Genomic DNA, 72,089 nt, shown 5'->3' on the forward strand with positions numbered 1-72,089 from the left:
TTTGTGCATAGTTCAGATTTTTACAAGGAAAAGAAGAAAGGGAAGAAGAGGTGTGGGAGGGGAGTGGGAGGGGAGGGGGAGGGGAGGGGAGGGGGCGTGGGAGGGGAGGGGGCAAGGAAACAAATAAAGTTTGAGCAAAGCCTTTACCACAATCAAACACACCTGTTAGAAACACATTTTTGTCCCTCATCTTTCATGTCCTCAAAAACATTGTTATCCTTCCTTCCTGGTGTTTATCTCAACATGTTTGGTTACAAACACATCCTCGGCTCACATACACTTGTGATATTACCTTTGGTGACATTTGTTCATCATGGTACAAATCATGATTCATGACATACATATGGCACATCATTAGTTACAAATGCATCATTGCATAAATCTGTGGCGTTGTCGGCAACATTTGTTTCAACTTCAAGGTTCTCAACTGTTGACATATCAGCTGACTGTACTGCCTGCACCGTTTGGTGGGTTCAATATAAAGCAAATTGTATCCGTTTCTGTACATTTCCTGTGCCTTTTCTTGTAAACACCTCTGTCTTTGTGTTTCACAATATTATTTTATTTTTTATTTTACGCCTACACCTGTTCTCCTCTCGGTACACCACGTGTTTCTGTGTTGTCAGCAGTGAGTTCTGTTTAGTTTCTCAGCCCATCATCAGCTCCATTGACTGTCTGTCAATTGTTGATTGACAGACAGTCAGCACACTTTGATCTACGACCTGACCTGACCTTATGGATTTGTGCCTCACAGTGACCACATCTCACACCGGGCATAGTTAACAGGAAACAATATTAACTGTCTGTGTACTAGTTAAGCTGTTACCCATCATACTAGTAAGCGGCGGCGTGTTGTAAACTCAGCATTTTAGTACACAGTGTGTTGGTTAAACCTAACACAGCATACTAGTAAACAGTGCATTGTTAAAACCCAGCATGCAGGTCAGTACAGAGGCCACAGTGATGTCATAGTTGGCACAAAGCCTAACAAAGTGGGAGAGAGCCGAGGCTGCCTAATTAAATAGCAGGTCCTAGGAAGGGAGGCGTCTGGAGATCTGTTGCCCCCATCAGGTCACTTTGATGTACTGTATCCTTGAAATAAATGAAAGCAACTGAGAATGGTATCTTGAACAAGCCTAATGGATGGATTGATTGGTTTAACTGTTTGTGTAGCAGGTCTGCTGGCTGATGCACGCTCTCTGTCTGAGGTTGCCAGAGAAGAGAACTTCAGATCCAGCTATGGATACGACAGCCCTCTGAAGGTGAATATTATCTATTGGTCTGAGAACACAGAGGGATCACATGCTTGGCCGTGTAGTTTATTGGACCTCCGATTTGATTTGCTTTAGGCCACTTCACTGTTTGATTCACTTTGATTCATTGATTGAATAGTTTGACGATTTAAACTAAGGTACAAGTTAAAACATTCCAAATGGATAAAACAAAAAGCCAGACTTGCAAAGCGACAAAAGGAAACTCAACCAGGTGCTTCAAAGATCAGTGGGACTGGAATCATTTTTTAACTTTTATAAATAAAGTACATGCTCGGATCACCACCTTGTCTTTTAAAAAGCCAGGCTTGTTTCCATTGTGGTCCATTAAGCATTCAACACTCATTCCAAGTCCATATTGGCTTCTTCGGAGGCATGACAATCAAATCAAAGGTAGGTCTCATTAGTGGCAGCGGTGGCCGAACGGATTGCGGAGCGGTCTTGATACCGGAAGGTCGCCAGTTCGAATCAGCGGTCCGACGCGTTACAATTACCACCGCTGAAGTGCCCTTGAACAAGGCATTGAACCACTACGATGAAATGTTCTATGAGCAGGGCCTGGCTGGAAACAAGTTCTTGAGCTTAGCCCAGATACCCTGGGTAAATATAGTAATCATTTCATTTCTCTCTGTCAGTTTATCTACCAACATTGGTCAACATTGCTGAGAGTAGTTAAGTAGAGCTACAGTACATCTCTCTGTCATTTGCATTACAATGACAGTCATCGATTGGGCCCGCATTAAACTAGAGTTCTCAAAGCCTGTGGCCTAATTGCATAACCGACGTTGACATTAAAAACGTTTCAGAACCGCTGTATCCCCCTATCAATAACTCAGCCTGTGAACACTTGAATACAGAGAGAGTTTTGTCGGTGTTGCATTCCTTCATGGTCCTTCATGGTCCTTCACGGTCCTCCACGGTCCTCCACGGTCCTTCACGGTCCTTCACGGTCCTTCACGGTCCTCCACGGTCCTTCACGGTCCTTCGCGGTCCTTCACGGTCCTTCGCGGTCCTTCACGGTCCTTCACGGTCCTCCACGGTCCTTCACGGTCCTTCGCGGTCCTTCACCGTCCTTCGCGGTCCTTCGTGGTCCTTCGCGGTCCTTCGCGGTCCTTCACGGTCCTTCATGGTCCTTCACGGTCCTTCACGGTCGGTCCTTCACGGTCCTCCACGGTCCTTCGCGGTCCTTCACGGTCCTTCGCGGTCCTTCGCGGTCCTCCACGGTCCTTCACGGTCCTTCACGGTCCTTCACGGTCCTTCACGGTCCTTCACGGTCCTCCACGGTCCTTCACGGTCCTTCGCGGTCCTTCGCGGTCCTTCACCGTCCTTCGCGGTCCTTCACGGTCCTTCACGGTCCTTCACGGTCCTCCACGGTCCTTCACGGTCCTTCACGGTCCTTCACGGTCCTTCGCGGTCCTTCACCGTCCTTCGCGGTCCTTCGTGGTCCTTCGCGGTCCTTCGCGGTCCTTCACGGTCCTTCATGGTCCTTCACGGTCCTTCACGGTCGGTCCTTCACGGTCCTCCACGGTCCTTCGCGGTCCTTCACGGTCCTTCGCGGTCCTTCGCGGTCCTTCATGGTCCTTCACGGTCCTCCACGGTCCTTCGCGGTCCTTCACGGTCCTTCACGGTCCTTCACGGTCGGTCCTTCACGGTCCTTCACGGTCCTTCACGGTCGGTCCTTCACGGTCCTTCACGGTCCTTCACGGTCCTCCACGGTCCTTCACGGTCCTTCGCGGTCCTTCACCGTCCTTCGCGGTCCTTCGTGGTCCTTCGCGGTCCTTCGCGGTCCTTCACGGTCCTTCATGGTCCTTCACGGTCCTTCACGGTCGGTCCTTCACGGTCCTCCACGGTCCTTCGCGGTCCTTCACGGTCCTTCGCGGTCCTTCATGGTCCTTCACGGTCCTCCACGGTCCTTCGCGGTCCTCCACTGTCCTTCACGGTCCTTCACGGTCCTTCACGGTCCTTCACTGTCCTTCACGGTCCTTCACGGTCCTTCTCGGTCCTTCACGGTCCTTCACTGTCCTTCACTGTCCTTCACGGTCCTTCACGGTCCTTCACGGTCCTTCTCGGTCCTTCACGGTCCTTCACGGTCCTTCTCGGTCCTTCACGGTCCTTCACGGTGAATGAAGAATCCTAGTTGATGAATTGAAGTAATAGAGGGTATGCACATGCATAAAGTGAATGTCAAATCGACTAGCAAATGGAGTGGCAAAGTGAGTTTAATCTAATCCAGGTCCAGCTCTAATGCAAAGTGAGTTTAATCTAATCCAGGTCCAGCTCTAATGCAAAGTGAGTTTAATCTAATCCAGGTCCAGCTCTAATGCAAAGTGAGTTTAATCTAATCCAGGTCCAGCTCTAATGCAAAGTGAGTTTAATCTAATCCAGGTCCAGCTCTAATGCAAAGTGAGTTTAATCTAATCCAGGTCCAGCTCTAATGCAAAGTGAGTTTAATCTAATCCAGGTCCAGCTCTAATGCAAAGTGAGTTTAATCTAATCCAGGTCCAGCTCTAATGCAAAGTGAGTTTAATCTAATCCAGGTCCAGCTCTAATGCAAAGTGAGTTTAATCTAATCCAGGTCCAGCTCTAATGCAAAGTGAGTTTAATCTAATCCAGGTCCAGCTCTAATGCAAAGTGAGTTTAATCTAATCCAGGTCCAGCTCTAATGCAAAGTGAGTTTAATCTAATCCAGGTCCAGCTCTAATGCAAAGTGAGTTTAATCTAATCCAGGTCCAGCTCTAATGCAAAGTGAGTTTAATCTAATCCAGGTCCAGCTCTAATGCAAAGTGAGTTTAATCTAATCCAGGTCCAGCTCTAATGCAAAGTGAGTTTAATCTAATCCAGGTCCAGCTCTAATGCAAAGGGAGTTTAATCTAATCCAGGTCCAGCTCTAATGCAAAGTGAGTTTAATCTAATCCAGGTCCAGCTCTAATGCATCAAAGTGAGTTTAATCTAATCCAGGTCCAGCTCTAATGCATCAAAGTGAGTTTAATCTAATCCAGGTCCAGCTCTAATGCAAAGTGAGTTTAATCTAATCCAGGTCCAGCTCTAATGCAACCTGGTCCAGGTCCAGCTCTAATGCAACCTGGTCCAGGTCCAGCTCTAATGCAACCTGGTCCAGGTCCAGCTCTAATGCAACCTGACAGCACTTTCAGGTTGGAATCCCGATGACCTCTGCTGTGTCATTCCTCTCTCTCTCTCTCTCTCTCTCTCTCTCTCTCTCTCTCTCTCTCTCTCTCTCTCTCAATTCAAAGGAGCATTATTGGCATGAGAAAACGTACGTGGCAAAAGTGGAACAAGACAATGGAGATAGAGTATGTACAAATAAATATTGAATATAGATGGGAATAAAATAAAGGTGTAAACAGCTGTGTTCCATTGACACTTTGAGTAACACTTGAGTAATATCTTGTGAAACTATAAAAAGATTGTGCATTTTCTGGCAGAGATAGTTATACAATATACATCCATATAGGAGACGTTAGCTTTACACTTTTGAAAGTTGACAGAAGCATTTCAATGTTTTTGCATTTGCGACAAGTAGCAGCAATTTATTCAAATGTAATTGAATTAAAGTTAGTTCCTCTGTTTATATAGGCATAACAGTATTTCTATGTACCGAAGTAATTTGCTGTAAACAGTGTAGGTAGGGTATAAACAGTGTACACGCAATGATTTTAATTCATTAAGGTGCTTGTATTCCATTTGACATCATCCCCCCCCCCCTCTCTCTTATCAATAAAGTCAGAAAAGCACCAAAAAGGTCTTTAAAAGAATGATTTCATATCATCTCTGTCGAGTGGAAGCCTCAGCAGGGGAGATATTGAATTTGGCCTTCTAGGCAGTACCTATTATCAACCAGTAGGTGTCCTACGGGACCACAGGATCAGAGCAGAGAGACTAAATGCAGTGTAAACACTGTGTTACTATTTGAGTGACTATGTTTGTGGACAAGTGGATGTTCATTGTTTATTTACCTGGTACCTGGTATGCTATAGTTTATTTACCTGGTACCTGGTATGCTATAGTTTATTTACCTGGTACCTGGTATGCTATAGTTTATTTACCTGGTACCTGGTATGCTATAGTTTATTTACCTGGTATGCTATAGTTTATTTACCTGGTACCTGGTATGCTATAGTTTATGTACCTGGTATGCTATAGTTTATTTACCTGGTACCTGGTATGCTATAGTTTATTTACCTGATACCTGGTATGCTATAGTTTATTTACCTGATACCTGGTATGCTATAGTTTATTTACCTGGTACCTGGTATGCTATAGTTTATTTACCTGGTATGCTATAGTTTATTTACCTGGTACCTGGTATGCTATAGTTTATTTACCTGGTACCTGGTATGCTATAGTTTATTTACGTGGTACCTGGTATGCTATAGTTTATTTACCTGGTACCTGGTATGCTATAGTTTCAAATGTACAGATGGTTATTACATTGTTCATGGATCCTATAGTTTCTAATAATACATTGTTGATCCTATAGTTTCTTGAGGCACTAACACTGTCTCTGCATCCTGTGTGTGTGTGTTTCCTTTTCTTATTATTGTAGGTCGCTCTTGATAAAAGAACGTCTGCTAAATGCTTAAAGGACCACTTCACCACTTTTCAACCTATCTTCATATAATTGGTCCTTACTGATGATCATGATAAAATAGCACCATGTTTTTCTACACAGTTCCGTCTAACTACGCCTCTCAGCCATTGTAAAATACCTGGTAACCTGAGACCTCTCGTGGCTTATTGCTTTATTAATTTAACTCTGAGAGTGTACATTTGTTCCAGAGTTACAGACCCATAAGGGTCCATTTGGTTACAAACTATCATTTAGATGGGACTGCCTCAAGGACCCCTGGGGGTCCCCGGACCCCACTTTGGACTGCCTCAAGGACCCCTGGGGGTCCCCGGACCCCACTTTGGACTGCCTCAAGGACCCCTGGGGGTCCCCGGACCCCACTTTGGGAACCACTGTGTTAAGGTGTAATGTCTTTGTCTCTGTCGCCCCCCACAGGCCTGCTGCTCTCTGTCGCCCCCCACAGGCCTGCTGCTCTCTGTCGCCCCCCACAGGCCTGCTGCTCTCTGTCGCCCCCCACAGGCCTGCTGCTCTCTGTCGCCCCCCACAGGCCTGCTGCTCTCTGTCGCCCCCCACAGGCCTGCTGCTCTCTGTCGCCCCCCACAGGCCTGCTGCTCTCTGTCGCCCCCCACAGGCCTGCTGCTCGGTGCTCCTGTGTCTCTGTCGCCCCCCACAGGCCTGCTGCTCGGTGCTCCTGTGTCTCTGTCGCCCCCCACAGGCCTGCTGCTCGGTGCTCCTGTGTCTCTGTCGCCCCCCACAGGCCTGCTGCTCGGTGCTCCTGTGTCTCTGTCGCCCCCCACAGGCCTGCTGCTCGGTGCTCCTGTGTCTCTGTCGCCCCCCACAGGCCTGCTGCTCGGTGCTCCTGTGTCTCTGTCGCCCCCCACAGGCCTGCTGCTCGGTGCTCCTGTGTCCGCTACGTGGGGTACATCTTGGGTAGGTCAGTCCGCTACGTGGGGTACATCTTGGGTAGGTCAGTTCGCTACGTGGGGTACATCTTGGGTAGGTCAGTCCGCTACGTGGAGTACATCTTGGGTAGGTCAGTCCGCTACGTGGAGTACATCTTGGGTAGGTCAGTCCGCTACGTGGAGTACATCTTGGGTAGGTCAGTCCGCTACGTGGGGTACATCTTGGGTAGGTCAGTCCGCTACGTGGAGTACATCTTGGGTAGGTCAGTCCGCTACGTGGAGTACATCTTGGGTAGGTCAGTCCGCTACGTGGGGTACATCTTAAGCGATGGGCAGAGAGACTGTCTGAGAAGGATTTAGATCTTTTGAGGATCTACACTACAGTGAGGGAGAGGAAACCCCTGACGAAGAGGACCCTTTACCGCAGTTAAAGCTTTTTTCCTGATCTGAAGGGCTGTTCAGAACCTTTTACTAGATGAGAAAGAGGTTCAAAGTGTTGATTTATAGTTTATACACAGTAAATGGAAAGGGGTTGTTACATGTGCTCTGTTATAGCTCTTAAGAGAGGGAAACTAAATGGTAAAGATGATACAGTGTGGAGAAGGTATTTTGATAAGACTGATGAAAGCAAACCAGGGTGGAGAGCCTTGTTGTTTTATAACTCCCCTCAAAGAAACAGACCTGGGGACTTGCAGTGGAGGATTCTCCATGAGGCCGTGGCAGTTAAAACAGTTAGAAACAGACCTGGGGACTTGCAGTGGAGGATTCTCCATGAGGCCGTGGCAGTTCATTCAATGGTGTCAAAAAACTGTTTCAAATGAGAGTCCCTTCTGCAGAGAGGTGGAGACTATTTCTCATTGTTTTTTGGAATGTGACGGGACTGCATGGTCCCTTATTTGACATGATAGAAAGTTTGTTTTTATTGTTTTAAGAGAAATGGTCTAAAGTTGTTTTTATACTCTGAGCAGGTTACAGGAGAAACAACGTGACAAAGTGGCAATTTCTGAATTTCCTTTTTAGGTGAAGCAAAGATGGCGATATATTTGACCAGAAGGAACAAGATGGGGAAAAGAAGTGACGCAGGTCAGTGTTTTCATCTTACTGGTCAGGGCAAGGGTATGGATAGACTTTAGATATCATCACAAGAGATGAAAAGGGTATGGATAGACTTTAGATATCATCACAAGAGATGAAAAGCCTGCACACTTTTGTGCAACAATGGTGTTATAAATAATTGTGTTATCTGTTCAGTTGAGGATGAGATTTTATGTTTTAGTTTTATATTCGGGCAAAATGCCCTTGTTTCATAATTTAATATTGTAGTGAAAAGAAGTGTGAGAACAAAGAAATAAAGCATTTTTTTTTAAAGTCAAAAGTCTCTCTTTCTCTCTTCACTGACGTGTACATGCATCAACTCAAAATTTTCCGATGCCGTTTTCCTCCCAGTGTGGAAGAAGGAGGTTTAGGGTGGATGTTTACTGTGATCTCTCGCTCTTGAAATACTGTACCGTGGTTTATGTTGTGTCAACTTGTCTGTGATTCTCATGGACGGGTGGAGTCTGCAGATATATAAGGGAAACAGCACAGTGGGACTGAATGCTGCCATGGAGTCAGAGAGGTTGACACCTTTCCTCTCCATTCATTTGCATTGTTTGGTTTCTGAGTGTTTGCCTTTTCTTTTGTCCTTGCCTGAATCCAATCTGCAAAAGAAATGTGCAAGCCCTGCCTCCTGATCCATTTGTTTTTTTACTTTTCATTTTCCACTGACTTTGTGCTCTGTGACTGACACCGCTCTGTGACTGACACCGCTCTGTGACTGACACCGCTCTGTGACTGACACCGCTCTGTGACTGACACCGCTCTGTGACACCGCTCTGTGACACCGCTCTGTGACTGACACCGCTCTGTGACACCGCTCTGTGACTGACACCGCTCTGTGACACCGCTCTGTGACACCGCTCTGTGACACCGCTCTGTGACTGATACCGCTCTGTGACACCGCTCTGTGACACCGCTCTGTGACTGACACCGCTCTGTGACTGACACCGCTCTGTGACACCGCTCTGTGACTGACACCGCTCTGTGACACCGCTCTGTGACTGACACCGCTCTGTGACACCGCTCTGTGACTGACACCGCTCTGTGACACCGCTCTGTGACACCGCTCTGTGACTGACACCGCTCTGTGACTGACACCGCTCTGTGACACCGCTCTGTGACTGACACCGCTCTGTGACACCGCTCTGTGACTGACACCGCTCTGTGACACCGCTCTGTGACTGACACAGTCAAGCACAAATGGTCCAAAAGGATAGCACTGAAGAAAGAGCTTGCTGTCTTGTTTCCTATAGCGCCCTTCAAAAAGAAAATGTCTTTAATACGTTGTCCACCACTGGTCACAGTGTAAACATAAGAGTCCAATAACGATGAGCCCTGATGAACCAAACTAAAAAAAAATAACCAATCATTTCAAAATCCACTCAAACCTCTAAAATCAACTCTGGAGTGTCAGGGCACTTATTGCTCTTGCTGGACTACAGAACAGCCTTAAATGTACGTAAGATAAATACCATGCTGGACTCCAGAACAGCCTAAATCTAACAATCTACTGCAGGCCGATGCCTTACTTACCTTACCTTACTCCTCTTCGTCCCCTATGGGACATAAGGCTTCAATGAGCGGTCTCCATTGCATCTGATCCCTGGCAGCATGTCCTCTCCCCAGGACAGGTTGATCTGTTCCAGCTCCTCACAGTTCTGCGCCAGGTGGTTTTGGGCCTCCCAGGTTTTCTTTTACCTGGTGGTGTCCATCTTAAGGCCACCTTTATGATGCAGTCCTGCTCCATCCTCGGTACATGTCCTATAGCCATCTCAGGCGTCTGTGTGTAATGTCCTTGGTGATGCTCCGGCTCCCTGTTTGTTTGTACAGTTCATTGTTTGATCAAATAGATCTGACATACGTCTGAGGCATCTGTTGTGGAACACTTCTATTCTCCTAGTGTCTGTCGTGACCACTCTCCAGCTCTCAGAACCATACAGCAGAACAGAGCAGGCCGATGCACACACTGTGCATCCTGACTTCTGCTGCTGTGACGGTGGGGTGCAGGTCGCACTTCTAAATTCATAGCAGACACACACACTACCATGGCAATCGATACTTTTTGTTGTGATGACGTGTAATTATCTTCCAAGGAGCTGTGATAGAAGCCGTATAATAAGTGGCCATTATAAGAACACGCATAAGAAATGAAGAAGTATGGAAAGGTATAACTATGAAGTACACTTTCTGTTTTTGTATCAACACATTGGTGTATTGAAATATTGATCGTGAAACTTATTTCTACAGTCCCTGACCAGAATGCAGTACTGTGTAGTACTAAACATCAACCAGAATGAATGTGTTATTATAATAATATTAAACTTTTTTTATATAGCACCTTTTTAAACAATGTTACAAAGTGCTTAACAATATAAAATAAAACCATCATCATCACAACAATTACAGCCAATTACAGCCAAAAATATAATGAGGGGGAATAAAGGGGTCAACTTCTGACGGTTAAAAAAAGGCCTCTCTGTAGAAATGGGTCTTTTATTTTGTTTTTTTTTAATTGTGAGGGAACTACAGCTACAGTAGCAAACCTGAGGTCCAGTGGGAGTCTGTTCCAGAGGGGGCCACTGGCTGCATAAGGCCCTAGCTGTCATTGGTCCCCAGATTGGTGTTATAGGGACCTCTAGTAGGGCTAAATTAGAGCAGTGGTTCCCAAAGTGGGGTCCTTGAGGGAGTTACAGGGGGTTCCAGAGGGGGCCACTGGCTGCATAAGGCCCTAGCTGTCATTGGTCACCAGATTGGTGTTATAGGGACCTCTAGTAGGGCTAAATTAGAACAGTGGTTCCCAAAGTGGGGTCCTTGAGGGAGTTCCAGGGGGTTCCAGAGGGGGCCACTGGCTGCATAAGGCCCTAGCCGTCACCCTTGGTAACCAGATTGGTCTTATAGGGACCTCTAGTATAGGGCTAAATTAGAGCAGTCAGCAGTGGTTTCCAAAGTGGGGTCCAGGGACCCCTAGTGGTCCTTGAGGGAGTTCCAGGGGGTCCCACCCGAGCTAAATCCTACTATAAATGCGCCACGTCTCTGTCTGCGTGTTGTGACAGTCCGAAATGGTCCCCGAACCGTCTGTTCATTCATGACACCTGTCACTCTCACCCCTGGGAACCGCCTATCTTAAAATGTCCCGTTGATTGCGCCGTGTGGAGACGGACAGACAGTCGGAGAGAAAGACGTTCAGCGTTGGACTTGGCCCTGTGTGAACGAGGAAGTTAGCCCCTCGATTCTCCGCGTTGGTTGATACGTTTAGTCCGTAAAAGTGGCGTAGACTCGGGCTTGTTAAAGTGAACTGCAACCCTTCCACAACGGACCCGCATCCTGATCATGTTTCTGTTCCTGTCAGCTGTCACGGAGCGGTGCAGTGGCATTCCCTTCTCTTGTTATTATTTCCAAGCGCTTGTTTTGTTTATTGTTTTGTTGTTTTGGGACCTTGTAAATTAAGAGCCGATCTACTCTGTTAGACGGACTCATACTGACATTCGATCCCGTTTAATCGCGTCATTTTGGCGTGGATCTGGAACAATTGAATTCTTACCCGGCACGGCCCGTGGTACGCTGGCATTTGTTTGACGAACTTGGTAGGCTAGTTGGTTGTAAAGGGATTGAACCTGTGAATTACAAATGAAATGCTGTCATGGTGATCGGTCCTTGGAGTTTTTTGACATACATTTGTTTTTATTTTTCAAACATTTGAACTGTTTTGTTTGATAATTCCGGTGATGCACTGAGTTGTTTATGTGGGTTGAAACTGAGTTGACAAAGTGTTTGTGGTGTTTTATTTCTTGGTGTAAAAGGGTTTTGCATGTAGCCTAAGTCCTGTGTCGGTTTCACCAGTGGTTAACCCAGATGAGGAAGAACTCATAAAAATCACACCCATGTGAACTGAGTGGTGGAAGGTCTTATATAGACTGATCAGCTGTGGTCTGACGTAATGTCTGACGTAATGAAATGTGAACTGGGTGACCATAGCAACCATGCTCATTTTTTGAGTGGTGTAAACCACTCCTACAACTGGCTTTGTTAGTTTAGTGTCTCAAAAAATGAGCACGGTTGCTATGGTCACCCAGTTCACACGGGTGTGATTTCATTACGTCAGACATTACGCCAGACCACAGCTGATCAGTCTATATAAGACCTTACACCACTCAGTTCACACGGGTGTGATTTCATTACGTCAGACATTACATCAGACCACAGCTGATCAGTCTATATAAGACCTTACACCACTCAGTTCACACGGGTGTGATTTTTTGGTACGGACAGACACGTAAACTAACAAAGCCAGTTGTAGGAGTGGTTTACACCACTCAAAAAAGGAGAATATTCTTTTCTCTGGTAGACAGGAGTCTACCTGGCACCCCTAAAAATAACCGCGGAAACCGTGTGTGTGTGTGGCTGTAATGCACATGAACTCGAGAACCGTTTGCCCCACCGACTTCAAATTCGACACACACGTTCCACACCCCCACAGGGAGTGCAGTGCCCGGTATCGAGTCGGTCGGACCCACGGTTCTCCAGAACCACCACAAAAGGCTCTGGTCAGGCTCTGCCAGTGGGCCTAATGAGCCAAAGTCCCCTCACCTGTGCAGTTTCCAGCCTCTGCCTCAGCCAATTGATTGCCATGGCAACCCCACACCTGCAAATTGATTACTTAACGGTTAAGTAATCAATTGGTTAAGTCTTAACCACTAGGCAGACAGACAGATACAGAGATCTCAATGTGGGACAGACAGTTAAAACGGGTAGTATGACAAGTTGACAACGGGTATTAGGCTCGTTGCATCGTTCTCAACCTCAAGTAGGCCGGTGGCCGACGGGCATATACAGGTCTTAACTAGGTTAATAGGAACCAAATGGACCCTAATGGGTCTGTAACTCTGAGTGTACAAATTTGTACACTAAATTAACATTGATTTTACAATATAAATTGGGGGTCCCAGTCCCAGAGATAGAAATGCCATTAAATGGGGGTCTGTAGACTAATGCATGTCAAACTGGGGGTCCTTGAAATGGTCTGCGGGCTAATTGGTGTCAATTTGGGGGTCATTGACATGATAACATTTGGGAAGCACTGACTTAGAGGACCTCAGGCAACGGACAGGCACATGTGTTGTAGCCTGGAACTCACCTATGCTTTTTATGGCAGCTCCCGGCAGGATCCGCCGGAGTACTGCGCAGCTGCGCGACATGAGACTAATTACTTAGAGCGACAGAGAGAGAGAGAGAGAGAGGAGTGTGTGTGTGTACATGTGTGCGTGTGTGTCAATTTAACAAAGGTGCAGACGATCAGAAATCAGCAGAGAGTCAGCGATGTTTGCGCTACTCTATGCCGAATTGAAGTGGACTCGGACCCAGACTTTTTTTTTCTCCCTGGAAATAAAAACGTCTAGGTTTCCGAGGCTACATGTGTTGTGGTTCCAGGAGGTCAGATATGCATTGACCCCCGGGAGCTCCCAATGCAGCAGAGGAGGAAGGCACTGCCATTGACCCCCGGGAGCTCCCAATGCAGCAGAGGAGGAAGGCACTGCCATTGACCCCCGGGAGCTCCCATGCAGCAGAGGAGGAAGGCCCTGCCATTGACCCCCGGGAGCTCCCATGCAGCAGAGGAGGAAGGCACTGCCATTGACCCCCGGGAGCTCCCATGCAGCAGAGGAGGAAGGCACTGCCATTGACCCCCGGGAGCTCCCAATGCAGCAGAGGAGGAAGGCACTGCCATTGACCCCCGGGAGCTCCCATGCAGCAGAGGAGGAAGGCACTGCCATTGACCCCCGGGAGCTCCCATGCAGCAGAGGAGGAAGGCACTGCCATTGACCCCCGGGAGCTCCCATGCAGCAGAGGAGGAAGGCACTGCCATTGACCCCCGGGAGCTCCCATGCAGCAGAGGAGGAAGGCACTGGCCAGCTAACCATGAGGGAGGATGGAGATGACTGGAGACGCCGCTGGAGGGCTCAAGGTTCAAGGTTGTCTTTATTTGTCTGCCTCAGGAGAAATGTGTCTTGGAGATAGAGTCACAAGCTGCATACATACACATTCAACAGAAAAGAAAAGAAAAACGCCAAAAAACATAATAAAACAGATATTGCACACATTTCCTTGATAAAGTGCAACTAAGTCAATAAAGTGCATCTAGTCTGCTATGGTTGCTGCCATTTAGCAAAGTCTGATAAATGGCAGTCTAAGCATTTTAATTGACAGAGGAACACATATGACACGTTGTGAGCTTGTAGTTTGGCCATTTTAACTATTCAAAAATGTTTTTCAAAATAGTAAAAATCACACGTGTGAAGTGAGGGGCGCTCTTATCATTATACATCATCATACATCGTCTCATGAACAACTGAATTTATGTGGTTAGCCGTTTTGCTTGTGTAGCAGAGTGGCTCAGAGCCTCTGCCTGATGGCCTCAATAGTCTAATATCTCCCCCGGTCCAGGGGTATATCCCTTTGGTCTAGTGGTTAAGATGTTGGACTTTCACGCGGGAGACCCGAGTTCCAATCCCGGGCGTTACACTTGCTGACAGGTGTGGACAAAAGCTGTATATTGGAGGGGCCCCTCAAAAAAGGAAAAGTAGTTTAGGGATGAGGGCTTTAGCATGGACGAAAATAGAGCCTAAAGTGTCCTGTCCAAAAGGCCCTGTACGGGTGTGTAACTCTGAGAGTAGCTTACAATGTGTTTCCTCAGAGTTATGGGGGTCCTTGAAATTAAATAGTTTGAGAACCACTGCACACTAAATGGAACGGAGCCTTAAAGGACCACTTCACCACTTTTCAACCTATCTTCATATAATAGGTCCTCACTAATAATCATGATAAAATGGCACGATTTTTTCCCACTCATTCTGTGTCTCATAGGAGGGCTGTGGGCAGTTTAGAAACCGTCTTCCAGTGACGACATCATTAGGCAGATTTTTTTTTAAACAAGATTGTTTTTACAAAAATGTTTAGATTTTCATTATCGTGAGAACGATGGCTTCCATTTTCGCATTGCAACTTTTCAGGACTAGAAAGCCTGCAGTTTCTATTAGCTTGTATTCCCCATCGATGATGTCACTGGAAGACGGTTTCTGAACTGCCCACAGCCCTCCTATGAGACACAGACCGAGTAGAAAAAAAATGCTCCATTTTTTCATGATTATTAGTGAGGACCTATTATATGAAGATAGGTTGAAAAGTGGTGAAGTGGTCCTTTAATGAGTATCATCTGTAACACCTGTGAAGGAAGTATGGAAGCAGCCTTGGAAGTAGGAAGAGGTATTCTGTGTGCATAGAGCCTATAGCCCATTGCTTATGGCTCAGGGGAGATATTAGACTTTTGAAGCCATGGACCATATGCAGACCGTGGCCATCTTACCATATACGTTAATGGCAAGGTGCTAACAAGGTGCAACTTCCCATTGGCAGCCCATTCATCCAAACAGAAACGTCCTATCTGATTGTATTACACAACGTCAAACTCACCGACATTGCAGCTGTACAAAAAGATTATTCTCTTTCTAATCTCAAAGTGTTTGTTTCATAAAAGTCCACTGTAGATGTTATGAGTTACTTTCTGTCCTTGCAGGTGATAAGTTTTCTAAGTGTTGCAGTTTGGAAGTGCTCGTTAGATATCACTCACCGGTCCTGCGTACCACCTGTTTTGAATTTGCACACAATGCAGGAGGCAGCAGGACGTTGCTTTACGGAAAACGAGTGCTTCCAAACTCTGATGGCAAGATGGCTGTGGTCTGCAAATGGTCAATCAGGCTGACTTGAGCCACTCTGCTACATATGCATTAGTCTGGCCATGCCAGTATACAACATTCTGCTACATGCATTAGTCTGGCCATGCCAGCATACAACACTCTGCTACATGCATTAGTCTGGCCATGCCAGCATACAACATTCTGCTACATGTATTAGTCTGGCCATGCCAGCATACAACACTCTGCTACATGCATTAGTCTGGCCATGCCAGCATACAACACTCTGCTACATGCATTAGTCTGGCCATGCCAGTATACAACACTCTGCTACATGCATTAGTCTGGCCATGCCAGTATACAACACTTTGCTACATGCATTAGTCTGGCCATGCCAGCATACAACACTCTGCTACATGCATTAGTCTGGCCATGCCAGTATACAACACTCTGCTATATGCATTAGTCTGGCCATGCCAGCATACAACACTCTGCTATATGCATTAGTCTGGCCATGCCAGTATACAACACTCTGCTATATGCATTAGTCTGGCCATGCCAGTATACAACACTCTGCTACATGCATTAGTCTGGCCATGCCAGCATACAACACTCTGCTACATGCATTAGTCTGGCCATGCCAGCATACAACACTCTGCTACATGCATTAGTCTGGCCATGCCAGCATACAACACTCTGCTACATGCATTAGTCTGGCCATGCCAGCATACAACACTCTGCTACATGCATTAGTCTGGCCATGCCAGCATACAACACTCTGCTACATGCATTAGTCTGGCCATGCCAGCATACAACACTCTGCTACATGCATTAGTCTGGCCATGCCAGTAAACAACAGCAGAGATTATATCATATGCAATACCCAGTTCAAAAGCACAGTTCCCTGTGTAGTGTGGGGGAAATCAACTCTTTGTTCCCCAGCTCTACACTCACTGATCTAACAGCTGAGTACACATTCTTGCTCAGAAGTTAAATAGAATGTCAACCTTCAGGCAGTACTGCCTGCAACCAGTAGGTGTCACACCAGACTACAGGATCGATAGTTCTCAATAGGAGAGAAGAGCAGGGAGTTGGTGGTTTACATTAAAAGGAACATTATTGTCTCCGTCTGTCTGTGAACAGCTAATCTCCGGCACCGTTAACCCGGGCGATGCCAAATTTTGCACACACACTCCCTGGATGCCAACGATGAAACTCTGCCCCAAAATGTCCAGAACGGCCGGTTATAGCGCCACCAGGAGGCTGACTTTTGAAAAACACATTTTTTTATATTACTCCTCCAGATTCTGTCAAAAAATCCCGCAAATTGTTACACACCATCTCTATAGTCATGTGTTCAAGATGGATCTGTCCGATATTTCATATTCCATCCTAATTGGCTAACATTGGCTTTCAAAGTTTGCAGGATTGGCCCTTTTGAAACAAAAAGCCTTTCAGAAACTTTCCTACTAGGCTGAAGAATATATCCCACCCTTTTCACATTGGCCTGTTATAGCGCCACCAGGAGGCCACAACCTGACCTGGCCTGTTATAGCGCCACCAGGAGGCCACAACCTGACCTGGCCTGTTATAGCGCCACCAGGAGGCCACAACCTGACCTGGCCTGTTATAGCGCCACCAGGAGGCCACAACCTGACCTGGCCTGTTATAGCGCCACCAGGAGGCCACAACCTGACCTGGCCTGTTATAGCGCCACCAGGAGGCCACAACCTGACCTGGCCTGTTATAGCGCCACCAGGAGGCCACAACCTGACCTGGCCTGTTATAGCGCCACCAGGAGGCCACAACCTGACCTGGCCTGTTATAGCGCCACCAGGAGGCCACAACCTGACCTGGCCTGTTATAGCGCCACCAGGAGGCCACAACCTGACCTGGCCTGTTATAGCGCCACCAGGAGGCCACAACCTGACCTGGCCTGTTGGAGACCTGTGCCCAGAGGGGCACTTCTTTTCTAGTTTATTCTGCATTTGAGCCACGGACCACCATTTGATGGGATTTAGCCTCTCGGTTTGTTGTAATTGTAAATTATATAACCCTTTGTAATCTTGTAAATTTACTAATGCAGACAAATAGATTAACAATAATTTAACTCTTGAGAGAGCATTTTTACACTCTCGAGTTAAAGATCTATAAGGGTCCATTTGGTTACCAACTCCATTATTTAGCTGAGGACCACCTAGCTGGAACCCGCTCAAGGACCACTGGTGGTCCCTGGACCACTGGTTGAGAAACACTGAACCGACACGTTTGTGTATTGTATTAACATACTCACAAACAAACAGTGGAACTTTAATTGTTAACTCAATCAGGCTTAAGCACAATCAAAAGGCTGTCAGCCATACTAACTTACAGTAGGTCCATAGAATAGAACATCTGTCAGCCATACTAACTTACAGTAGGTCCATAGAATAGAACATCTGTCAGCCATACTAACTTACAGTAGGTCCATAGAATAGAACATCTGTCAGCCATACTAACTTACAGTAGGTCCATAGAATAGAACATCTGTCAGCCATACTAACTTACAGTAGGTCCATAGAATAGACCATCTGTCAGCCATACTAACTTACAGTAGGTCCATAGAATAGACCAGTGATTCCCAAGCTTTTTTTCCACAGGTTTAATGTTTGTCTTTAGTTCAATGTTTGTTTTGTAAACACCATCGACAATGAAGGGAAGATTGACGTCATAATGCGCTCATTACGTCATATTGTCTCTTTATTGTTAAGGCGTTTAATGTTTGTGTTTTGCTTATTGTAAGTCGCTCTGGATTAAGAGCGTCTGCTAAATGCCTAAATTGTAAATTGTAAATTGTGTTTGTACCGTTTGTTTTACATCACCATTACATCACCTAATCAACATGAGTTAGACCTTAATATATTAGCGCCCCTCACTTCACACGGGTGTGATTTCTTTTCAATTCAAGGACCCCCAGTTTGTTCTGCATATTAGGCCACAGCGCCCCCTATGGATCCATATGTGCACTCTCATATTAGGCCACAGCGCCCCCTATGGATCCATATGTGCACTCTCATATTAGGCCACAGCGCCCCCTTTGGATCCATATGTGCACTCTCATATTCGGCCACAGCGCCCCCTATGGATCCATATGTGCACTCTCATATTAGGCCACAGCGCCCCCTATGGATCCATATGTGCACTCTCATATTAGGCCACAGCGCCCCTTATGGATCCATATGTGCACTCTCATATTAGGCCACAGGGCCCCCTATGGATCCATATGTGCACTCTCATATTAGGCCACAGCACCCCCTATGGATCCATATGTGCACTCTCATATTAGGCCACAGGGCCCCCTATGGATCCATATGTGCACTCTCATATTAGGCCACAGGGCCCCCTATGGATCCATATGTGCACTCTCAGCGTTAGGCCACAGCGCCCCCTATGGATCCATATGTGCACTCTCATATTCGGCCACAGCGCCCCCTATGGATTCATATGTGCACTCTCATATTCGGCCACAGCGCCCCCTATGGATCCATATGTGCACTCTCATATTAGGCCACAGCGCCCCCTATGGATCCATATGTGCACTCTCATATTAGGCCACAGCGCCCCCTATGGATTCATATGTGCACTCTCATATTCGGCCACAGCGCCCCCTATGGATCCATATGTGCACTCTCATATTAGGCCACAGCGCCCCCTATGGATCCATATGTGCACTCTCATATTAGGCCACAGCGCCCCCTATGGATCCATATGTGCACTCTCATATTAGGCCACAGCGCCCCCTATGGATCCATATGTGCACTCTCATATTAGGCCACAGCGCCCCCTATGGATCCATATGTGCACTCTCATATTCGGCCACAGCGCCCCCTATGGATCCATATGTGCACTCTCATATTAGGCCACAGCGCCCCCTATGGATCCATATGTGCACTCTCATATTAGGCCACAGGGCCCCCTATGGATCCATATGTGCACTCTCATATTAGGCCACAGGGCCCCCTATGGATCCATATGTGCACTCTCATATTAGGCCACAGCGCCCCCTATGGATCCATATGTGCACTCTCATATTAGGCCACAGCGCCCCCTATGGATCCATATGTGCACTCTCATATTAGGCCACAGCGCCCCCTATGGATCCATATGTGCACTCTCAGCGTTAGGCCTATTCATACTCCAGTTTTAGGTGATAAGGTGGCCACCGAAACGGTTGTTAGTAAAAACAGAGATGTGTTTGGGTGAGTGGCTGATTACCGCGGCTCAGTGACGCTTTTCATTGGACCTATATGCAGACATCTGGGGCTACCTTTCCCTTTTTGATACAGAAAAGGGTATAAGAATTGAGGAGCCACTCGTCCCCTCAGCCCTATCCATCTTAACAACAACACTATGACAGGACTGAGTAGTCTAAGGCATACTGTGGTTAGACATAGCATTGGTTAGACATAGCATTGGTCTGACTGGATTAAGGTTGGTGAGGGGTGCGTTAGGACGACCGGATTAAGGTTGGTGAGAGGTGCATTAAGGGTTGGGAGAGGGTTAACGTTAGGTTTAGGTGTGCTGCCCCGTGGGAGGTGAGGGTTTGAGATATCGGACCAATGGTATGTCTAACCAAAAGCATGCACCCGAGCAGAGAGGGAGCTAGGACAGAGTGGAGAGGGAGCTAGGACAGAGTGGAGAAGGAGCTAGAACACAGGAGTGGAGAAGGAGCTAGGACACAGTGGAGAAGGAGCTAGAACACAGGAGTGGAGAAGGAGCTATAGGACACGGCGTGGGGAGGGAGCTAGGACACAGCGTGGGGAGGGAGCTAGGACACAGGAGTGGAGAAGGAGCTATAGGACACGGCGTGGGGAGGGAGCTAGGACACAGCGTGGGGAGGGAGCTAGGACACAGGAGTGGAGAAGGAGCTATAGGACACGGCGTGGGGAGGGAGCTAGGACACAGGAGTGGAGAAGGAGCTATAGGACACGGCGTGGGGAGGGAGCTAGGACACAGCGTGGGGAGGGAGCTAGGACACAGCGTGGGGAGGGAGCTAGAACACAGGAGTGGAGAAGGAGCTATAGGACACGGCGTGGGGAGGGAGCTAGGACACAGCGTGGGGAGGGAGCTAGGACAGAGTGGAGGTGCTTCTTGGCCCACTGCCAGTGTGTGTGTGTGTGTGTGTGTGTGTGAAGTGAACAACACATTAGGCAAAGATCTGTTCAGCGGCTTGCAAGATTAGGTTCCCCTCCCCCCACACTCAACACTGTAGCGCACCGCCCTTTAAGTTATTGCTTGGCCGTTCATCCGACAGTTCTTATCTCCATGTTCTAAATGTTTGTTTTGTCTTTTCCCTAAATTAACACCCTGGCCTAAACATGATCATACTATACAGGGACGAATAGTTTTCATAATCCTCATGGGGGCCAATGCCTGATCTGCATGTGTACAAGGGACAGGCAACGCGGTCCACCCCCCACCACCCCCCACCCCGGACAGTGAGGAAAACAGACGTGTTAAGGTGCCAGACTTGGATGGTTAGAGCGGCGCGATTACATACAAAGTCAATGCAAGACGAGAATTGCGCGAACGGGCACGACCTGATGCGGCACAAACGGGACGAACCGAGGCGAATATATATTCAGGTCCAATTCCTCATGGGGGCCGAGATCCCTGGTCCAATTCCTCATGGGGGCCCTGCCCCCCCGGCCCCCACAGACTCTATGTCACTGATACTATACACAAAAGCATCAAAAGACGCAGATCCACGAACCATAATTGAGCTTGAAGATCTGCTACTTTTGCTATTTATTCATTAGAATCCTGAAAAGTAACAGTTTTTTGGACATGTGAGGTTTCCACCCGACGGAGTCCGTACGTAAACGAGACGTGGCCTGATAACGTCATCCATGTACATTTCTGACGTTGTGTTGCGGAGTCTAAATATGGGGGAGGGTGGGCGCCGGTGTATCTTTTTGTTTGAGGGGGCGCTATAGCCCCCCCTATATCCAGCTTTTAGTGTGCCGGTATGTTCACAAACATTAAATTCTCATTGACAACGAATGGACAAGTGTCTGATGATGTCATAGTGCTGTACGTCATGATGATAAGAGCAGTAGAGCACCCCCTCACTTCACACGGGTGTGATTTAAAAAAATGATATATGCATTTTTATCCCAGGATTTTGTAACCCATGTGAAGTATTTGTCTCCACATATGGGCATAACATGGACGCAGACAGACAGCTGTGTGTAGAACAGATCAGTGATGTCATGCTTGTAGAACGCAGTACCACGCCATGGTACCAGTAATGTTTTGACGTGCACGCACAGGGACGGAACGGTGCACGTGCGTGCACGCTAGAACGCGTCCCCCTAGATTCAAGAGAAGTCACCTTGGGGCCTTGCCACACGAGCACAGCTCAGGCTGTTAGCCGCGCAAGTTTGTGAACGATATAAAACTAGACGCACCAAGTACCCATGTGGTCTATAGGTTTACTGGCGCCCACCTCCCCCAGTTTCACACCATGTCAAGTACCGTGCCGAATTCAAATGGCTACTACTTTGCAACTTTAACTGTTTATACCTGAGCGGTGACTGTGAGCGCACGTAGCCCGAAGCCATGCAGAGATCCACCTATTTTTAATGGATGGTGTGTTGTGGTGGGAATTCCACATGTTGGTGGCAGTGCAATGGAAGAGAACTTAATCAACCTTGTTTGTTCTATAGGAGATGGTAGTTGTCGCTCCCTCTTTGTGGCTGTGGGAGTCCGACACTCACTCTACTGAGGTAGTTGGCATGAGGGTGTAGAGAGAGGGTATGCGCGTGACATCATCATCATACCCGGAAGTTATACAGGAATGCCTACTGAGTGGCAAAACACTACTTTCTGGCCTTCACAGCCCAGAAAAGTCCTATTTGATTGCATTAAAAAAAAAAAAAGTCCTCTGAAAGAATATATTTTCAAAGATTTGTGCTGCATTTTCACGATTTTTTGTGAAAAATAGCAGACCTACAAGCTCATAGCGCGCCACCGAGTGGCGCGCTATGGACTTGTAGGTCTGCTATCTCTCTGAAAATATAAACTTATTGAGCCTTATTTGATCTCAAATGTTTTTATTGTATTATAATCCTGAAGGATACCTATTGGAAATGAGACACAGACAGGAATTCCATTCAACTCTTTGTTGATCAAATATATTCCCTCCATTTCAGTCTACACATTACACCACAACGCGCGCATATCAGAACTAGTGTGACCTCCTCAAAGGTCCAACTATGCCCCCGGACCGAAAATAATCAGTTCCCCCCCCCTTATTCCTTACACTAGGGTGATAAACCAACATCAATCCCCTTACAGTATTGTATGTAGCTGAGTTAATTTAGTACAATGGACCACAATGGAAACAAGACCCTAGGTTTTTTTGTGTTATCCTTTTTGCATCTTTGACTGTACTGTAGGGGAGAGCCGCCTTACGTTACGGTTGAAACACTTTGCACGTTTCATTTTTTGAGTGGTGCAAACCACTCCAACAACTGGCTTTGTTAGTACCCGTGTGTGTTTGTGCCTGTACGGGTGAGCATGGTTGCTATGGTTAGTATGTGACGTACTTATGACACAGATGCTTTCCTGGTTCTAATGTACAGTAACTATAACAATAAATGTGTAGTTGCACCACTCAGTTCACACGGGTGTGATTTTTTACTCAGAGATCCGTTTATCTACATATGTAATATTTTCAGGCAACGGACCTACACATGTCTGCTACCATAAACCACTTCAAGTTTTTCAATTGATAAAACAGGTCGGGAGTTATTAAACCGAACGTGGACGCTGTTCCAGTGTTACATTTGCTGCGCATATCGGATTAATTGTATGGCATGCGTGATAAATGTAACAACGCTAGAAAACACCATTAAACATATCGTTTTCAGCTTAAAGCAATTATATTTCATTGAAGCAACTCCTTAACATTGTTTTCATACCATGGATGTGATAAGAAAATGTATCAAACATAAGGGAAATATTAAATAGTACCGGGTGTACCAGTTTGGGCGTTTGAGTCAGTTCAATGGGAAAATACATTGATTAAACAAACGTTTGATTGATTGAGTTGTACAATGTTATACAACCCTAAACTAATTTAGAATACACTCTGTAATGAAAGACAACTGACTGAACATGTAATTTTGGCCAATATGACAAATATGGAAATATGACTTATAATGGTATTTAATGGATATTGACCCACTTTTGCAAGTTGTTCTTTGGCGTTGCTTACAGACCAGAATGAATGTGCATTCCGTCTAAACACGATGCAAACTAATGAAGAACATAAGCATGAAGACATCCATGTGGATTTTTATTCACCAACATCAAAGAAAAAAATTGTAGCCCACATATACTCCAGGTGTAAAATTTTACGCATTTTGAGAAAAGTCAGTTTTTCGCCAATAATTCCCCGTAGGATGAAGGTAAACACTTCCTGGGCACGTAGAGTATGTTGCTGTACACATACTGACGCGATGGCGTCATGATGGCGTTGACCAATCAAGAGATAACGTGCATGTTACAACCATGATGCGTTACAACCGTGGCGGCTCTCCCCTACCCTTAATAATCTTGTTTCAAGCAATCAATTGAAAAAAGAAAATCTGATTGTTTTGCTAATATGTGTTGTGAGCTTCCCATGGGGCCTAAAACTCGTCCCATGGGGCCTAAAACTGGTCCCATGGGGCCTAAACCTGGTCCCCTGGGGCCTAAACCTGGTCCCCTCTACACCAAAACTGTTCATCGAATCCGGCAATCTACAAGATCACAACACGTTTCAGGAAGAAAAAAAAAGTGTACCCATTGAAGCCAAGCCCCCAGGACCACGAGGAGTAGGCTATTAAAGCAAGATTTCCGCATTTAAAAAGCTACTGCACATGTTTCTATCATCTGAAGGCCTACTGCGCATGTTTCTATCATCTTAAGGCCTACTGCGCATGTTTCTATCATCTGAAGGCCTACTGCACATGTTTCTATCATCTGAAGGCCTACTGCGCATGTTTCTATCATCTGAAGGTCTACTGCACATGTTTCTATCATCTGAAGGCCTACTGCGCATGTTTCTATCATCTGAAGGCCTACTGCGCATGTTTCTATCATCTGAAAGCCTACTGCGCATGTTTCTATCATCTGAAAGCCTTCTGCGCATGTTTCTATCATCTGAAGGCCTACTGCGCATGTTTCTATCATCTGAAGGCCTACTGCGCATGTTTCTATCATCTGAAGGCCTACTGTGCATGTTTCTATCATCTGAAGGCCTACTGCGCATGTTTCTATCATCTGAAGGCCGTCCTACTGCGCATGTTTCTATCATCTGAAGGCCTACTGCGCATGTTTCTATCATCTGAAGGCCTACTGTGCATGTTTCTATCATCTGAAGGCCTACTGCGCATGTTTCTATCATCTGAAGGCCTACTGCGCATGTTTCTATCATCTGAAGGCCTACTGCGCATGTTTCTATCATCTGAAGGCCGGCCTACTGCGCATGTTTCTATCATCTGAAGGCCTACTGCACATGTTTCTATCATCTGAAGGCCGGCCTACTGTGCATGTTTCTATCATCTGAAGGCCTACTGCGCATGTTTCTATCATCTGAAGGCCGGCCTACTGCGCATGTTTCTATCATCTGAAGGCCTACTGCGCATGTTTCTATCATCTGAAGGCCTACTGCACATGTTTCTATCATCTGAAGGCCGGCCTACTGCGCATGTTTCTATCATCTGAAGGCCTACTGCGCATGTTTCTATCATCTGAAGGCCTACTGCACATGTTTCTATCATCTGAAGGCCGGCCTACTGCGCATGTTTCTATCATCTGAAGGCCGGCCTACTGCGCATGTTTCTATCATCTGAAGGCCTACTGCGCATGTTTCTATCATCTGAAGGCCTACTGTACCTGCCTGGTGCTCTAATACAATTTCTGTTGCCCAGTGCGGTGGGTGGGTGAGCAACTTCATTGAAATGAATGTGAGGGTGGGGCAGTCCTCAGTTGTCTACATTTATTATAATTCTATGATTGATGCAGGTTGGCAGTTGCCTCCCGAAAACCAGTTAGATCCAGTTGTATTGCACAACAGTTGTGGGAAAACAGTTGTCTCTTCTTTACAGCTTATTTTTCCCCTCATGTCTTAAAAAACATTTGGGAAAATAGCTGATCTACAAGCTTGTAACCTCGCCTCACCAGGCTTTCCACCTCGGAGGAAAGCCTGGTCTCTGTTCCAAAAGTGCCGTGTGAACCGGTCTGGAACAGATGATATCGCTATGTAATGTAGTATTGTTTTGTAGTCATCAGGCAGGAACAATCAAACGGAACTTCCTTTTCCCTCAAACCGGAAGAATAACAATAAAAGCTCTCGTAGCCTATGACGTAGCGATATCATCCGCTCCCGACCGGTTCATGAATCCAAAATGGAATGCTGCCCAGGCTAACAAGCTTGTAGATCGTCTATTTTCACCGGAGATAGTCAGTGGGCATATCAGTGAGCCCTTGAGGGGAATCCAGTCAACAACGTATAAAGGCCTTCAAGTGTTTAAGGGCAAATGGAAGTATAGGGAGAGGGTCTTGGGAGAAGACGAGAAGCTATCGACACTCTGCCTCCACTCGTTACCCCCGCTTGTTGCGGTATAGGGACGGCTCTACAGTTTGATATTGTTGTTGTGAGCATAAATCCTGGTCCACGCCTTGGCCGTCTCTATGGCCAGAGCCTCGTTGGTCTTCCACTGCTCGGCGACATCGTTGGCCAGGGGGTCGTCCGGGTTGGGCGCGTTCAGCAACGCCTGGATGGACAGCAGCACAGTGCGTATCTGCAGGGCCGGAGACCACTTGTCCTTCAGGATGTCCAGGCATATCCTCCCCAGCTTGTCCACGTTGGGGTGGTATATCTTGGTCATGAAGCGCACCTTGGGTGCGGCCATGGGGTACTCCTCCGGGAGGAAGAGTTCCAGTTTGAAGGTCCCGCCCGCGAAGGGCGAGTCCTGCGGTCCGGCGATGACCACGTGGAAGTAGCGGGTGTTGGCCTCGTCCGGCTCCGCTCTGATGCCCGGGACGGGCTCCGCGAGCAGCCGCTGGGTCTCCTTGAGGATTCTTTTGTCTGCCATCATGGATCCACCGTGGTCTTCAGCAGTATATATTACTGCGTGTTCTTCTCAACACGTTTTATTTATAACCCAGACAACCTCAACGCTAGAGCGTCACAGCTGCACACTGATTGGACAGTGTACTTTGATGGCATCACGGTTGCTATGGTAGCAGAGATGTATCGGACTCACTTCTTTATGGTGTGGTCATCTGGAGGAGCGGTTTATGGTGTGGTCATCTGGAGGAGCGGTTTATGGTGTGGTCATCTGGAGGAGCGGTTTATGGTGTGGTCATCTGGAGGAGCGGTTTATGGTGTGGTCATCTGGAGGAGTGGTTTATGGTGTGGTCATCTGGAGGAGTGGTTTATGCCGTATGTTCCTTTATTGAGAGGCACTAGCCCCTCCAATGCCTGGCTTTTGAAGATGACGTCATATGGCAGCCAAGTCTATGGACTTTAATGTTTGTTTTTGGGCACTAAATGACGTCATGTGGCCGATATAAATACAGTGGGCACCCCTCACTTCACACAAGTGTGATTTATTTATTTTTGTCTTTGTTTAATGTTTGTCTTTAGTTCAATGTTTGTTTTGTAAACGCCATTGACAATGAAGGAAAATTTTACACCGTTTGTTTTACATCACCATTACCTCACCTAATCAACATGAGTCAGACTTTAATATATTAGCGCCCCTCACTTCACACGGGTGTGATTTTTTTTGTCTATGAATGAATTCACCAAATCTGTGTCGGCCACTCTGTCTCGGGCGTAACTCAGAAAGCACTTACTTGGCACATGTGTGTCATTATGACCCCTTGGGTGTGCGATGCCGAGTCACAATTCGGGTAGCCTGAAAGAGACTTGTATATACTGTAGGTCTGAGGAGGATGCACTGAATACGCTGCATTGTACGCATCGGCCTCGCTGGTTGGCCAACCCAAACCGCTGGCTTAACCGATTGGCCGAGCTTTGCGTTTGTGCCGCATATAGCCAATACAAGTGACAGAGAATTCAATGGAACTCAGATTTACACACCTGTAAGGGGACACTTGGAACCCTTACAGAGCCTTCATTAGTATCATTAACACTGACTCTGTCTGACCAGAATGGAACAGAGCCTTCATTAGCATCATTAACACTGACTCTGTTTGACCATAATGGAACAGAGCCTTCATTAGCATCATTAACACTGACTCTGTTTGACCATAATGGAACAGAGCCTTCATTAGTATCATTAACACTGACTCTGTCTGACCAGAATGGAACAGAGCCTTCATTAGCATCATTAACACTGACTCTGTTTGACCAGAATGGAACAGAGCCTTCATTAGCATCATTAACACTGACTCTGTTTGACCATAATGGAACAGAGCCTTCATTAGCATCATTAACACTGACTGTCTGACCAGAATGGAACAGAGCCTTCATTAGTATCATTAACACTGACTCTGTTTGACCAGAATGGAACAGCGCCTTCATTAGCATCATTAACACTGACTCTGTTTGACCAGAATGGAACAGAGCCTTCATTAGTATCATTAACACTGACTCTGTCTGACCAGAATGGAACAGAGCCTTCATTAGCATCATTAACACTGACTCTGTCTGACCAGAATGGAACAGAGCCTTCATTAGTATCATTAACACTGACTCTGTCTGACCAGAATGGAACAGAGCCTTCATTAGTATCATGAACACTGACTCTGTCTGACCAGAATGGAACAGAGCCTTCATTAGTATCATTAACACTGACTCTGTCTGACCAGAATGGAACAGAGCCTTCACTAGTATCATTAACACTGACTCTGTCTGACCAGAATGGAACATAGCCTTCATTAGTATCATCGGTAACACCTGTGAAGGAAGCCAGGAAGAGTCCCGACTCCCAATGTATTTCCAAAATGGCTTCTGTGCACAGAGCCTATTCAGGCCAATGTCATCAACAGCAGCCCTGTACTGGAGACGGTAGGCCTATAGCAGGATAAAAACCCTCCCGCGCACTCAGATCAGCCAACGCAGGGAAGCTGGAGGTACCTTCACTAAAAACGCCGGGACAACGCTCCACACGTCCCAAACTCTTCTCCCTTCTGGCTCCAAAACTATGGAATGCACTTCCCATCACAGTCAGAACTGCAGCCTCACTCCCAATCTTCCGCCGTAGTCTGAAAACCCACCTCTTCAGACTCCACCATGGCCCGTAGCACTTGCCCTAGCCTAGCCCCTTAGATAGCACATTATGTAGACTTGGATAGTATTTTAAACAGACTTATAGCTTGTTACGTAGACAGCTCTAGAATTGCACTTTATGTAGTCATAGCACTTTATAGTACACATGTATAATATATTATATAGTATAGTATGTATAGTTAACATAGATACTCCACTGTTACGTTCTTAGTTTACGCATGATTCATGATAACTACTTTTTATATATGTGATGTATGCCATGCTTTTGTTATTGCTTAATGTAAATGTCACAGTACGAGGCAGGAGGTTTTCGGACCCAAGTGCAGGACAGAGGCAGAGAGGCAACGTAGTGGAATAGTAGGACGTTTATTTCCAAAATCTAGGAACACGAAGAGAACAGGAACTAGGAATACACTAGGAGCAAAAACACTAGTGACAAAAACAATGATCTGACAAAGGAAATGAAAAACCAGGGGAGTATAAATACACAAAGACACAGGTGAATTCAACAGATAATCAACACAATGATTGGCTAAAAGACTAACAAGACAAGGTGGAAACACTAGGGTAATCAGGGTAGGCCTACTGGTGAGACAACACAGGTAACAACAAGCAACAGAGGAAACCAAGGGATCAAAAATACTACAAAACAAAAGCACAACAGAAAATGTCACAGATCGTGACAGTAAATCGCTCTGGATTAAGAGCGTCTGCTAAATTGTAAATTGTAAAACGGTAGGAGAGGGGCCTGTCATTGTACACGTTATATTAACCCATTTAGACCTGAGGACAATTCTAAAAATATTACTACAGTTTTTCTGAAAAACCCATGTTGAATTTAATTTAATTGTAATGTGGATGACAGGATGTTGGCCCTCTTGGTCCGTCCTCATCTTTGATTACATTCCTACTAACAACAACCCTAACCCTAACCCTTGGTCCGTCCTCAGCCCTCCTCATCTTTCATTACATTCCTACTAACAACAACCCTAACCCTAACCCTTGGTCCGTCCTCAGCCCTCCTCATCTTTCATTACATTCCTACTAACAACAACCCTAACCCTAACCCTTGGTCCGTCCTCAGCCCTCCTCATCTTTCATTACATTCCTACTAACAACAACCCTAACGCTAACCCTTGGTCCGTCCTCAGCCCTCCTCATCTTTCATTACATTCCTACTAACAACAACCCTAACCCTTGGTCCGTCCTCAGCCCTCCTCATCTTTCATTACATTCCTACTAACAACAACCCTAACCCTAACCCTTGGTCCGTCCTCAGCCCTCCTCATCTTTGATTACATTCCTACTAACAACAAATCTACAATCATGACAGAGTTTGTTGCTGACAGATTTTAGCTGCGGAGGTCTTGAGGGATTACCCATGACGTAACTGTCCCATTACCCATGACCCAACTGTCCCACCGGTCTGCCATGCATTACCCATGACCTAACTGTCCCATTACCCATGACCGAACTGTCCCACCGGTCTGCCATGCATTACCCATGACCTAACTGTCCCATTACCCATGACCTAACTGTCCCACCGGTCTGCCATGATTACCCATGACCTAACTGTCCCACCGGTCTGCCATGCATTACCCATGACCTAACTGTCCCATTACCCATGACCTAACTGTCCCACCGGTCTGCCATGATTACCCATGACCTAACTGTCCCACCGGTCTGCCATGCATTACCCATGACCTAACTGTCCCACCGGTCTGCCATGCATTACCCATGACCTAACTGTCCCACCGGTCTGCCATGATTACCCATGACCTAACTGTCCCACCGGTCTGCCATGCATTACCCATGACCTAACTGTCCCACCGGTCTGCCATGATTACCCATGACCTAACTGTCCCACCGGTCTGCCATGCATTACCCATGACCTAACTGTCCCACCGGTCTGCCATGCATTACCCATGATCTAACTGTCCCACCGGTCTGCCATGATTACCCATGACCTAACTGTCCCACCGGTCTGCCATGATTACCCATGACCTAACTGTCCCACCGGTCTGCCATGCATTACCCATGACCTACCTGTCCCACCGGTCTGCCATGATTACCCATGACCTAACTGTCCCACCGGTCTGCCATGCACACTGAACTACTGCCCTGGCATTACACATGCCCCACTGCCCTGCAAACTACTGCCCCACTGCCCTGCAAACTACTGCCCCACTGCCCTGCAAACTACTGCCCTGGCATTACACATGCCCCACTGCCCTGCAAACTACTGCCCTGGCATTACACATGCCCCACTGCCTTGCAAACTACTGCCCTGGCATTACACATGCCCCACTGCCCTGCAAACTACTGCCCTGGCATTACACATGCCCCACTGCCTTGCAAACTACTGCCCTGGCATTACACATGCCCCACTGCCCTGCAAACTACTGCCCTGGCATTACACATGCCCCACTGCCTTGCAACCTACTGCCCTGGCATTACACATGCCCCACTGCCCTGCAACCTACTGCCCCACTGCCCTGCAAACTACTGCCCAGCCACTACACTACTGTCCCACAGGGCAGTGGTGTGGCATAGGAAGGCACTAGTGCAGTGGTTCTACTGCCCAGCCACTACACTACTGTCCCACATGGCAGTGGTGTGGCATAGGAAGGCACTAGTGCCCAGCCACTACACTACTGTCCCACAGGGCAGTGGTGTGGCATAGGAAGGCACTAGTGCAGTGGTTCTACTGCCCAGCCACTACACTACTGTCCCACAGGGCAGTGGTGTGGCATAGGAAGGCACTAGTGCCCAGCCACTACACTACTGTCCCACAGGGCAGTGGTGTGGCATAGGAAGGCACTAGTGCCCAGCCACTACACTACTGTCCCACAGGGCAGTGGTGTGGCATAGGAAGGCACTAGTGCCCAGCCACTACACTACTGTCCCACAGGGCAGTGGTGGGGCATAGGAAGGCACTAGTGCCCAGCCACTACACTACTGTCCCACAGGGCAGTGGTGGGGCATAGGAAGGCACTAGTGCAGTGGTTCCCAAACTTTTTCATCTCAAGGACCCCCAAAATGATACTCCTTAGCCTGCGGACCTCCATTTGAAAATACATGCCAAGGACCCCCATAAGAGAAGATTCTTTGGGCTCTACAGACCCCTTTTTAATGGCATTTTTATCTCTGGGACCCCTGAGTGTACGAATGTACACTCTCTGAGTTACAGACCCATAAGGGTCCATTTGGTTCCTAACTTTATCATTTTGCTGGGGACCCCCTGGAACTCCCTCAAGGACCCCTAGGGGTCCCCGGACCCCGCTTTGGGAACCACTGCACTAGTGGACAAGAGATCCAGTATAAGTTATTTCACACTTGGTTGCATGCTGAAAATAGCCGATCTACAAGCTAAGCTTGTAGATTAGCTATTTTCAGCAAGTGTGAAAACAGTCATTACGATAGCATCAACGCCCACCAAAATACACTTTAGTCAACTAAATCAACTGTAGATTTAGTCGACTAAAACTAGACTAACACTAAAACATTCCGGGTGACTAAAATGTGACTAAAACTAAATGGAAGCCATTCAAGAGACTATGACTAAAACTAAAATGTGCTGCCAAAAACAACACTGGCTGAAACCATGCCCAAATGTGGAGCTGACTGGTGTCATCATTATGATAAATAATACTACATTATTCAATACAATAAATAATAGCCGAGTACCACTACACCCAGGGGGTGTACTTGTACATCAACCTGCCTCACGCTACAGACACAGGAGATAGGCTCCTGCCCTATGGGCCTCATGGCTCGGCAAGGCTACTTACTTACAACTAGAAATGCACTCTGTCGAGATGCGAACGAGATGCCAAGTAATGTGAACCAAGTAGGCCACATGGCCTACTTGTGTGCAAGCAGAGCGCGCAAGTACTGCTACTATAACGAATGTCTATTACAGCTGCTGTTCTACATCCTTTAGAGCCGTTATTGACCTGATACCATCCTTGGAACGTATACCGAACGTAGTTACGTCACCATCAACAGCCAATAAGAGCACCGATCGCAGTACCTTTTACCCACCCAACATTGAAACATATCTTAATTACGTCACCGTCAACAGCCAATCGGGGACCACCGAGGACAGACCTACATACTGTACGCAGCCGACCACAGTACAAGTAACAAGGGTCTTTACTGTCACAGGGGCGTGGCTCTGTGAAAGATGCTGTCACACCGGAGGTATCGCTTGATTCTGGACGCTGAACTACACATACTAATTAAGGGATAATATCTGGCTAGGTGGTCATTGTCGGGAGACAGGGAGTTTAACCACCGAAGCGAAGTCGAGGTGGTTAATCACCCTGAAGGTGAATTATCTCCCGACAATGACCACCTAGCCAGATATTATCCCGCTTATTACATGGCTACCTAACATAGATTCATAAATTGACCCAAAACGCAACAAAAAAAGTATTCCATAAGTTCGCGCTCATGGCTGCGTCTGTCCAGCTGCAGGGCTGGAGCACTGTCGGAAAACAAGGAAGTGAGTTGATAAAATAGAATCCATTTTCGGGTTTTACTGCTTTGTCTATTTCTCTCTCAAATGTTTTCAAAAACATTTTTGAGAGCAATGTTTAGATGTAAATGACATTGTGTGTCACTCACGTGTGTGTGTGTGTTTGTGTGTGTTTACATGGCTGTCATGTTGGAAACAGCAGTAAATCAAGCGGGGCGCAGTCACGCAACTGGTGCTCAGAGGGTTTGATTAGGCAGCGGTCTGTTATACAGCGGAGCGGTCATTATCAAGACATAACTCACCGCTGAATTCAGCGATTGACCAATCAGAATCAAGCATTCAACCAAGCCATGTAATAAGACAACACAACAGTACCAGATACTAATAACACGACTACATCATTCTAAGCTAAGCTACAGTCGTAGATCATTTGCTGTCAAGCTGTCAAAGACACACCGAGTGTGTTTTCCTCCGGGATGACTGACTGTGCATGTCAGAAGAATACAAATAAACCTGTCTGTTGACTCTGAGACCGATTTTGGGGCTTGTTTTGTTTGCAGATGCATAAAATAGACCAACAATGTGCACAGGGTTTGGTTACACACTCCGTTTTCAACTTTCTCTTGTGGAAAAGGCCAAGTCCTTTCTTGTGGCCAACCATGCATACGTATCACCACCACCACTGCAAACCGGATGCAAATTTGCATCAATTCATGTATTTTTGCATTGACTTTGAATGTAATCACATTGCATGGGGAAACATCCTCGCCTCAAGTCTGAACACACCTCAAGAGCTCATAACCTTACGTGCAATGTGTCTGCAAAGGACACCGATGCTTCCCGGGTTAAACTATAACACAGGTTCTTATACAATATCTCACGTAGGCTACGTCGGATAAACAAACCGATTCAATGGAACAGGGAAAAACGAAGAGACGGGTAACATTACGGAAACAATTAACACAAGTAAAATTATACATACAGAAAACACACCAACACAGTGATTGATTAATAGAATTTGTCCACAGAGGAAAACAAAACAAAACAAAAACAAACAAAAAACATGTGGATCCCCACAGCAGAAGTGAGCAATGATTCCAGGGCCACAGCCAGTTCCACAGCACTCACCCAAATTCACATTCACCGTCATGACAGAGCAAAAACAAGAAATACGACTCTGTGGGCCTGTATTAAGCACTTACATTATGACTAATGCATACATTAACCATTTTAATGAATGAATGAATAAATAAAAATGAATTGAATGAATGAATAAAATCTGAATGAATTTATTGTCACTTCCATACCATAACGCACACTCGGCATACACGAGAGCATCATGCTCCATAACTCCTGGTCACGTTAGAAACAGCAGACACATTTAAAAGGAGGCAATTTAACTGCACTGCAGTTGGCATCCATTTCTGCCCTGTCCCTGGAGCCTTCCTCAGTTGGCATCCATTTCTGCCCTGCCCCTGGAGCCTTCCTCATAGCATCCATTTCTGCCCTGTCCCTGGAGTCTTCCTCATAGCATCCATTTCTGCCCTGTCCCTGGAGCCTTCCTCATATAGCATCCATTTCTGCCCTGTCCCTGGAGCCTTCCTCATATAGCGTCCATTTCTGCCCTGTCCCTGGAGTCTTCCTCATAGCATCCATTTCTGCCCTGTCCCTGGAGCCTTCCTCATATAGCATCCATTTCTGCCCTGTCCCTGGAGTCTTCCTCATAGCATCCATTTCTGCCCTGTCCCTGGAGCCTTCCTCAGTTGGCATCCATTTCTGCCCTGTCCCTGGAGCCTTCCTCATAATAGCATCCATTTCTGCCCTGTCCCTGGAGCCTTCCTCATATAGCATCCATTTCTGCCCTGTCCCTGGAGCCTTCCTCAGTTGGCATCCATTTCTGCCCTGTCCCTGGAGTCTTCCTCAGTTAGCATCCATTTCTGCCCTGTCCCTGGAGCCTCATATAGCATCCATTTCTGCCCTGTCCCTGGAGCCTTCCTCAGTTGGCATCCATTTCTGCCCTGTCCCTGGAGCCTTCCTCATAGCATCCATTTCTGCCCTGACCCTGGAGCCTTCCTCATAGCATCCATTTCTGCCCTGTCCCTGGAGCCTTCCTCATAGCATCCATTTCTGCCCTGTCCCTGGAGCCTCATATAGCATCCATTTCTGCCCTGTCCCTGGAGCCTTCCTCATAGCATTCATTTCTGCCCTGTCCCTGGAGCCTTCCTCATAGCATCCATTTCTGCCCTGTCCCTGGAGTCTTCCTCATAGCATCCATTTCTGCCCTGTCCCTGGAGCCTTCCTCATAGCATCCATTTCTGCCCTGTCCCTGGAGACTTCCTCATAGCATCCATTTCTGCCCTGTCCCTGGAGTCTTCCTCATAGCATCCATTTCTGCCCTGTCCCTGGAGTCTTCCTCATAGCATCCATTTCTGCCCTGTCCCTGGAGCCTTCCTCATAGCATCCATTTCTGCCCTGTCCCTGGAGCCTCATATAGCATCCATTTCTGCCCTGTCCCTGGAGCTTCATATAGCATCCATTTCTGCCCTGCCCCTGGAGTCTTCGTCAGTTGGCATCCATTTCTGCCCTGTCCCTGGAGCAAAAATAATACAGTAGATGACAAATCAATAATTCCCCTCCACCTGGGCTATGGTACCGACTGCTACTACAGATCCCATAGCCTGTAGCAAAAATGTTAGGAGCTCAATAAAAAAATTATCACAACGTCCCGGTTAGCATATTAGGACCTCTGAGGCTAGAGAAGGTGATCCACTGTAGCACGAAAATGGCCGTTTCACGGGGTCTTCTCGCATTCGGTTGGCACTGACTCCAGAGCGCTGGAGTCAATGGAATCTGTTAATTTGGGAAAAGTGAAACATTTACTTCCCCCTTTCCTGCGACAATGGCCAATGCCAAATGGAAGGACTCACCCATCTTTTATATGATGATGTCAGAGAGCCCCGCCTCTATTCTATTCGTCTATGCTGGTCTTCCTCTTCCTCTTCCTGGTGGTGGTCATGGCCCCCAGCTCCCATCGGAGGTCGTGCGGCAGCTCCGACTGCTCCAGGCGATACTGGATGACCGCCACCTTGCACAGTGTCTTCAGGCTCGGCCGCAGGTCCAGGATGTACATGTGGTCGGACTTGGCCACGTGCCTGTGCCTGTTTCCCCCGAAGACGACCACGCGGTCGGCCACCTTGCAGCAGACCACCTTGGAGATGCGCCGCGGGCCTTTGCCCCTCGGCTCCATCTTCCGCCAGGAGCTCGTGTCGGGGCTGAACCTCCACAGGTCGTTGGGCGTCTGGCCCAGGATGTGGCCGCCGAATATGTACAGCTCGCCGCCGTGGGCCACGGCCGAGTGGCAGCGGCTGCCCCCTGGACGCTGCTGCGCCGACGGCATGCTCAGCCAGCAGTTGGTCTCCGTGTCGAACACGCGCACGTTGTTGTCCTGGTCCTCATGGCCCAGGACCACGTGGCCGCCGAACACGTACATCCGCGTGCCGATCATGGTCGCCGAGTGGCACTCGAGGACGGGGCCCGGGGTGCCCCGCGTGTTGATCAGCGACCAGGTCACCGACCAGGTCATGGTGGCGGCGTCGAGCCGGTAGATGTCGTTGTTGCACTGCGTCACGTTGTTGCACCCGCCGTAGATGTACATGATCTTCTGGTCCGAGACGCAGGCCGAGTGGTAGCCCTTGCCCTGCGGCACGGTGCCCGAGACGGCCGGCTTGAACCAGCGGTGCGCGTCCACGTCGAACGCGTACAGCACGTTGCAGTAGCCGCCCGTGTGCTTGACGCCGCCCCACACATAGATGACGTTGTCTATGAGCACGGCTGAGTGGCCGTATCGCTTGGACGGGACCTCCAGGGCTGATCGTTCTATGAGCACGGCCATCGCCGCCGCCGGGTACAGCTTGGTCCAGCGCATGGACACTGTGTTGAGGACACGCACCACGATCTGCACGTCGGCGTCGCTCTGGTACAGCTTGTTGGTGTAGTGCAGCGTGTACACCTTGTCACCGACCGCCACGGCGATGACCTGTGCCTGTGGCCTGTGGCCATCCGTCTTCTGTTGGATGTTCTTGTTCACCGTCCACTGCATCTATCTATGGATGTGTGTGTGTGTCTGTCTCCAAACACTCTATCTATATATGTCTGTATTTGGCTCTGTCGGTCACTCAACGCAATATAGTCGTCCTGGACCACTGAAACGCCTTATGTATGAGCTGGTCTGACGTCGCGTGCAACGCAAACCGTTGTACACACACCTGCCCGGCGACGCTGATTCGTGCGGGTGCTCTCATCTGTACTTTACTTTAAAACTCGGGTGCTCGTATCCAAATCCATTCCTTTATGGTTTTACCAAGATGATGTCGCAATCACTACTGCCTCTAGGCTAATTTGCTTTTTAACATTTGGCTTTATAACAGAAGTGAATGGGACTTGCATTGCTCTGCTTACCCAAGCCAAGGGTCATGAAGCACATGACGTCTGTGAACCATCTCTCTCTCTCTCTCTCTCTCTCTCTCTCTCTCTCTCTCTCTCTGTCTTCTCTCTCTCTGTCTCTCTCTCTCTCTCTCTCTCTCTCTCCCTCTCTCAGGCAGCAGATCAAGGTGCTGCTCTGCACTGTAAATGGTTCATCCTCCACTGCTCTGCGGCTAGAGATCATAAACTCTGCTGCCACAGTATAGTCGCTCACGTCCCACTCAGGTGTGTTGTTGTTGTCAGCAGTCCTGTATACTTACCGCTGTCTCCTGTGTGTCGGCGCTGCAGTTAGCATCGCTCCTGGCCAGCTGTCCCTCCCTGGCGTCTGCCTCAGTGAACTGAAACCTGCAGCTATACGGCTCGGCAACCAAACGATTGCCTTCACTCTGGTAAGTCTGGTTCACTCGCCCCGGCTGGCTTTTTTTTCCTGGGCTGATCCGTTTGTGTTGTAATCACAACAGGGAATAATAAATAGACTTAATCCATTAAAATTCTATCAGTTGAACGGCTGCGTTTTACAATTCTATGATAGAATTGTAAAACGTGGCCGTTCGACTGATAGAATTGTAAGAATCAGCCGTTTGATTGATAGAATTGTAAGAATCAGCCGTTCGATTGATAGAATTGTAAAACGCGGCCGTTCGACTGATATAATTGTAAAACGCGGCCGTTCGACTGATAGAATTGTAAAACGCGGCCGTTCGACTGATAGAATTTTAAAACTAGGCCGTTCGACTGATAGAATTGTAAAACTAGGCCGTTCGACTGATAAAACTAGGCCGTTCGACTGATAGAATTGTAAAACTAGGCAGTTTGACTGATAGAATTGTAAAATTCTGCGTTTTACATTTCTATCAGTCGAACAGCCACATTTTACAATTCTATCATAGAATTGTAAAACGCAGCCTAGGCTGTGTATGTTGTAACCGGATGGACGCAGTATACGTATACAGGCTGTGTATGATTGTCTGCTGTTGCTAGTGAGTTGTGACAGGGTACAGAGTACAGTACTGTACTCTGTACCCTATGACAGGGTACAGAGTACAGTACTGGGGCTCTTGGTCAGCTCACTTCCTTTCTTTCTACCTTACTTACTTCTACTCAAAGCTTATGGTGTTTCTCTCAGCCTACTCCGCAGGTACACGAGCCAGGGTGATGACCCCAGACCGCCAAGCTCAGCCTCTTCTCAGCCCTGAGTCCAGTGACATAAATGGTAAATGGTAAATGGTGCATTTATATAGCGCCTTTATCCAAGGCGCTTTACATAGATTGTGCATTACATTCACCCATTCATACACCGATTGCAGCGGAAGCCATGCAAGGTACCAACCAGCACATCGGGAGCAATTTGGGGTGCAGCGTCTTGCCCAAGGACACTTCGACATGTAGACAGGAGGAGCCGGGATTCGAACCGCCGACCCATGGATCATTGGACGACCTGCTCTACCTCCTGAGCCACAGTCGCCCATGCTGTGAATGCTGGACCCTAGAGCCTGCCCTGACCACCAGGAGGACGCTATGTGCAGTACTAAACATCAGGGCTGGATTAGAACCTCTAAGGACCCCTGGGCACTGAAGCTTGAAGGGCCACCCTGCACATGTCATGCATGCGCGGACCTGTGGGCGCGCAACGTTTTCTTTCCTCGGTTTTATGTGGTTATTTTGGACTATTCCCGATTTCCCGGCCACCTCCCCTGCCCCAGAGTGACAGCCAGGCAGTAACAAATACATTATTTTTTATTTGACCCACATAGTAAGCAAATGGGTGAGAGTATCCGCCAGTGCCAATGTATTTCAGTGTTTTTGTCGAGCCACCTCCTGACGCACTATATGCGTGCAGTGCAAAATGTAAACAAAGCCATGCTTGACAGACGCACTCTTATATTCCACCAGAATCACCTCTCCACCTGTCACCTGTCCTCACGCGGCACAGTGGGCCCGCCCACTTTGAACAACAGCCAATCTAGCGCATTGTTGCGCTAGATTGGCTGTTGAATGTTCAGCTGCATTCTCACCAACAATAAAACACTAATTTTGACTCTTTTTAGATAATAACAAAATGGGGCAAATGTCCCTGGAGCTAAAAACAATATATATATATTTTTGAGGGCCCCCTGATGCCCGCACATGCTGCCCATATGGTAGATCTGGCCCTGCTAAACATCCAATGCTGAGAAGTGAGAAGGTGGCAGCCAGGAGAATGAGGCTGGTCGGTGCCATTGATACTGGGAGGAAAGTACTGGCCAGCTAGCCAGATGTGGAGGATGGAGATGACTATGGAGACGGTAAGAACTTTGTTTTTTTGCTTCTTTGCTGGTGCTGCTTGTGTTGTATGCTGTGTGTGATTCAAGATGCTGTACTATTGGCGTCATTATGGGGCCCAATGACTGGGTGGCAATGAAACATGTGTGTTCAGTAACTGGTTGTGTCTCTGGAATTAGGGCCTTTCTCTGCCCCACCCTTCTCCCATTGTTTATATTGTGTTCAGTTTCCAAGATGGCCGCAGCACCAGGAGGGGGTGGGGTCGACATATGCCCTTACTGGGCTGCATTCACAAATTCAAGACACCTGTCTTGTGTTTGTCTTGTGTCTGTGTTTAATGGCCGTTTCAATGCATTTCCAATGGAAGCCCATATGGTCTGACCAAACATTTTGTTTGATGTGGGGGGGGGGGGCAGAACACATCCATCAAAGCTGTTGTCAGACACAAGGCAAGTGTCTTGAATGCAGCCCGCTCACCTCCGAACCACCCCCTCCTGGTGCTGCGGCCATCTTGGAAACTAAACACAATATAAACAATGGGAGAAGGGTGGGGGCAAGACAGGCCCTTATTGAATGCTGATGATGTGATTGTGATGTCTGTTGTGTTGTATCTGCCGTTGAAGGTGTGTGAGTTGTAACAGGGTGTGTGTATGTGACTCTCGATCACTTCAATAATCCTACGAGTGAATTTGCTATTTCCTTTTGGTTCGAGCTAGAGGTTTTGGGCTTAAGTTTGACATAGCAGCCAGAAATTCAAGAATGTTATGGCACCACTGGCATGGTGGCAAAGAATGACGAATGTTATGGCACCACTGGCATGGTGGCAAAGAATGACTAAGTAGGCTTTCTTTCTTTCTTTCTTTCTTTCTTTCTTTCTTTCTTTCTTTCTCAGAGTTGAAAATGTACGTGTGCGATCACATGTGACCTATAACTATTTGTCATGTTGCCCACTGCAGGGAAGTGCAGGGTATAGTCCCACAGACGAAAAACAGTCTAAGTCCAAATTTCAGACTGACCCCTCCACGAAAAGGCCTCGTTGTCCTGAACCCTTATCTATCATTTATATATTATGGATCAATAGTGTGGACTTAGACTGTTATTCGTCTGTGGTACTCATGGGGTTTCAAGATTGAAATATCTTTGCGATATCTGCATAGATATAGACATAGACATTTCTTTGATATCTGCAGTACCAAACTATGTGCATGTTCTGCTGGCACTATGCTCTCAAAAAGCATGACGCGTAACATCGGGAGGATAATGGATTCGGAAGGAAGGGGCCAAGCGTTTTAGAGATAAGACAATATGTTGTAAGTTAACTCCCAAAACAGCTTGCATCGTCACCATCATCCTGTTCTTTTTGTCCTCAGTCTGAATGAAGGCACCGCTGACTTAACCTCTTCTTGCTTGGATGTCTGACTGTTCTTGTGTATGTGCAACACCTGCAGAGCTTGTAGATCTGATATTTTCCAACAGAGTTTGACAACATTTTGAGAAAAAAAAACGTTTACTTCGTCCTTGAGCTAATTCAACTGAGTACCATCTTTTCCTCCACATCAGTCCTTGAACGGCCGAAGTAATACTTTCCGTATATATTCTGTTGTACAGTATTGACATTATATTGCGGACTGCAGCTTTAATGTTACCACCATTCCGAATGTGAGCTTAAAAGTGTAAGTTCACCTACATGCTCGCGTGTGCGTGTGTTTGTGTGCGCGTGCGTGCGTGCTCTTTCAAAGACCATTCCACAGCATTCCATGTATTTTTCATCACCTCCAGCGAAATTCAACTTGCACACTTCCATTGTGTTTACTGCACTTTGACGACATGAAACATTGCTCAGATTCCAGAGTCGGGCCACAGAAGGGCCATCCTCGGACAAGCTGCCGTCCCCATCTCTCTCTGACAGATGGCAGCTTTTGGAACCATCGAGCCGGCCTCGGGCACAGCAGCATTTGAGACCTAACGTTAAAGTCACTATACTGACGGACTGGACTTTTCATGGCAATACTTTCTAAGCAAAACGTTGTAGTCGTATACACGGGGCTACGTCTTGGATTCCGAAATAATGGAAAGGGGGTACTGACTGCCTCTGAGGCCAAAGGGGGTACTGACTGCCTCTGAGGCCAAAGGGGGTACTGACTGCCTCTGAGGCCAAAGGGGGTACTGACTGCCTCTGAGGCCAAAGGGGGTACTGACTGCCTCTGAGGCCAAAGGGGGTACTGACTGCCTCTGAGGCCAAAGGGGGTACTGACTGCCTCTGAGGCCAAAGGGGGTACTGACTGCCTCTGAGGCCAAAGGGGGTACTGACTGCCTCTGAGGCCAAACACGTTTCTGAACCACTGGAGTAGAAGATGTGGAGCAATACAGGTGACCATGATGACTATAGAGCGTCGCAGTCCCGCCCCCTACCATGGACCAGGAAATGCATCCCAATGACATACTGTAGGCTATTGAGGTTTAAATGGTAGAACGCCACTGACATACTGTAGGCTATTGAGGTTTAAATGGTAGAACGCCACTGACATACTGTAGGCTATTGAGGTTTCTGCCACTGACATACTGTAGGCTATTGAGGTTTCTGCCCGACAGAGACGATATGTTTCAGATAAAACATTCGGTTACTGTTCCATCTTACAAAAAAAATGAAGCGTATATAGGGATACATTTATGTCACGAGCCAAGGCAGGCCGGATTCATAAATAACTGTCCGTGCGTGCGTCCGTGCGTGCGTGCGAGTGCGTGCGTGGGTATGTTGCTGGGATGGGTGGAGGGTGGCTCGCTTCTGCTTGAAGTTGTGAAATGTTGAGTCATTGAGTCACTGGAAGCAGCTTTAACCCATAAAGACCTCGGGACGATTCTACAAACGACTTCTACAGTTTTTCTGAAAAACTATAGGTTTCTCTATCAGTGGTTCTCAAATCTTTTTCATGTCAAGGACCCCCAAAATTATATGTATTTGACTGACTCCCATCTCAAAACATGTCGTTCCAGGGACAAAAGCAATGATTTGAGTTAAAATGTTGGCTTTCAAATATTTACCCGTATTGTACCGAATATAAGACGACTCTGATTATAAGATGACCGCCATTTTCCAACACTCATTTGTGGAAAAAGAACATTGAATGTCAAATGGTCTAGTCCTCGGATCAACCCCATTTTTTTAGGATATTTCCGTTAAAATGATTGAAAAGTAGCTCAAATCTAAAACGACACAGATTCTTTCCCGGTCTTAGCGGGTTAGAGTGATGCAATAGCGGCAGCTTTAGCAGGGCCAGTAGTTCAACTGACACATCAGCCACAGGATCATCTACAAAGCACTGAAGACAACGGATGCTTTGCTGATGAAATGTGAAACATGCTGTCCGCGGTTTAGTTGTTATGGCTTTGAACTCTTCGTTCGCTTCCAGTTTCATTCGCTTTTTGACTTCACGTCTTCAATTCCAATTAGTTTTAATTAGTCATTAAAGTTTGAGAGTTTTTTTTTTGTTTCGTGAAAATGCTTAGTTTTAGTACAGTATTCATTACTAATAGTTTGTTTGAGGTTTTTGTTGTAATTTTGGGATAGTCATATCCTGGAAACCAGAGGACAAAAGGACATACTATTACTAGTATAAGTATAAATATAAGTCTAAGTATAAGTATAAGCCTTGTATGGCGACGAACTTAGATACACCATTCATGATTATTTTAGGTGTATCTCTTTTTTTATGCTGTATTAGAGAGCTTATTAGAGTAAACCTACCCTAATACTAGTTTAATCTTTTCTTATTTTTTATTCTTACTAGTCTTATTACGTTTGAAATGTACTAGGTATTTGTATGCTATGTCCTGTATGTCAGTCCTGTTTGTATTGTTTGATGTTTGATGTCTGTGACTGCAGATGGAAATTAGCATGTTTTGCTAAATCTGGTATATTTACACTGCATTTTTAATGTAATGTCCATTAATATACACTGTCCCGACTAAATACATTTACAATACAATTAAGCCACCGAGAGGCTAAACGCGGGGAAATGTACTGCCAGACGCGCTGCATGCCAAGGACTCACTTCTCCAGTATACTGCGTTTTATTCATTCATTAAAGGTATATTAACACTTTGATTGCTACAAGATCTCGGCAGGCCTATTTGGATGTTGCTACCGTTTAACATTGCACAAAGGCCTTGTTCGGGGGCCCACAGCAAAATGTTCTCTTATAGCGAGAATCACACGCATACATCAAAAGAAAGCTGAACTTGTCCACTTCAATTTAAAAAATACATTTTGATTTTACCATGTTCCATTCTGGAGATATTGACCTTTTTGCAACACCTGCATTTGCCTGGAAGTGGTTATCTTGAACAGCGAGCAGAGTTATGGATGGTTTAAAGTCAGAGACATTGACAGGCAGATATAAAATTGAACCCAATAAATATCCTATACATCCTATACACCGAATGAAAGCCCTGAATGTGTACTTTTACGAGGAAAACAGTATACATTGATCCCATCTACAGTTAGACAGTAATTGGTTATTGAATGCAGCTTGTGCCCACCAGATAACTTCAGAGAAGACATGGACGTGAACTCCTCAATATTCACAAAATAAGGCCTATAGCGACATATAAATACTATATACCGTATGAAACAGAAGACTCTCTGCTTTCATAAGAAAAAAACTTCTACTGTAGTAATAATAAAAATCACACCCATGTGAAGTGAGTGGTGCAACTCTGTCCCATATTCTGTTCTCTGCTTATTCAATACAGCTCGCTATATACGGACTGAGGCAGAAAGTCATGTAAACCTTTTATTTACAGTTTGGTCTGTAAACTTCTACTGTAATAATAAAAATCACAACAAAGGTTTACAGAAAGTCATGTAAACCTTTTATTTACAGTTTGGTCTGTAAACTTCTACTGTAATAATAAAAATCACACCCCTGTGAAGTGAGCGTTGCAACTGTTCTGTACTTATTCACTACAGCTCGCTATATACGGACTGAGGCAGAAAGTCAGTTGCGCGGTGCAACTGTAGAGAACAGTTGCACCGCTCACTTCACTGGGGTGTGATTTTTATTATTACAGTAGAAGTTTACAGACCAAACTGTAAATAAAAGGTTTACATGACTTTCTGTCTCAGTCCGTATATAGCGAGCTGTAGTGAATAAGTACAGAACAGTTGCAACGCTCACTTCACAGGGGTGTGATTTTTATTATTACAGTAGAAGTTTACAGACCAAACTGTAAATAAAAGGTTTACATGACTTTCTGCCTCAGTCCGTATATAGCGAGCTGTATTGAATAAGCAGAGAACAGAATATGGGACAGAGTTGCACCACTCACTTCACATGGGTGTGATTTTTATTATTACTACAGTAGAAGTTTTTTTCTTATGAAAGCAGAGAGTCTTCTGTTTCATACGGTATATAGTATTTATATGTCGCTATAGGCCTTATTTTGTGAATATTGAGTTCGGGTCCATGTCTTCTCTGCAGTTATATCTGGTGGGCGCAATGTGCATCCACCCAGTAACCAATTTATGACAAACTGTACATGGGATCAATGTTTTCCTCGTAAAAGTACACATTCAGGGCTTTCATTCGGTGTATAGGATGTATAGCATATTTATTGTGTTTATTGTTATATCTGCCTGTCAATGTCTGACTATAAACCTTCATCACTCTGCTTTCTTTAGATGATGATGATGATTCACTGCTTTCATTGTTTTGATCGCAGTAACATTGGGGGGGGGGGGGTCATGGGCACATTGGGCAGCAAAAGTCTTGATCGTACGGCTATAAAAAGTCCCATTCCACCGTTCGGTTCAGAACTATAGTATAACGGTGAGACGCGTTGTCATCATGAGCTGATTTTGTTTTTCAAGCTAGTATAGGGGAACATGCCTGGGCATGCACGGTTTAGGACGCGGAAAAGTTCGTTATACATTACACCCGGGTCGATTACGTCCCCGACGCGTTCATTGCGGTCTTATCACTACAATTATAATGAATAAAAAAGCGTTACAATCACACGTCCGAGCGATCTCCGATTATGACGGCTCTGCATGGCGATACGTGATCCCCCAACGGTAGACTGTCTGTTGTCATGGCGGCCCCTCTCGATACTGTAGTTCGTTTGTTAGTTCGTAGTATTGTAGGCTCGGGGATCGTTTGGTCGCTACAGTATGAAGAAGTAAACATGCATCTGTCCATGTGTGTTGCAGACGTTGTGCAATGCCGATCTGGTGCAGAATCTGCAGATCATGTGTTAGGCAGCGTAACAGTGTTCCGTTCATCATGTTTTTTTCCGAGACATGAGCCCCCATCTCGCAAGGCCCTCCTCCTGCAGGAGAAACAGGAGGGGAGGGGGGAATCGAGTATTATAGTGTTGGGTAAAAGCCAATAGGTGGAGGAAAGCCTGGTGAGGCGAGGTTAGGTGAAATTTGATTCTTTTCACACACCGACTAGATCGGCATGGGCGCATCCATTTTACACTGGCTTATACACGTAAAGCGGCCCGCCCTCCTGTTTTCAGGAGGGGAGGGGGTTTTTCTTTTTTGGTTTTTTTTTCTGATCACGTGAGCGGGACTAAGCAGCAATGATAGGGGGATGGTTCTTCATTGTCCGGGTGGGTAAAAAGATGAATGAAAGTATGCTATAAAAAAGTGATTAGAACGTATGGATACGTGGTTCGCACCGGACGTTTGATTAATTGATAACGTATTGATACGCGATTAGCGTCGGCTGTGTTAAAACAATTGATTTGGCATCATACCAAAGTGTGTTGTGCAAAATAGTATACAGATAGCAGCATGGTGTTGTCTAAGGCCTCACTCAGACCTTTACAGCGTTGTGAGTGTCATGGCCGCCCCAATGCATTTCCAATGGAGGTCACATGGTCTGTTGTATGGCTTTCAGCTGTGTTTCGACTGCCCCCTCCCCCTCACACAACACAAATGTTGTGTCAAACCATGTGACCTCCATTGGAAATGCATTGGGGCGGCCATGACACTACACAACATTCATCCAACAAGCATACAGCAATGCAGTAAAGGTCTGAGCTCAGCCTTAGGCTGAGCTCACACCTTTCATGCAATTCTCGTGCTCGTTGGATGCTCGTTGGATGCATGTTGTGTTGTGTCATGGCCGCCCAATGTATTTCCAATGGAGGTCACATGGTTTGACCCAACATTGTGTTGTGTGAGGGGGAGGGGCGCATTCGCTGCTCCCCTCCCCCTCACACAACACAATGTTGGGTCAAACCATGTGACCTCCATTGGAAATGCATTGGGCCGCTGGGCGGCCATGACACAACACCCAACGAGCACAGAGAATTGCATGAAAGGTGTGAGCTCAGCCTTAGCGTTTGCGTTTGTAAAGCTGTCAGCAAAGTAGGACTTCCCCGCCGTTCACCCCCTCTCCTTCCATTCATGAAACGCCACCGGTGAACAGCTGACTTTACTACCTGTCTGACGTACCACCCAACACCACGTGACCCTATAGTAACCATAGCAACCCATCGAGCTGTCTAACCTGTCACCAACAAGCCTTTATCTTTCTAAGTTTACTGCCCGAGGCCATTAGCACCTCACCACAGTGGTGGAAAAAAGTACTCGATTGTTTTACTTAAGTAAAAGTACCAATACTGCAATTTAGAACTCCTTCGTTACAAGTAAAAGTATGGAATTGAAAATGTACTTGAGTAAAAGTACAAAGGTATCGGCATCAAAATGTACTTAAAGTACTAAAAGTAAAAGTATTCATATAGCAGAATGTCCCATTTCACAAGTTCAACATGTGTAGAAAATCTATTGAAAATAGTTGCGACGCATTGTGAGCTTGTAGATCGGCTATTTTCAAATGGCCGAAATGTATAGGGTTGAAGTGGTTAATGTATGTTTTCTAATCAAAATTTAAATCTCCAAAGTAACTAGTAACTAAAGTTTTCAAATAATTTCAGTGGAGTAAAAGTGCAAATGTTGCCTCTGGAGATGTAGTGGAGTAGAAGTAAAAGTACTGGAAATTGGAAATACTCAAGTAAAGTACAAATACCTCAAAATTGTACTTAAGTACAGTACTTAGTTACTTTCCACCACTGCCTCACCAACACTGGTGTGCCTGTTTGTCTACCAAGTACAGAGCCAACCATGGCCAACTAGTGTTAGTTTAATTTACAGAGGGTTTCATTCAATTACTTGCGCAAGCAGAGCGTGCGAGTCATGTTTTCAGTCAGGTGCTACGATGCGCGTGTCCGGGGCCAGCACATGTTATGACGTCATATGCTGGCCCCAAGCTGACCGTGGTGTGTTTTTGTCATGCTACGAAGCATATGTCCCATGACGTGATGAAGATATGTACCAATGTCCCTTAGAATGCACGTGATATGATGTCATACGGACATACAGAAGCTGACCGTGCAGGTATCTTTTCCGTGAATCGTGATGAAGATTATGTACCAATGCCAGGGTATAATTGGTTGACGATGGTGACGTAATGATGATACGTTTCAGTGTCAAGTACATACGCATCAAACCACCCAGCCGATCACATTATACCATCAACCATCAACTCAGAAAACTACATATACATACATATAGACATGTACACATATATGGACATATGAGCATATGACGTGATGAATATATGTACCAATGCCAGGGTATAGTTGACGGTGACGTAACGATGATTTTACCATACTTAGAAATACTACTTTTTTTCCTTCAGAAGGTACATAGCAAATAGCTAAATCTAATAATTCAAATGTGAGACTATACGATTTGAAAGTTTGTAGCGGTCTACAGCACTTGCGCGCTCTGCTTGCGCACTAGTAGGCCATTTATGGCCTACTTGTGTGCAACAAGCAAGTAGGCACTCGACAGAGTGCAGTTCTAGTTGTGTCAAGGACTGAGGCCAGATTCTACAAAATGTCTTCTAAATCTAATCTACGTTTTCTGGAAAGAAAGAAAAAAGTTTCCATGTCAGTGGTTCTCATACTATTTCCTGTGAAGGACTTAACTAAAGATTATATGTAATTGGCCGCCCACCCCAATCTGAAAATATATTGTTTCATGGACCCACCCAGAAGCGAAGATATATATCCTATGGGTTAAAAAATGTTCGCTGTGAAAAAATATATATTCAAAGATTTGCACACGTTTTCCCGACTTTTCAAAAATGGCAGGTCTACAAGCTCGTAGTAGTGCAGTTATACTAGTTTTGGTTATAGGGTTAGTGATCCTTCAGCTCATGTCGACATGGTATGAATGGATCATACCATTATGTTGGTGGTACCCTATGAATGGATCATACCATTTTATAGAAACTAACTCCACAAGAAAAGGTTTGTGAGGATTCTCTCTCTCTCTCTCTCTCACTCACTCACTCACTCACTCACTCACTCACTCACTCACTCACTCACTCACTCACTCACTCACTCACACTCTCTCTCTCTCACACACACACACACACACACACACACACACACACACACACACTCACACTCACACTCACACTCACACTCACACTCACACTCACACACACACACACACACACACACACACAGGACAGTTTGCATGCATACATGTCACCCTTATGTTTGAAAACTTTACATCCAAATGTACAGTACAAATCACACCCGTGTGAACTGAGTGGTGCAAGGTCTTATATAGCCTGATCAGCTGTGGTCTGACGTAATGTCAGTGACTCATTGTTTTGGTACGAACACGGGTACACGGGTACAAAGCCAGTTGTTGGAGTGGTTTGCACCACTCAAAAATAAGTGGAGCGGAGACTGTCATCAGAGACACACAGCTGGGCCAGGAGGCGGGCCGTGTGTGTTTGATCTCAAAACAAAACTGTTAACTCCCCCCTTTTCCCCTCACTGTATATGTTTCTTTTCCCTTTTTACCTCCATTATGATGAATTCCTGTTCTGTTCTTTGTCTATTTGTACGTCTCTAAATGTTTTGATGAATTGAACATGGTGGACCCTGTTGTAAACAAGTGTAATGCTTAATTGGGTCGTCCACTCAGTTAACAGCCTTTGTATTGAGTTTGTGCTTGAAATGTACTGTAATTCTGCAAACTGTTAATACAAATTTCAATCAATCAATCAATCAATCAACTGTGGACGACACCATAAAGCATTACACTTGTTTACAATAGGGCCCACCATGTCCAATTCATCATATAAATTAGAGACGTACAAATATGCTTTAGGCTATATAGCAAAAAAACAGGAAATCATCATAGGGGAGGTAAAAAAAATGGATAGAAACAAACATACATAGGCCTACAGTGAGGGGAAAAAGTGGTGGGTGGGGGATTCAGGTTTTATGAGGGCCTTTCAAATTGCGGCCGTCCGTATAGGTGCCCTTTGAGAGTGGTTTTGAAGGAGTCAAGAGACTTGGGATTTAGGGCGGCAGTGGCTCAGGGGTAGAGTGGCTGGATGGAAACCGCAAGGTTGCCAGTTCGAACCCGGGCTCCCTCGAAGTGTCCTTGAGCAAGACACTGAACCCCTAATTGCTCCCGATGTGCTGGTTGGTGCCTTGCATGGTTTCTTCTGCCATCGGTGTATGAATGTGTGTGTGTGTGAATGGGTGAATGTAATGCACAATCTCTGTAAAGCGCCTTGGAGAAATAAATGCACCATTTACCATTTATTTGCATGTCTTAATGACTGTTGGTAGGGCGTTCCACATTTGGCATAGGAGAATTGGCATAGGAGCGAAAATAATTTAGTCCCTTCTTTGTGCCGAATCTGGGTTGCACATGGTTAGTTGTGTACCCTCTGGTGTTGTGGGTGTGGACTTCGGCGACATTAAGGAAGTATTTAGCCAGGTACATGGGTATCTTGGTGCTCTATCGAATCGTGTGGACCAGACCCATTGCGCGCGCCGTTTGATTGATTGAAAATTGTATTAACAGTTTGCAGAATTACAGTACATTTCAAGCACAAACTCAATACAAAGGCTGTTAACTGTGAGTGGACGACCCAATTAAGCATTACACTTGTTTACAACAGGGTCCACCATGTTCAATTCATGTGTGTGGGGGGACGCGCGACATTCTGTGTGTGTGTGTGCGCGACATTCTGTGTGTGTGGGGTGGGGAGCAGAGTACTACCATAGGTAGGAATGGGATTGGCTCATTTGGCTGTCAATCAAACAGCTGGGCACGCTAGTTTAGTAGTGAACGCCCACCAAAACAAAACAACACAACACCTGAAACACAGCACAAGTTAGCGTCTTAGCGAAGTTAGCGACAATTGTGACGAAAGAAACATGGAGGAGAAACTAAGACCACGGCAAAGAAAAGGGAATGCAGTTTACAACAACAACAACAACAAGGACTGGGGAAGTATTTATCCGTGAGTGAAGCCATGCATTGCAAGACTCACAAACTCATGTGCTGCAGGAGTCTTCACTGAGTGGATGTTTGGGACCAAAACAAGACTCCAACACAGATACTAAGGTAACAGCAGCTGAAATAACTATAGTGTTTATAGTTTTATACCAGTGGTTCCCAAACTTTTTCATGTCAAGGACCCCCAAATTGACACCAATTACTAGCCCGTGGTCGTGGACCCCCATTTGAAAATATATGCCGGGACCCCCCCCATAAGAGAAGTAGAGAAGATGTAAACAGCTCTATAATAATAATAATAAAACTTTCATGACATGAAATGCAGCTCAAAGTGCTTTACAGAGCAATGGAGAAAAAAAAAGAAAAGAAAAGGCATAAACATTAAAAAACACGAGCATGAATAACACCAAATTAAAGATATGGATGCTCAACCAAATGCACCTGATTCTCAACCAAATGCACCTGTTCGGGTCCATTTGTACACACTCGGAGTTACAGGCCCATAAGGGTCCATTTGGTTCCTAACTATCATTTAGCTGGGGACCCCCTGGAACTCCCTCAAGGACCCCTAGGGGTCTCCGGACCGCAATTTGGGAACCACTGGTTTCATACCACATAGTGCAACACTCCCAGTCATACAGATCAGAAGACTGTGGCAGTAAGCTCTCATCGGTCATGTTTCCAGACTCTGATATTGCAAAGAAAATGACAGAAAATGGTTGTACCAAGGCAGCATCCATAGTTACAGATGTGCTTGCACCTGCCTGTGTGGAGAGTTGTTTTTGAGAGAGTAAAAAAAAAGTGGTTGAAGAAATCCCAAGTGGAAAAACTGCCCACACTTTCAGTTGGCTTTGTTAGGAGGATGCTTTGATAAAGTAAACAATAAACTACTAAACATGTCTTTATTGGTTCATTATTGGTTGTAATTCATGTCTTCACAATCAAATCAAAGCCTCTTGGTTGGTTGGTTGATTGGTTGGTGTGTTGTCCAGTTGTATTGGTTGGTTGGTGTGTTGTCCTGTTGTATTGGTTGGTTGGTTGGTTGGTTGGTGTGTTGTCCTGTTGTATTGGTTGGTTGGTTGGTGTGTTGTCCTGTTGTATTGGTTGGTTGGTTGGTGTGTTGTCCTGTTCTATTGGTTGGTTGGTTGGTTGGTTGGTTGGTTGGTGTGTTGTCCTGTTGTATTGGTTGGTTGGTTGGTTGGTTGGTGTGTTGTCCTGTTGTATTGGTTGGTTGGTTGGTGTGTTGTCCTGTTCTATTGGTTGGTTGGTTGGTTGGTTGGTTGGTTGGTGTGTTGTCCAGTTGTGTTGGTTGGTTGGTTGGTGTGTTGTCCTGTTGTATTGGTTGGTTGGTTGGTTGATTGGTTGGTGTGTTGTCCTGTTGTATTGGTTGGTTGGTTGGTTGGTTGGTGTGTTGTCCTGTTGTATTGGTTGGTTGGTTGGTGTGTTGTCCTGTTGTATTGGTTGGTTGGTTGGTTGGTTGGTGTGTTGTCCTGTTGTATTGGTTGGTTGGTTGGTGTGTTGTCCTGTTCTATTGGTTGGTTGGTTGGTTGGTTGGTTGGTTGGTGTGTTGTCCAGTTGTGTTGGTTGGTTGGTTGGTGTGTTGTCCTGTTGTATTGGTTGGTTGGTTGGTTGATTGGTTGGTGTGTTGTCCTGTTGTATTGGTTGGTTGGTTGGTTGTATTGTCCAGTAAATAGTTCATTTAAATGCAGTTCTGAGTTCTGATTTTTTTTAGGAAATTGAAGGCAAAAAAGCATATTAATTAATTAAAAATTACTATTAATTCATTAATTAATAAATAAAAAAAAAATGGGTGTGCCCAGGCAGATATTCCCAGGCCAAGGTAATAATTAATTACTGCAAACGCCACATTTCCTGAAACAAAAAATGAACCTACAGCAGAGATAGACGAGCGGTCTCCCCAAAACACACTCGCCCCCGGGTCAAATCTGGCGATCACAGAACGGGTTCTGTCCCCGTCGGGACGTATAACTCTAAAGGCTCATTCATAGTCGGAATTTTCGGTGGTGAGGTGACCACCGGAGCTGAAATAACGTTGAGCAGTGGTGAGTAAAAACAGAGAAGGGCTGCGGCGGTGGCGGTGGTTTGCTCTTCACCGCGGCTCAGTGACGTCATGTTGTAGTTCGGTGGTCACCTCACCACCGAAAATCCAGACTATGAATGAGCCTTAACGATCACAGAACGGATACTTCGCCATGTCCAGAACGGTGACTCGCTCGCCGGAGCTCGCCCGTCAGTGTCTCTCGTGGCTTCGCACCGCGCTTTGATGCTTTCGTGTGACGCCATACGTTAGATAGAATATGGACATGAGAGGTTTCTATCCCGACAGCAACGATTTGTTTATTCCTGAGTCCTGAGTGATTGATGAGCGGTTCAGAGAACATTACATTGGAGGGAGTGTGTGTGTGCGTGCGTGCGTGCGTGCGTGCGTGCGTGCGTGCGTGCGTGTGTGAGAGTCAAGCCTTCAGGGAAAACAATGAAGCTCACCTGTGCTTGATTAATCCTTAAACCTTTGTTTGAAGAGGTTCACAGTGGGGCTGAGCCCAGGACACACGACTTTGAAGAGGTTCACAGTGGGGCTGAGCCCAGGACACACGCCTTTGAAGAGGTTCACAGTGGGGCTGAGCCCAGGACACACGCCTTTGAAGAGGTTCACAGTGGGGCTGAGCCCAGGACACACGCCTTTGAAGAGGTTCACAGTGGGGCTGAGCCCAGGACACACGCCTTTGAAGAGGTTCACAGTGGGGCTGAGCCCAGGACACACGCCTTTGAAGAGGTTCACAGTGGGGCTGAGCCCAGGACACACGCCTTTGAAGAGGTTCACAGTGGGGCTGAGCCCAGGACACACGCCTTTGAAATCGCTTTGAAAACCCCCTTTGAACTGTAGTGTCCACACAAGTGTTGGAAAGTACATTTACTCTAGTAAAACTTTTAGGTGATTTTACTTATGCATATATCATAAAAGAACGTTATGCTTGTACGCCCCACTACATCTCGGAGGCAGATATTGTACGGTTTATTCCACCACAATTATTTGAAAACTTTCATAATCTTTATTTTTTTTCTTTTCTTTTCTTTTTTTTAAAGATTTCGGGCCCTCTCTTGCGTATATTTCACTGTTTAAAAATGTTTTTGAAAAAAGGGCCTTTCTGTATGGAGTTTGCATGTTGTCCCCGTGCCCCATAGGGTAGGTAGGTACCCTCGCAAAAATCAGACCCATCTGAACTGAGCGGTGCACCTACTGTATACTTTTGTTATAGTTACTGACTGTGTGTGCGTGTGCGACGTGTGTGTGTGAGACTGTGCGTGCGTGCGTGCGTGTCAATCAGGAGGTTCTACGGCCTGCTCAACAGTGCCACTTTAGGTCACCCAGTGGTATTGCAGACGGTCAGACTAGTTGGAGCGGTCAGGCACCGCTCAAAAACTTGCATTAGTCCTGGTCTCTATACTGCCTCCTGCTGGCTATTTTCGGGACGTATAACCGTACCTTGTTGACTGCCATCGGTGTAGCAGCAAATTAGATGACATTCACCGATGTGGCCGATTTGACTGCCACCTAGTGGTCTGGGGAGGTAGTTAGCATCTGCCGTCGGAAATGACGAGATTTCTACTCATTTAGAGAGAAGAAGAAACGGCTAATGTTAGCATTAGCTCACGGTGTTTACCTTTCGCCAGAAACGGTAATATTTCGATCGCGGATTAAGCGGCCAAAGAAAACCCTACATTGAATGGGTCCCCATGGTGTGCCTGCGCACTCGTCCTTGTGCTGGGGGTGACGAAGGCGTTGCCTAGCAACCGGGACAGGACTAAAGGTTGGTTTTCTGCGTATAGTCGTTTCATATTGACATATAAGCGATCAAATACGTGATATGGTGTATTCGGCAGATTAAATAATTAATATGAGTAACTAACAAACTCAACATGGAAGCATCTTTATATGATACGTTTTGTGTTCTTTTGCAACAACAGATGAGAGAGAGAGAGAGATCTCACTGACTAGACGTCCTGTCACCACAAAGTGTGACAGCACTGCTCAAGAAGCACACAATTATACCATTGATTTGTCTTAACCCATTCAAACCTGGGACCGATTCTACAAAAAAAAATGCATCTCTCAATGTGTAATTCTCAAACCCTTTCCAGCCAAGGACGCCTACATTGATATATATTTGGTCGTGAACACTTCAAGTGTGTTGTGCCAGACAGGGACACCCAGAAGAGAAGATTTGTGTTATGTTTGAGGGGAGCTAGCCCCTCCTATATACAGGTTTAATGTTTGTTTTTAGTTCAATGTTTGTTGTGTTAAAAACACCATTGACAATGAAGGGAAAATGTACGTCATCTTGTCCCCTAACACAAACATTAACAATAAAGATAATTTAGTTTGTTTGTTTTGACACCGTTTGTTTTACATCACCATTACATCACCTAATCATAGCAACATTTAGACTTTAATATATTAGCGCCCCTCACTTCACACGGGTGTGATTAGTTTTTTTTAAACGATTCAACATTTTCAAGATCTTTTTTTAACAGCAGATGTACAAGCTCGTACAAGCTCGTAAGCTCGTACAAGCTCGTACAAGCTCGTACAAGCTCGTAGATCTGCTAAAATCTAAAATCGCACGGATGCTTTCCCGATTTCAGCGGGTTAAAAGTCTCAGCCGTTGACACTTTTGTCAATTGATGGACCAATTAAAGGACTCCCTGCAGCGCCGCGCATGATGTGCATGTATTGTACATTAATTACATCAGATAAATGTATGCGTCCGTCCGCGTGTAGCGGTCTCTTCATACGTGTAATGACATGACAGCCTCTGCCTGTCATGCAGTTGTGTCGGGTTCCTACAATTATTGAGATGTATGACAACCAGAATCGGCGCCTTGAACGTGCAGTTTTATGAATGTGAGGGGGGGGGGGGGGGGACGTAAGCATTTTTATATGATTGCCTGAATGTTGTAACCTGATTCTCTGCATTCCGTGGATCTGAAAATGTCACTTTGCTACTCAGTCTGTGAGTTGTGGTGGATGATGTGTTGTGTTTTTGTTGTACTGGACCCCAGGAAGAACAGCCACGCTTTTGCAAGTGCTAATGGGGATCCATAATAAAGTCAATTAAAGTCTTGTCTCTCGGGCAGAGACGATGAACCCCGAATCAGCTGCTATACCTCCATAATAATTTGGAGTTGTAGTCCTGTTGGGTTGTGATTACCATGTGTGCTGTGGCGCAGCTTCAATGCGTCGTCAGTCTCGCCTTGATCCCGGGAGCCTCTAGCTGCCGCCGATCGGTCCGAAATACGCTGGTTCGGGTACATCGTCTCTGCCCGAGAGAGACCAGATGGAGATGGCGTTGTGGAACCTGTGACTCAATGCTGCCACCATCTGGCGGAGTCAGGTTATGAACGTCGGTCTCCGCTTTATAAATGAAGAAGGAACAAAACTGTTTCAAAGTTGTCCTTGTCTAGGAGTGGTCTTTACATTTTGGGGTGGGAACCCCTTTTGGTGTTTTAAGCATTATGTTATGCTTTAGCTGTTGAAAAATAGCAGATCTACAGCTCATAGCAGGGCACCGAGTGCCGCGCTACGAGCTTGTAGGTCTGCTATTTTTGAAAAATCGTGAAAATGTGCCTGAAATCTTTGAATATATATTGTTACAGAGCGAGTTTTTTTTAACTCAAATCTTTGCTACTGGGAGGGTCCCTGGAACAACATATTTTCAGATGGGGGTCGGCGCCGCGGGCCAATGTCATATATATTTTGGGTCTTTGACAAGGATATGTTTGAGAACCACTGACATAGAAACATGGGTTTTTCAGAAAACTGTCAGGATTTAGAAGACACCTTTTACATTTCGACGTCAGGCCTAAATGGGTTAAAAGGCCTATTCATACTCCAGTTTTAGGTGATAAGGTGACCACCTAAACGGTGGTTATAGTAAAAAAAAAATCACACCCGTGTGAACTGAGTGGTGTAAGGTAGTGTTGTAGTCGAGACCACCTAAAGCGAGACCAAGACAAGACCAAGACCTAGCAGGTCGAGACCGATACCGAGACCAAGACCGCTGCGAGCCTAGGGGGCCGAGACCAAGACCAAGACCAAGACCTAGCAGGTCGAGACCGATACCGAGACCAAGACCGCTGCGAGCCTAGGGGGCCGAGACCAAGACCAAGACCAAGACCTAGCAGGTCGAGACCGAGACCGAGACCAAGACCGCTGCGAGCCTAGGGGGCCGAGACCAAGACCAAGACCAAGACCTAGCAGGTCGAGACCGAGACCGAGACCAAGACCATTTTTCCCTCTTATTTGATAGGCACAGAAAACAATCTTGATCTGAAACACTGCAGTGCAAATAGATTTTACAAAATTAGGTATAGGCCTACTACAGCATGATTCATTCAAATATTTATTTTAAATATCAATTAATGAATAACAATGAGGCATGCACATCAGAGCCGCCTGGGAGAAACATTTTTGTGTTAATTAATGAATCAATATCCAAAACTATACAAAATCTATAAGGCCAAACCTTATTAGAAAAAATTATTAATATATGAAAGCCTTTTCAAATGTCCTATTGGAATTGCAGGTGCTGCCAAATAAGTAATTACCCTCATGCCAGTCAGTTGCGCAAATATATAGGTCAGATCAATTAGCAGAGCGGACCAGCTTCTCACTGACTGCAGCACAATGACCAGCGCTTCTTAAAGTTTACTTACTTTAATAATATGACATAGCGTTGGATCTCCAGACAAACAAACCTTGGATTATATAATTATTGGATTATAAAATTCTTCAAATGACTAGCATGAGCCACAAGGTAAGAAACTAGAATGATTCACTGTTCACAGTCAAACCCTGCAGCGGTTGTTCTTCAACGTCGCATTCCCATCAAAGTAGCCTGCTGATACCCACACTAACTTTGTGATCAACCTTAATTTGCTTATTTTATTTGTAAAAAGCAACACTGTATTAAGACATGGTAGTATAATATTGGTGCAAAATGGAAATATGTAGTAGAGAGAGAGAGAGAGAGAGAGAGAGAGAGAGAGAGAGAGAGAGAGAGAGAGAGAGAGAGAGAGAGAGAGAGAGAGAGAGAGAGAGAGAGAGAGAGAGAGAGAGAGAGAGAGAGAGAGAGAGAGAGAGAGAGAGAGAGAGAGAGAGAGAGAGAGAAAAGACAGTGGGATATCATACATCAAAGAACCATAGAGTGGATTCAAAGTGAGCCAGGTGTGGGAAGGACTAATAGCCGTAGGCCATATTTACACAAAGCATTTCTTTTTTGTTTGTTTGTCTTTAGATTTTTGGGGTTTTCCCAATGGAAAACGGATGGTGCTCTCTCGTACAAAAACAGGCCAGAGTTGAAAGATTTATTTTGGGGGGCATTTTGGACGAGATCACATGAAAATGGCAGACGTGACCGCGTCCACGTAGCTCATCGCCTCATCGGCATAGTGGAAATAGTTACGCAACACACTCCCATTGGAAATCATTCAAAACATTATCGTCGTCGATTTTTTTCCAACACCATACTTAAAGGAGCATTCGGTGATTTGGAAAAAACCCTGGTCCGCCCGGTAACAAGATGTGCACATGCACACGCTCTACAGTGGGGGAAGTACAACAGACCAACAGCACATGCACCAAGGCCCGTCCCACTCGATCATGATTGGAGGAAGGCCCCTCTCATCCTGATTGGATGAAGGCTTTGCCACCCAAAGCCCAGACCGAAACTAGGGTTTTTTGACCCCAGGGGCTCACTGGGGACAGGGAGGAACTCCTTATATGGTCAGCACACTCTATAGTAGGGAGGATTATCCAAAAGATAAGTGATATTTGAATTAAGTGAAATCACTGAATATCCCTTTAAATTAATTCTATTACCCCAAGATTTTTACATTGAAGTTATATTTTTTGAGTGGTGTAAACCACTCCTACAACTGGCTTTTTGAGTGGTGTAAACCACTCCTACAACTGGCTTTTGTGTGCAGAAAAAATGAGCATGGTTGCTATGTTCAAAATAATTTCTGACGTAATTAAGTCACACCCGGGTGAACAGGGTGAACATAGCAACCGTGCTCATTTTCTCTGCACACATTACGTCAGACATGATTTCATTACCTTACACCACTCAGTTCACACGGGTGTGATTTTTTATTTACCTGGGCATTTCCCAGAGTATAATTTTCAGGATTCCTTCCTCATTCTGAAGAGGTCAAATGTAGCCTAGCCTGGAACTCACCTATGCTTTCTATGGCATAGGCAGCTCCCGGCAGGATACGGGTGTGCGCGTGTGTGTCAATTTAACAAAGTTGCAGACGATCAGAAATCAGCAGAGAGTGATCGACGTTTGCGCTACTCTATGCCAATTTGAAGTGGACTCGGACCCAGACTTTTTCTTCTCCCTGGAAATAAAAACGTCTGGGTTTCCGAGGCTAAATGTAGACAGACCTTGCACGTCTGGCTGCATTTGTCTGGTGGTGCAACTATACATGTATTTACAGTCACTGTACTGTACTGTACTGTGCTGTACTGTACTGTGCTGTGCTGTACTGTACTGTACTGTACTGTGCTGTGCTGTGCTGTGCTGTGCTGTACTGTACTGTACTGTACTGTACTGTACTGTACTGTACTGTACTGTGTACTGTATACTGTATACATCCAGACCCCCAGGAATGTGCCCATGGGGGCTCGTACTATACTGTGTACTCTGTGCCACTTTACTCTGTGCTGTACTCTACTGTACTCTACTGTACTCTACTGTACTCTACTGGCCACTTTACTCTGTGCTGTACTCTACTGTACTCTACTGTACTCTACTGTACTCTACTGGCCACTTTACTCTGTGCTGTACTCTACTGTACTCTACTGTACTCTACTGTACTCTACTGGCCACTTTACTCTGTGCTGTACTCTACTGTACTCTACTGTACTCTACTGTACTCTACTGTACTCTACTGGCCACTTTACTCTGTGCTGTACTCTACTGTACTCTACTGGCCACTTTACTCTGTGCTGTACTCTACTGTACTCTACTGTACTCTACTGGCCACTTTACTCTGTGCTGTACTCTACTGGCCACTTTACTCTGTGCTGTACTCTACTGGCCACTTTACTCTGTGCTGTACTCTACTGTACTCTACTGTACTCTACTGTACTCTACTGGCCACTTTACTCTGTGCTGTACTCTACTGGCCACTTTACTCTGTGCTGTACTCTACTGTACTCTACTGTACTCTACTGTACTCTACTGGCCACTTTACTCTGTGCTGTACTCTACTGGCCACTTTACTCTGTGCTGTACTCTACTGTACTCTACTGTACTCTACTGTACTCTACTGGCCACTTTACTCTGTGCTGTACTCTACTGGCCACTTTACTCTGTGCTGTACTCTACTGTACTCTACTGTACTCTACTGTACTCTACTGGCCACTTTACTCTGTGCTGTACTCTACTGGCCACTTTACTCTGTGCTGTACTCTACTGTACTCTACTGTACTCTACTGTACTCTACTGGCCACTTTACTCTGTGCTGTACTCTACTGGCCACTTTACTCTGTGCTGTACTCTACTGGCCACTTTACTCTGTGCTGTACTCTACTGGCCACTTTACTCTGTGCTGTACTCTACTGGCCACTTTACTCTGTGCTGTACTCTACTGTACTCTACTGGCCACTTTACTCTGTGCTGTACTCTACTGGCCACTTTACTCTGTGCTGTACTCTACTGGCCACTTTACTCTGTGCTGTACTCTACTGGCCACTTTACTCTGTGCTGTACTCTACTGGCCACTTTACTCTGTGCTGTACTCTACTGGCCACTTTACTCTGTGCTGTACTCTACTGTACTCTACTGTACTCTACTGGCCACTTTACTCTGTGCTGTACTCTACTGTACTCTACTGTACTCTACTGGCCACTTTACTCTGTGCTGTACTCTACTGGCCACTTTACTCTGTGCTGTACTCTACTGGCCACTTTACTCTGTGCTGTACTCTACTGGCCACTTTACTCTGTGCTGTACTCTACTGGCCACTTTACTCTGTGCTGTACTCTACTGGCCACTTTACTCTGTGCTGTACTCTACTGGCCACTTTACTCTGTGCTGTACTCTACTGGCCACTTTACGTGTTGCAGCTGTCCGTGCTCGGACACAGAGACAGACACACATAGAGTACATAGCTTCTTTGCCTTTTTTTGAGTGGTGCAACCACTCCATTACACAACTATGTGTGTCCCTGGGTCTGTAATTTGTGGAGACCTAAATGCCAGAACAGGACAAGGGCCTGACACCCTCAACACACAGGGAAACAAACACTTACCAGGAGGGGGAAACATCAGCTCCCCAACATGTCCCCCGAGATACAATCACGACAAAACAACAAACAAACATGGGTCACAACTGCTACAGCTCTGTCGCTCACTGGGTCTGTACATCGTTAACGGTAGACTCCGAGGGGACTCCTTCGGTAGATATACATACAGCTCATCCCTGGGAAACAGCACGGTAGATTACTTTATCACTGACATAAACCTGGCATCTCTCAGAACTTTCACAGTCAGCCTGCAAACACCCCTGTCAGACCACAACAGAACCACAGCCTATTTAAACAGATCAACACACAGACACAAAGAACAAACGCCAAACAAACTACATACTATAAGAAAACGTTACAAATGGAATGAACATAGCGCAGAAGCTTTCCAAAATGCTATTAGGCAAAAACAAGTCCAATCACAACTGGATCAGTTCCTAGAAAAAACCTTGAAACAGTGAAAGTTTAAACAGGGCAGTAGAAGGCCTCAATCATATATTTGAACTAACAGCCTCACTAGCAAACCTAAAAGTATCAAACAGGAAAGCCAGAAACAATGTTGAGAATGACAAATGGTACGATAATGACTGCAAGAATCTCAGGAAAAAATGAAGGAAACTATCAAACCAAAAACACAGAGACCCAGAGAACCACAACACACGTCTCCAATATGGGGAAACACTGAAACAATAGAATACAGTAAGAGAAAAAAGGGATCAACATGTTAGAAACCAACTGCAAGATATTGAGGATTCCATACAGACAAACAGCTTCTGGGAAAACTGGAACAGACTTAATAAGCTAAAACAGGACGAACTAGAAAAAGTGCCCTTCTGGGCACAGGTCTCCACCAGGAGGATAGGACTGTGTGAGATGTTTGGCAAAATGTTTAGGAGTAATATAAACATGTTTGTTTGTTTTAGTTTTTTGCAACAATTTTCTTCATTTTGTTGAGGAAATGCAGAGCCACTCATAGCATCTCTGAGGATAGAATTATGGATGAGCAGGACATATCCAGCATTTTGAACGAAACGGGCCACTCCTGAAAACTTTGGAAGGCAATCTTAGCCAATCTGTGTAGAATCTGAGAAATCCAACAGACTCGTCTTGATCACATGACTACAGAGATCATGTGGACCAATTTGCGTGAGATTTGGATGAAATCTGTGCGACTAACATAAGCAATGTGTTTTGCAGAAATCGGCATCATGGTGGCGCTATAACCGGCAGATGTGGAGGGATGCAGGGACAATGTTTTTCCATGGCCTCTAGGGAGTGCGCGTACATAAGTTGTATACAGATCGATGCAGTTATAGCTAAAAACCGGAATTGGCCTGTTATAGCGCCACCGTGAGGCTGATTTGGGGGAAAAAATTGTGGCATGTCGTCCTCAGCCTAGTGGAAATGTGCGTGTATAATTTCACAGAAATTGCACACTGTGTTTGTGATTTGTGGCATTTTGTTCGAAACGGACCAATCGTGTGAGCTTTGGAAGCCAATCTTAGCCAATCAGGATGGAAGATGGGAAATGGTGCTGCTCCGTGTTGATCACATGACTATGGAGATAGTGTATACTAGGGATGCCAAACGACTCATATTTGGCCAATCGATAAATCGAGGCCGCAAATCGACGAGTCGATCGACTTTTTTTCCCTATTTATTTTCCATTATTTTTTTATTTTTGTTGTTGCTGCGCAGCAGTTGAGGAGAACGCAACTATGCATTCCTTTAAGCAACACAACTTCTGCAGCTGCATCCATATGTTTAGAATTTGCATCAATGATCAAAGCCCAATAATAAAAAATAAACTTTATTTTGTAAACAACGACACTGAAGGAGCAGCGGCGCTATCGGCTGCTATGCTATCAGCTAGTCCCAACTCAAGTGTCTGCAGCAGCCTGTCACAAGTCCCGTAATGAACTGATACGGGACGCACGTTGTTCCGTATTTTAATGTCGGGTCGGGGAATAAATACAGTATGAATGACGGCGGGATTTATTTGACAACGCTGTCCTGCTTTCTTCACGAGAAGAGAAGAGCGCTCACAGCTCAGAACAGAGCGGACCTGTCTTTGAGCGTGAGCAATGAGATGCGAATTGCGAACCTGGGGTCTGGGGGCTCAGAGCTGCAGCCATTGGCTCATGATACGAGCACACGACCAATGGGACAGAGCATTAAGTGTTGCTAAGATACCCTTCCCCTTCACCCCACACCCTTGGACGATGGCGCTCTAACTGCAGCCAGGGCATGCATGTGAGGTGCGGCGCTGACAGGCGCAAAAAAAATAAAAAATAAAATAAAAACGATTTTTCGACTCATACGTTTTTGAGTCGCGGAAGGCATGAGTCGAAAATCGAGTCGATTTTCAACTTTTTTCAACATCCCTAGTGTATACCGAATTGTGTGATGCATGGATAAAATGTGTACGAGTAATCTACATAAATGTGTTTTGCCTAAATCGGCCTCATGGTGGCGCTATAACAGGCCGTTGAGGAATATTTGGGGCAGAGGTTCGTCGTTGGCATCCAGGGAGTGTGTGTGCAAAGTTTGGCATGGATCGGGCCAACGGTGCCGGAGATTAGCTGATAACGGACGGACGGAAGGACGGACGGATGGACGGAAGGAAGGACACACACACACACACACACACACACACACACACACACACGGACGGAGTGCAAAACATACTCTCTCCCCATGCCTTCGGCCTGGTGGAGACAACTACCCATCCAAAATGGAGATATATGGGTGAACCATTTTTCTAGCCTCTTTGGCCCAATCGAGAAGAACGAAGAGCAAAAACAAATAAAAGATACAAAACTACAAAACCTAGAGTCAGCCATAAAAGACTACCAGAATCCACTAGATTCCCAAATCAACCTAAAAGAACTACAAGACACTTAAAACCAAGAAGGCCTGTGGGGCAGACGGTATTCTAAATTAAATGATAAAATTCACCGACCTCAAATTCCAACTGGCCATACTAAAACTCCTAAATATCGTGCTCAGCTCTGGGATCTTCCCCAGCACATGGAACCAAGGGCTGATAACGCCACTCCACAAAAGTGGAGACAAATATGACCCAAATAACTACCGCGGGATCTGTGTAAACAGCAACCTCGGAAAGATCCTCTGCATGATCCTCAACCACAGAATTCTAAACTTCCTCACAGAAAGCAATGTCCTGAGCAAATCACAAATTGGCTTTCTACCAAAATATCGCACAACAGACCACATTTACACTCTAAACACCCTAATTGACAACCAAATAAACAAAAAAAAAAGCAAATTATTCTCATGCTTTGTCGACGTCAAAAAAGCATTCGATTAAATTTGGCATGAAGGTCTGATGTACAAACTGTTGGAAAGTGGCATTGGGGGGAAAACCTATGACATCATAAAATCAATGTACACTAACAACAAATGCGCAGTTAAAATAGGCGAAAAGCACACAGACTTTTTCCCCCAAAGCCGAGGAGTTAGACAGGGATGCAGCCTGAGTCAAACACTCTTCAACATATATATCAACGAATTAGCAAAAACGTTAGAACAGTCTACAGCTCCAGGCATCCCCTTGGCAAACACAGAAATCAAATGCTTTCTTTTCGAAGATGACCTGCTGCTGCTGTCTCCAACCAAGGAAGGACTACAGCAGCAACTTGATCTCCTACACAAATTCTCCCAGACATGGGCCCTGACAGTGAACCTAACTAAGACTAAAATCATGATATTTCAAAAAAGATCCAGCCGCCAAAACCATCAATTTTTTCTAAATACAATCCCACTAGAACAAACAAAAAACTATACCTACCTTGGCCTAAACATCAGCAGCACAGGGAACTACAACCAAGCTGTAAAGGACCTGAGAGACAAGGCAAGAAGTGCATTCTATGCTATCAAAAGAAACATCAAAATAGACATCCCAATTAAAACCTGGCTTAAAATACTGGACTCTGTGATAGAACCAATTTCCCTCTATGGTTGTGAGATCTGGGGACCATTAGCAAACCATGACCTTGAAAAATTGGATAAACACCAAACCGAGACCCTACACACAGAATTCTGCAAATCCATTCTCTGTACCCAGCGAAAAACACCAAATAATGCATGCAGGGCAGAATTAGGACGATACCCACTCATAATCAAAATAAAAAAGAGAGCACTTAAGTTCTACAACCACCTAAAAGAAAGCGACCTAGATGCACTCCATAACAAGGCACTCACACACAGCGCAACTCTAGAGAGATGCCCCCTCAGCCAGCTGGCCCTGGAACTCCGGGCACAAACACAAACAGAGCCACGAGATAGAAAACCCATTGGACTAAACCAAATTATAAAACAGCAAAAGGAAAACTACCTGACACATTGGAAAGAAGCAACACAAAAGCAGAGTAAACTAGAATGCTATCTGGCCCTAAACAGAGAATACGCAGTGGCAGAATACCTGAGCACCGTGACCGACCCAAAACAAAGAAAAATCCTAACTAGGTACAGACTCAGCGAGCACAGTCTTGCGATCGAGAAAGTCATAGGCAGACCTGTATCCCGAGAGAAGACAGACTATGCACCCACTGCACACAAAATGAAGTGGAAACCGAGCTACACTTCCTAACCATCTGTCCATTGTACCAAGACATCAGAGACACATACTTCCCACAGATTACAACCACACACGGAGATTTTGAAAACATGACCAATGACAAAAAACTCCCACCATATCTGCTGGGCGAAGTACAACAATGTGCAAACACAGCAGCAAGATTTGTGAGTTGCTGTGATAGGAGAAGGATATCAAACGGAACACAACCACCCTAAAGACTAATCATTGTGTATATTCCTGCACTATACCTGCATCCAGTGATCTTGGTACATAGAAATTGATCTATTGAAGATTCTGACTTTCAAATGTACATATGTTTTGTTTTGATTGTATTGTTGTATGAATTGAATTGAATTGTCTGTCCCTGGGTCCGGGGCGGCTCGCCGGAACCGGGCCAGTCCCCTGGGCACGTTCCTGGTGGTCTAGATGTTCCGGGGACCCCCAGGCACCCCCCCGGGGACCCCCACATGGTAACTCAGTCATTTCTCGACCCTTGGCCGCGTTCCTGTGGGTCTGGAACTTCCGCGGACCCACAGGGACCCCCACATGGAGTTGCACCACTCACTTCACATGGGTGTGATCTTTTTTTTATTACTATTTTTGAAAAACATTTCTGAATATTACAACTAACCGATCTACATCGACACATTGTGAGCTTGTAGATTGGCTGTTTAAACTATTCAAAAATGGTTTTCAAAATAGTAAAAAGAAAAAGCTAAGTATAGTTAATAGGGATAAGGGGTTTAGCATGGACGGAAAGAGAGCCCTATAGTCTTCTGAACACTTTGATTGTGTCCTTAGGGACCAAGTTAAGTTGAGTTTAGCACGCACGCACGCACGCACGCACGCACGCACGCACGCAGCATAAAACAGTTCATTTCTCTTGGGAGGACCATGCAGGATATTTGTCCTCACAATGCCTTGTTTCTCATCATGTTCTTACCATACTTTTGGGGACATGATTTGGTCCCTCACACATCATCACATGTTCTTACCATACTTGTGGGGACATGATTTGGCTCTCACACATCATCACATGTTCTTACCATATTTGTGGGGACATGTGGCCCTCACACATCATCTTGTGTTCTTACCATACTTGTGGGGACATGATTTGGCCCCTCACACATCCTCACGTGTTCTTACCATACTTGTGGGGACATGATTTGGTCCCTCACACATCATCTCGTGTTCTTACCATACTTGTGGGGACATGATTTGGTCCCTCACACATCATCACGTGTTCTTACCATACTTGTGGGGACATGATTTGGCCCCTCACACATCATCTTGTGTTCTTACCATACTTGTGGGGACATGATTTGGCCCCTCACACATCATCATGTGTTCTTACCATACTTGTGGGGACATGATTTGGCCCCTCACACATCCTCACGTGTTCTTACCATACTTGTGGGGACATGATTTGGTCCCTCACACATCATCTCGTGTTCTTACCATACTTGTGGGGACATGATTTGGTCCCTCACACATCATCACGTGTTCTTACCATACTTGTGGGGACATGATTTGGCCCCTCACACATCATCTTGTGTTCTTACCATACTTGTGGGGACATGATTTGGCCCCTCACACATCATCATGTGTTCTTACCATACTTGTGGGGACATGATTTGGCCCCTCACACATCATCACGTGTTCTTACCATACTTGTGGGGACAAGATTTGGCCCCTCACACATCATCACGTGTTCTTACCATACTTGTGGGGACATGATTTGGCCCCTCACACATCCTCACGTGTTCTTACCATACTTGTGGGGACATGATTTGGTCCCTCACACATCATCTCGTGTTCTTACCATACTTGTGGGGACATGATTTGGTCCCTCACACATCATCACGTGTTCTTACCATACTTGTGGGGACATGATTTGGCCCCTCACACATCATCTTGTGTTCTTACCATACTTGTGGGGACATGATTTGGCCCCTCACACATCATCATGTGTTCTTACCATACTTGTGGGGACATGATTTGGCCCCTCACACATCATCATGTGTTCTTACCATACTTGTGGGGACATGATTTGGCCCCTCACACATCCTCACGTGTTCTTACCATACTTGTGGGGACATGATTTGGTCCCTCACACATCATCTCGTGTTCTTACCATACTTGTGGGGACATGATTTGGTCCCTCACACATCATCACGTGTTCTTACCATACTTGTGGGGACATGATTTGGCCCCTCACACATCATCACGTGTTCTTACCATACTTGTGGGGACATGATTTGGTCCCTCACACATCATCACGTGTTCTTACCATACTTGTGGGGACATGATTTGGTCCCTCACACATCATCTTGTGTTCTTACCATACTTGTGGGGACATGATTTGGTCCCTCACACATCATCACGTGCGCTCACCACGTGCGCGCGCCCACCACCTCCTGGTATTTGTGTCGCGTCAGCACATCCCAGGGAAGAGGATCATCAGTCAGAAAAGAGTTTCGCCGGCATTTTCACCCCATTACTATCAGTTACACATAGAGAGAGAAGCCTCTCGTCATCAGTGGTTGAAAAAGTACTCAGCATTTCTATTTAAGTCAAAGTATCAATACTGTTACAAGTAAAAGTCCCGGAATTCTAAATGTAATTGAGTAAAAGGCCCAACGTATTGGCATCAAAATGTACCAAAAGTAAAACAAATATGCAGAATATCCCATTTCAACTTTTCAAATGTATATCAAATCTTTTGAAAGTGGCTGATGCATGCGACGCATTGTGAGATCGGCTCGGCTACATTGTAGATCGGCTCTGCTACGGAGCTGATCATGAGGTTATATCCCTTCCCTTCTTCTCTGGAGTCCTGCCTCAAAGCAGACCAGATGTAGAAAACTGTCGTTCCCTGATGTCATCGCTAGGGACACATGCATCAGTAAGTAAGCAGGAACTATGGGGATGGCAATGAAGGACCGGGAAGTCTGGCGTGGCATTGTGTGAAATCCATGATCTCGATCTTGTATACAGTAGGGCTGGAGTGGTTAATGTATGTTTTGTAATAATATAATCAAAATCTAACAAAGTAACTAAAGCTTTAAAAATTGTAGTGGAATACAAAAAACACACACTCGTGTGACGTGAGGCGCGCTCTTATCATTCATCATACATCACGTTCCGTGCTCAGCCAATCAAATCATTTCCGTACGACACACACACAGACAGACAGACAGACAGACAAAGCTGGGCATAGGCGGGACTAGCGCCACCTCAAAAAATGCCTCTGAGATGTAGTGGAGTAGAAGTAAAAGTATTGTAAATTAGTTAGAAGTAAAGTACAAATACCTCAAATAATGGTTCTCTTCTCTCCTCTGTGTTCCACACCGCTTTACCCCCAACGCACCCGGCTTGTCTGCTGCAAACTATTAATCTCACACCCTTCTGTTCTCCAGACTCTTATCTCTTCCATTTGTTATATATTTTCTACAACTCTTCTGTCTCTGCTACACTGACTCTGCGCCTCTGCTTTCTCCATGGTTCGTTTTGGAGGCAGTCCAGCATTTTAACCCATTTTGGGCGGGAACCCCTTTTGGTGTTTTTAAATATTTTGTTATAATTTAGCTATTTAGCACTCGGTGGCGCGCTATTAGCTTTAAAGCTATGAGCTTTTGTGTCCCCATCGAGACACACAGGGACTACAAATTTCACGCCCCCAAATGAGACAGCGGCCCCACTTCTGGTCCGTTTCAACTGTGTACTGCAGCTGCCAATGCAATCCCTATGAGAGGCATCATGAAATACCCTAATTTCACTGGTTCATTACTGAGGCTATAGCGATTGTTCTAATAAAGTGTCCCATATGTTTGATTTGTACTTTTCAATGTCACATACCTGCCATCTCAATATACATCCTACAATGTAATATAATATACTCCATCAGTGCTACGAGCTTGTAGGTCTTTATATTCTTTCACAGCAAACGTTTTTAAATCAAATTTGTGCTTCTGCTGGTCCCTGGAACAACATATTTTCAGATGGGGGGGGGGGGGGGGGGTCGGTGGCCAAATACATATAATTTTTGGGGTCCTTGACATGAAATATTGAGCACCACTGATACAGAAACTGTCAGGATTTAGAAGACATTTTTAAAATTTCGACGTCAGGCCTAAATGGGTTAAACATGTTGCACTAAATCATAACTTGTTTCCATCCAGTTAATGTGAAATCAGTCCAACTCGCAGTGTAGAAAACCTGTCTTTTTCAAAATAGTAAAGCAAAAAATAAATTGCTGCAGCTTGTGGAACGGCTAATTTGAATCGCTGTACTTTGTACGATAAGTATATTTTGTTAAACGGCAAAAAAATAAACAAGGCTATCTTGTTCACTCCATGTGCTATTTCAGCCCCAGTGACTAGATGGAACTCCCATCGAGTGGGAGCGCTACAAATACCTTGGTTTCTGGTTGGATAGACACCTACATTTTAAATGTCATATTGATTCCTTGAGCAAGAATCTTAAATTCACTTTGGGCTTTTCTTCTACGGATTGAAGGCTTGTTTTGAACCATCTCCGGTGTGCAGTCAAACATCTGCACATGTTGGGAACGTCGGATGTGTAGCAGCCTTGGTATAGAGCACCGAAGTCTGACGTCACTTTCAGTAGAGGGCACCAACACACAGGTTCATGTATTTTTTTATTTGCATTGAAATCTCCATAGGGCGATTTTAGGTCGCTTCATATAAGAACTGTGTTTGAAAAATAAACCGACCACCCCGGCCTTTCTGTCAGGGAGTGGCTGTGCATCGTTAATCATGTCCATTCATATTTGATACAGCCAGTTTCTGGAGAAAATGGAATTAATGTGGCCGCAAAAGCCTTGAAACTACATATGAAGGCAATGTCGCTGCTAATATACGTCACGCCCAGCTGTCAACTCATTGCGTTCCTGAGATTCCTCGTTGACGTAAGCTCAGCTGGTGGTGACTCGACTCGTACTAACCACAAAACATTAAATATCAAAATAAAAATAAACGTAATTGACATTCAGTTTCTGTTGTGCGACGGGCAGATGCAGCCACCCGCCTACCCGGAAATGTAGTCTCTGGGTTGTTTCTAGCGCTTATTTTGTTACTCTTTGGGTATATTTGTACATTTCCACCTTCAGTCGATGCTTCATATCCATATGAGTGAAAAGGCCGGGGTGATCGGTTTATTTTTCAAACACAGTTCTTATATGAGGCGATCTAAAATCCCCCTATGGAGATTACAATGCAAATAAAAAGTAAATGAACCTGTGGATTGACGCCCTCTACTGACAGTGACGTCAGGACTTCGGTGCTCTATAGGCCTCCAGGGACGTAGCTGGCGGTTTGGTTGCCCGGGGTGCATACTTAGTTTAGACTAGTCATTGGTTAGACATGGGTTAAGGTTAGATTTAGGTGTGCTGAAACAAAAGCCACCATCTAATAGCATTTGAATACCTGTTCTGTGAACAGGGAACAGGCCACCCCCCCCCCCCCCCCCCACACCACCCCCCGTAAAGAAGTGTGAGAGTTGTGTGCCTGGACCAGGGGGAGGGGAGCATCAGGGGGTGCTTATATTGGTTCCTATTGGTGTGTGTGGGTGCTTCAGCTACCAAGCACTCCCGCAGTCGGCGTGCGTGCGTGCGTGCGTGCGTGCGTGCGTGCGTGCGTGCGTGCGTGCGTGCGTGCGTGCGTGCGTGCGTGCGTGCGTGCGTGCGTGCGCAAATCTAAAGCACATTGTAAAAGTGCTTTGGATAAAAGG

At 45.9% G+C, this 72,089-nt stretch overlaps 2 protein-coding genes across 2 annotated transcripts; both read right to left on the reverse strand.

Moving 5' to 3' along the window:
• Positions 1-26,208: 26,208 nt before the first annotated feature.
• On the reverse strand, positions 26,209-26,670 carry LOC306942686 (ubiquitin-conjugating enzyme E2 N-like; the record flags this gene model as incomplete). Its single annotated transcript, XM_079528695.1, has 1 exon — positions 26,209-26,670. The coding sequence occupies one exon, from the start codon at positions 26,668-26,670 to the stop codon at positions 26,209-26,211; it is 462 nt and encodes a 153-aa protein (XP_079384821.1).
• A 9,613-nt stretch (positions 26,671-36,283) lies between these two features.
• On the reverse strand, positions 36,284-37,414 carry LOC306942687 (kelch domain-containing protein 3-like; the record flags this gene model as incomplete). Its single annotated transcript, XM_079528696.1, has 1 exon — positions 36,284-37,414. The coding sequence occupies one exon, from the start codon at positions 37,412-37,414 to the stop codon at positions 36,284-36,286; it is 1,131 nt and encodes a 376-aa protein (XP_079384822.1).
• Positions 37,415-72,089: the final 34,675 nt, after the last annotated feature.

Source organism: Electrona antarctica (assembly GCF_951216825.1).
Source record: "Electrona antarctica genome assembly, chromosome: 18".
NCBI lineage: Eukaryota > Metazoa > Chordata > Actinopteri > Myctophiformes > Myctophidae > Electrona > Electrona antarctica.